This window comes from Saccopteryx leptura, chromosome 8, assembly GCF_036850995.1.
Source record: "Saccopteryx leptura isolate mSacLep1 chromosome 8, mSacLep1_pri_phased_curated, whole genome shotgun sequence".
Classification (NCBI taxonomy): Eukaryota; Metazoa; Chordata; class Mammalia; order Chiroptera; family Emballonuridae; genus Saccopteryx; species Saccopteryx leptura.
The window spans coordinates 11,187,828-11,259,916 of record NC_089510.1 but is presented as its reverse complement, the minus strand read 5'-3'; the positions used below and the strand labels follow the sequence as shown (position 1 = coordinate 11,259,916).

At 40.5% G+C, this 72,089-nt stretch overlaps 2 protein-coding genes across 2 annotated transcripts in view; one reads left to right on the top strand and one right to left on the bottom strand.

Annotated features, from left to right (window-relative positions):
* Positions 1-20,271: 20,271 nt before the first annotated feature.
* LIPI (lipase I) lies at positions 20,272-59,162 on the bottom strand. The gene is made up of 10 exons (XM_066347311.1): positions 59,060-59,162; positions 50,046-50,431; positions 47,009-47,117; positions 44,385-44,486; positions 40,143-40,232; positions 38,615-38,782; positions 36,245-36,346; positions 31,236-31,347; positions 27,244-27,420; positions 20,272-20,411 (listed from the first exon to the last, which is right to left on the bottom strand). The coding sequence occupies exons 1-10, from the start codon at positions 59,115-59,117 to the stop codon at positions 20,324-20,326; spliced, it is 1,392 nt and encodes a 463-aa protein (XP_066203408.1). The 5' UTR covers positions 59,118-59,162; the 3' UTR covers positions 20,272-20,323.
* Positions 59,163-62,887: 3,725 nt separating this feature from the next.
* The window catches only part of RBM11 (RNA binding motif protein 11), a 10,385-nt gene continuing 1,183 nt past the window's right edge, over positions 62,888-72,089 (top strand). The window contains exons 1-5 of the mRNA XM_066347494.1: positions 62,888-63,088; positions 67,062-67,224; positions 68,393-68,465; positions 69,560-69,656; positions 71,940-72,089. The exon at positions 71,940-72,089 is cut by the window's right edge and continues 1,183 nt beyond it. Of these exons, the coding sequence (XP_066203591.1) occupies positions 62,993-63,088; positions 67,062-67,224; positions 68,393-68,465; positions 69,560-69,656; positions 71,940-72,089 (579 nt within the window). The 5' untranslated portion in view covers positions 62,888-62,992. The remainder of the gene's footprint in view (positions 63,089-67,061; positions 67,225-68,392; positions 68,466-69,559; positions 69,657-71,939) is intronic.

The following is a 72,089-nucleotide window of genomic DNA, read 5'->3' as shown; positions in this document are numbered from 1 at the left end:
ATGCCCCCGCCCAGGTCGAATGCACCTTTCTCCCAGTTTCTGCAAGTGTTGACAGCTGACTGTGCAGTCATGTTCACAGTTGAATGAAATCATCTCATCTAAGTAAGCTTATAAACCCTTCCCAGGGACAGCTATGTCCAAGGACTGACCAATGTGGACATATAATGGCCTGGCTCCTTTGCCCCATTTCTGGACAGTTTGGGACCCATCAGCGTCAAGCGGCAAACAATAAGATAACTAGGTTTATCAAACACAATAATTATCCCTAGTGGCGTGATATTAACATGTTAATTAAATACGGTATTTAATAATTACTTAAAATTAATAGTTTGATTCCAGTGGGATATAAAAGAATCGGTGGTAGCTTTGACTCCAAGGCAGGGAACTCTGGGTAAAATGTCCTTCTAGTGCACTTTGATTCTGCATCATATTGAGAGAGAAACCCTTACGTAAGAACATAGGCCCTGGCTGGTTGGCTCAGTGGATAGAGTGTTGCCCGGGTGTCTGAACGTCCCGGGTTTGATCCTTGGTCAGGACACACATGAGAAGCAGGTCTTTCCTTAATAACCGTCTGGGCAAAGAGATCATTTGAAGGTTTTCTTAAGAAGTTTACTGCAAGGATAGTTTCTGCAGGAGTGGAGTTACTGGGTATTTAGCATCTCAATCAATCTCTTCAAGCCTTCCTCGAGTGTGGTAGGTATTTGCAATTCACAAATGAAAGTGTATGTTTAGAATGTTGATGGATTTTTTAGTACTTTTATATATATATACACACACACACACACACACACACATAATATATATGGAAGAATTGTGTACATTCAGTTCTAAATGAAAACTATTCTTACATACTGCATTTGTAGTATTGACTAACATCACCCAATATTAAAATCTGGTTTTACAGCTTTCTTAGAAAAGAGCTTAAGACATTGGTTGGTTTTAATTTGCTGTGCGGGGAGCTCTCTGATCTCTAACCAGAACCACCTGTAACGCTCTGTTCTCCTGAGCAGTCTGCACGCACTGGTCCCTGCCCACTCCTCTCCAGTAAGTGAAAACTTACTGTTTCATTTATTTAATTTGGCACTGATCATTTAACAAATATTTATGGAGCCCCTGAAAAGGCTTATCATTTACCTAGCCCTGAAAATACAATATGTATAATACAAAATTACCTAGTCTCAGAAAAATCACTCTAGTGATGGGTCCAGGCAAAGAGGCAGAGTTTCAATACCCGGTGCTATGACAGAGAGGAAATGCCATCTCTGGGAAAGGGTAGAGGAGGCCACAGCAAAGGGAGGAGTGGCCCTGGCGGAGATGAAAAGTTAGCCATGTGGTAGAGCATCAGCCCGGCATGTGAATGTCCTGGGTTTGATTCCCACCCGTTCAGAGCACACAGAAGCGCCCATCTGCTTCTCCACCCCTCCCCCTCTCACTTCTCTCTCTCTCTCTCTCTTCCTCTTCTGCAGCCATGGCTCATTTAGAGCGAGTTGGCCCCAGGTGCTGGAGATGGCTCCATGACCTCACCTCAGGCACTAAGAAGAGCTTGGTTGCTGAGCAATGGAGCCATGGCCCCAGATGGGCAGAGCATTGCTCCCTAGGAGGCTTGCAGGGTGGATCCTGGTTGAGGTGTATGTGGGAGTCTGTCTCTCTGCCTCCCTTCCTCTCACTGAATTAAAAAATAAACAAATAAATAAGAAAGAAAAACCCAAGGATGGGCCCAAGTGAGAAGGAAGGTGTGACGGCAAACTATGAGTTAAGAACTGGAAAGGTGGCCTTGGCTGGATGGCTCAGTAGATAGAGTGTCGGCCCAACAAATGGACATCACAGGTTCGATTCCTGGTCAGAGCACACAGGAGAATTAACCATCTGCTTCTCTTCCTTCTCATCTCTCCCTTCTCTCCCTCTTCCCTTCCTGCAGCCAGTGGTTCCCTTGGTTTGTTGGTCTGAGTGTCAGTCCTGACACTGGGGATAGCTGATTGGTCTGAGAGTCAACCTCAAGTGCTAAAAATAGCTTGATTGATTTCAGCATTTTCCCTAGGCAGGGATTGCCAGGTGAATCCCAGACTGGGCACACACGGGAGTCTGTCTCACTCTCTTCCCTCCTCTCACTTAAAAAGATTAAAAAATAATAATAATAACTGGAAGGTGCTGGTGGGGCCAGAGCAGGAAAGGAAGAAGAGTATTCCGGAGGGTCCCGGAGAATCTGGGCAAATGACCCGCTGCTTTGGATCTTCAAACACTTTCTGTAATATTGTGTTACACTTAAAGAACTTGAATCATTACTGCTAGTCTATATGCAAACACATTCTTCCATGTCCCTGTGAGCTTTGATTCAAATCCTAGCCAAGACCCTCATATGCCAGAAATTTGAGCCATACTGCAGAAATCCAAACTCATCAACACCATCTGCATGACCAGCTGTTCCCCTCTTCCCCTGCTTCCTTCTTTTTCATGGACCTCAGGTTCACAAACTAGAAGAAATTATGAATGGAAATGTTGCCTGCGCTTTGAAGTCCTACACTCCCTAACCCCAAATTCATCCGCTTGTTGTTTTCTGAACATGTTTATGCCCCGCGGGAAGCAGGGTGTATTGTCAGAGGCAGAACGCAAGTGCTGGTGACTTTTGTCCGTGCATTTATGCTGCGATCCTGGAAGCAGGAGCCGGAAACCAGCACCGGTGTCAGGAGCTGGGCGGGGACAGTCACACTCAGCAGGCGGCACGGCGGCTGGCAGGTCTCAGCCGTCCATCCCGGGGTCTGAGCCGGGTTCCCCTTCTTCCTCTCCTGCTTTTCCGGAGGACTTGACTTCCTATTGACCTGCCATCCGTTTATGTATTCACAAAATCTTGCATAATGCCTATTACATGATCTACACTTAATCACAACAAAACAAAACATCCTTCAAGTCCTGTCTATTGTCAAAAGGATATTTGGTCTCTTCTCAGTTCAGTCGCTGAAAATGATAAAAGTTCATAATTACGGGGCACGTCTAAGAACTAAATGACATATGGCAGGTCGGCCTTGAACAAGACTGGTAGTTAGAGGGCATCGTGTATTCGCCGTTACTATGAAGACGTCAGACACGGGATTCGTGGGTAAGCCATAAGGGTTATAATGATTCACAATATTTTTATGAATATAACTAATAGTAAGTAGTTTTACATAATTGTGCCCGTGTGTATTGGCCACACACACAATGAAACCATTATCCTGTAGGTTAGAATGATACTGTAGCCTCTCTGAATGGCAGAATTAATTTTTTAGTGTAATTAATTAAAACAGACAAAATCCGTGGGACCTTCCATTTCCACTCATCGTATCAGTGACTACTGTGGGTGGCAAAGGTACGGTTTGCTGCTTTGTTAGTGATTTATGTTTTAAAGATAAAGTTTATTATCCAATGAAAATACAAAAAAGGCATATCAATAAAAAGGTAATATAGAATTCAATTAGAGAAATCCTAAAATTAACTTAAGATAATCAAATTACATTTGTGGGTATTTTTTTTTACTTTTTTTAAATTATCATTGATATTTAATATTATATTTTAGGTGTACAGCATAGTGGTTAGACATTTATATGACTTAAAATGTGATCCCTTAGTATGGTTAGCAGCCACCGGACGCCACATTGTTATTACAGTATCTTGACTCGCTGTGCTGTAATTTACACCCCCTTGATGATTTTGTAACTACAACTTTGCATTTCAGAGACCCTTCACTCCTTTCACCCAGCCCCCAACCCTCTACCATCTGACAACCCTCAGTTTGTTCTCTGTATTTTTTTGTGTGTATTTATTTTGTTTTTAGATTCCACATATAAATACAATCATATGATACTTGTCTTTCTCTGTCTGACTGACTACACTAAGCATAACACCCTCCAGGTCTGTCCAGCTCACACACGGTGGAATTTCTTTCTTTCTTGTGGCCAAGTAACATTCCATCACATACACACACACACACACACACACACACACACACACACACACTTCTTTACATATATCACTTCAATTCATTTGTCTTTTAATTTGACCATTTAATCCATTGACATTTAAAGTAATTATTAGCAGGTATGTAGTTACTGCCATTTTATTGTTTTCTGATTTATTTATTTTTTAGTTTTCCTTATTTCTTTGCTCTCTTCTATGCTAATGACTTTCTACAGTGCTGTGTTTGGATTCCTTTCTCTTTATTTTTTGCAAATCTCTTGTAGAAGTTTGGTTTGTGGTTACCATGTGCTTCACACATAACAAGCTATGTTTACAGTACTCTATTTTAAGTTGGTGGTCCCTTAAGTTCAAACACATTCTAAAATCACTACTATTTTTACTCACCCCTCCACATTTTTTTGTCATATGTCCTTGCTTCTTTTGTGTGCGTGTTTGTGTGCATCCCTTAATTTACTGTTGCAACGAAACATGATCTTTCTACATTTGACTTTTAAACTTACACTAGCTTTTGTGTTGGCTGATTCACTGCTATTATGTGTTGGCTTTTGTCAGTGAAATGTTTTTCTTTTGTGGTATTTTCTTACTCATATTTTTTATTTTATTTTTCTTCTTAAAGAATATCCTTTAACATTTCTTACAATGCTGGTTTGGTGGTGATGAATTCCTTCAGCTTTCTTTCCTGGGAGTTCTTTCATTCTGATTCTACTGACTGCCTTGTTGTGTGGAGTCATCTTTGGTGTTGGTCCTCGCTGTTCATTATGTTTAATATTTCATACCAATTTCTTCTGGACTGCAGAATTTCTCTTGAGAGGGCCCCTGTCAGTTTTAACTAACTGCTCTTCTCTGGCTCCTGTTAAGATTGTCTTTGTATAATATATTTACCCCGAGCATATGTTAGTCACGGTGTGTCCTGCTATGGTCTTGCTGAGGTCATCGTTCCTGGAACTCTCTGCACCTCCCAGATTGTATGTCTATACCCTTCACCAAGTTGGTTTGCAGTTATTCCGTCTTCAAATGGATCTCTTTAGTCTCTTGCTGTCTCTCTTCTCCTTGTGGCACCCCTACTGTACAAAGATTGTTATCCTTGATGTCGTCCTCGCTGTCCCCTAAACTCTCCTCATTTTGTAAAAATAATTTATTTTTGCAGTTCCAATTGGGTGTTTCCCTCTACGTTTTCTTCCAAATGGCTGATTTAATCTTCCGCTTTATTAAGTCACTGTTGGTTCGATCTAACGTATTCTTTATTTCAGTTATTGTACTATTTCTGACTCGTTCTTTGGAATAATTTGTCTCTTTTTCCGTGTTCCCTCTCTCTTGATTGAAGTTTTCTCAGAGATTATCTAGTTCGTTGAGCATCCTTATGACCAGTGTTTCAAATTCTGCACCTCTTTTCCTCCATTTCATCTATTGATAGTTCTCTTATGAGTTTGGAGTTTTGTTCTGTTCTTTGGCCTGGGTCGTGTTTCTTGGTCTCCTCGTTTTGGCCGCCTCTGTGTGTTAGTTTCTCTGTAACCGGTAGCTCTGCTGCCTCTCCCAGTCTTGGCAAAGTGGCTTCATGTAGTTGGTGTCCTGTCTGGCCCTGTGACTCAGTCTCCCTGATTACATGAGCCGGGAGTGTCCCTTTTGGGGGGACGGTTGTGTGAGCTCTCCTGGTGCAGTTGAGCTCCGATTGCTGTTGGCACATTAGCAAGTGGGACTGACCCCCAGGTTGACGGGCTGTGAGGTCTGCTGTGACTGTAACAGACAAGCTATTGTGTGTGAAATGACCTACAGAGTGGGATGTGCTTTAGCCAGTTGCTGATTCCTGCCAAACGCACCTTTTTGGCATGTTATTTATGGAACTTATTGGGGTCCACCCTGCATTGAGACCAATGGCGGTTGGGCAGTTGACCCCATAGACTTCTTTCCATCCCGACATAGCTTCTGTTTAAGGGAATGATCACTACTTAATGAGAACCTACCGTGTGCCAGGTCTGTATACTATTTCTAACGCCCATCACAGCAATGGAAAGTATACGCTATCATTTGCATTTCACAAATAAGGAAGTTGGGGAGGTTGACCCAGGACATGGAACCAGATTCGCCTGCTCCCAAGTCCTTGTTTCTGCACTTCCCCACAATGCCAAGGAGCCCCGCGGAGCGGGCAGGGCCCAGGTGCTGTTAAGGCTAGGCCTAGCCAGGGCCCACTGGGCTCAGGGGCAGGGGACAGCGAAGGAGGCGGTCTGGGCACTCACTCTTGCTGGCCCGGTGAGAGATGGGCACCACCACGTTCTTGCCCCAGTCTGCATCCTGGGGCTCGGCCGGGGGGCAGTGAAGAGGCAGATGCCGGGCTCTGAGGGTGTGCTCACGGACGTCATGCTGCCGGCATTCTCGTTGGTGCCCGTGGTCATCTGGTCCGAGGAGCCATCAGAGATGAAGCACTCGGTGATCTCCAACTTGGCTCGTGGGAGACGGGCTGTGGGCAGGCAGGGTCGTTGTAGCCTGGGGCTGGGTTTGGGACTGGGCCTTTCCCACTCTTTTAATACTAAGATCCCTTAATACTAAGATCTTTTCAACACTAAGTTTTTCCCCACACCCTTGACTATTGCATGATGTAGGATGGTAAACTCTTATGAGAAATCCCATTTATGCCTCATATGTGTGGCTAGGTATCAGAGACTTCCCTATTTGTATATTGGTTTAAAGGCTTTTATTGTCTATGCCAGGGGTCCCCAAACTACGGCATGCGGCCCCCTGAGGCCATTTATCCGGCCCCCGCTGCACTTCCGGAAGGGGCACCTCTTTCATTGGTGGTCAGTGAGATGCATCCTGTGCTCCTGGAGTACTGTATGTGGTGGCGCCGCAAAGCCAAAAGCAGGCCCATAGCTCCCATTGAAATACTGGTCAGTTTGTTGATTTAAATTTACTTGTTCTTTATTTTAAATATTGTATTTGTTCCCATTTTGGTTTTTTTACTTTAAAATTAGATATGTGCAGTGTGCATAGGGATTTGTTCATAGTTTTGTTTTTTTATATAGTCCGGCCCTCCAACAGTCTGAGGGACAGTGAACTGGCCCACTGTGTAAAAATTTTGGGGACCCCTGGTCTATGCTATATAATAAAGCAAAGACCGGGGGCTCTCTCTCTCTCTCTCTCTCTGATCTTGCCATCAGCATTGCAGAGGCCTCCTGATCCCATCCTCTTTTCTCCGTGAGTCTGTTTTCTTAATTCTGCACCATTCTCCCTCAGTACCCAGAATTACCAGCTGCGCTGGTTCACAGCATTGGCGTGCTGCAGCTGCTCCTCCAGCTTGGCGTGCTCATAGGCCCGGGCCAGCTCCTTGTAGGTGGAAGAGGCACTCTCCTTGGACATCGTGCTGTTCCGTCCTTGTCTGAGGTGAGGAAAGGCACAGAGTTAAGAAACAACTGGGTTACAGAGAGAAGGGTGTACATGAGACAAGACTGTGTGAGCTGTCCCCCTCCCCCTGACCCCAGCAGCCATCTGAAAGCCTGGCCATAGATGTACCAGGCTCAGAAGACCCTGCTCCCACACGCCCCTCACTGTGAAGGCAGTGGTGCTGGCAGAAGTGGGATCTTCCGCTACTGAAGGGCAAACACCTTTCATTTCTTAAAAATAAGCAACTACCCAGAACCCTCAGACCTTTCTCCAAGCCATGTCACGTGCACTGTTTTCTCTGACATGTTGGGGGAAAACAACTTACCATCCTTGACCAGGTGAGCTCAGTGAGGTCCAGTGTTTTCTTCACTGACACACAGTGAGTCAGTGACCAGCTGGGAAGGAAACTGACCTGCATCCCAGCCCCATGGGCTTGGGGCGTAGGAGTCAGGAAAGTGGAAGGTGGAGCTGAGGGGAGTGACCAGGACACAGGCAGGGCCCCAGTCTCACCTGTGTCCTGGGAGAGACTTGCGCTGTAGCTGTCACTCTCAGTGACAGTGACACCGTGCTGGGGGCCCGCGGTGCGCCACTCAGAGGTGAGGGTACAGGTGGGCGGGCGTGGAGGCCTGGCCCTGGGTTAGAGTCCACTGGCCTGAGTATCGGTTCCGGGGACTGTGGGCTGACTTCGCAGTCGTCCTGGACACTGGGTCTACACGAAGGAGGCAGGAGCGAGCTCCCTCCAGCTGAGGGCACCTGGGCTTGGGCTGAGAGGGCGGTGGGGAGCAAGGGAGGAGGCAGAAGCAGCCAGGGAACTCCCTTGGGAATGCCGGGCATGTGGCCTTTTCTGACCACACAGCTGGCCCCCAAGGAGAGGAGCGAGAGTGTGTAGGCATGGAGACAGTGGGCGGCATCCTGGTCTTCTCTGCCCACCACAGCCTGGGAAGAATGCCACCTCTACCCCTGCTGCTTCCTGACTGCCTCCATCCTCCACAGGCCTTGACGTATTCTAGGCTTATGTCCGGAGTTACAGTGCTAGAGGCAGAAGGCCTTTGAGGGCAAGGACATCCAACCCTCTCGACATTTGTAGGTGAGAAAGCTGAGGCCCAGAGATATCAAGTTTGTTGTATCCCCATCGCCCCTATCGTTTGATGGGGCTAGGGAGGGTCCCAGTGTCCGTTTTCCTGAGTTACCTCCCTTCGGTATTACATTTAGACTCATACTTGTTCACCCAGTGTTTCCCTTTTTTACAGCGTGGGCAAAGGTCTGGATTCTTAGAAGCCATCCGGGCTTGAAAAAGAGGCAAAAGATGATATTTGGGGGGAGCAAGGCAGTTTCTAGCAAAATGCCCCAAATCCCCGCATTGGAAACAAGATCCACTGGCATAAATATTTCCCTGACTTTCCTCCTTTCGTTTGCTTTGTTGTTTATCAAAATACCCTGGAATTCTTGCCATAACGCCTGTGGCAAAAGCAAGACCTTCTATATATGAAGGCCTAATATCAGTAAATATCCTGATATAAATTTCTTTTTTTACTACTATTCTTTCAATTTCCAGAATCAGCCATGAAACAAATTCTTTTTCTTTTTTTTTTTTACAGGGACAGAGAGAGAGTCAGAGAGAGGGATAGATAGGGACAGACAGACAGGAACAGAGAGAGATGAGAAGCATCAATCATCAGTTTTTTGTTGCGGCACCTTAGTTGTGCATTGATTGCTTTCTCATATGTGCCTTGACTGTGGGCCTTCAGCAGTCAGAGTAACCTCTTGCTCAAGCCAGTGACCTTGGGTCCAAGCTGGTGAGCTTTTTGCTCAAACCAAATGAGCCCACTCAAGCTGGTGACCTCAGGGTTTGAACCTGGGTCCTCTGCATCCCAGTTCGACACTCTATCCACTGCGCCACCGCCTGGTCAGGTGAAACAAATTCTTGATATTGCTCATTAAGACCTTGCCTAATATTGCTGAATTCCTCCATTTCTTCCCCTGCATCTTGAGCCTGATCCCAAGCTTGTTGGAGCCGGGATCTCCAAGGGTCTGAGACAAAGACCTTGGGAGCGGAGGGCGGCGGAGGCGCAGAGTTTAAAATGGCCACAGCCGCGGTGTTCTCATCTCCCGAGTTATCCTCAGACTCCAAGTTCTTCTCATATTTACATTCCTCTGTCTCTACCTCATTCTGATCAAACAACTTATTCTCAAATAAAAACATTAGTACAAAGAGAAAAAGGTCCCTCACTTTTGAGCCTTTCTGTCCCATGGTTATTTACTCCCAAATTACTTTATTATTATGCTCTCCCCCCACACTCTACTTAAAGCTTCACTCTCTAAAAGCTTTATACTTACTTCGTGTGCTCACTTCTGGGGGGTTCCATTACCTCTCCTCTTTCCTTATTCAATGGCCACACGTATGGGCGCCAATTGTTGCGGTCCAGCCACGACGAGTCTATTACGGGGTCTCGAATGGGAAATGGTATGGAATTAAATAAACGATAGACTGAGACTGAAAGATACATACATACAGATGGGTTCGGCAGGATGGCATGGAGAGGAGTCTCTACCATTCCTGAGCCGTAACATGGCTGCTCCCACAGGCGCATCGGTCCTTGTGGGCACGGTGTCTCCGGACATCTTGGGAGTTCACCCCTGCGCACGTTAAACTGGCCAATAAAGTAACATCTTAACTCATGAAAGTCTCCGACGTTTGTTCTCATACCTGGTGGATGCTACACATATCATAAACATGACATCCCCAATGGAAACTAATAAATCTCTAATAACTGATCCTACAGAAATGCAGAACTATGAACTGTCAAAGAATTCAGAATAATCCCCTTTTTCTTTTTCTAGTGAGGGGGAGCAGGGGAGGGGAGGGACAGACAGACAGAAAGGAAGAGAGATGAAAAGCATCAACTAATAGTTGTGGCACATTAGTTGTTCATTGATTGTTTTCTCTCATGTGCCTTAACTGGTGCATGACGGGGGGCTCCAGTTGAGCCATTGACCTCGGGCTCAAGCCAGCAACCTTTGGGCTTCAAGTCAATGATGACCCCACACTCAAGGCAGCGACCCCATGCTCAAGCTGGTGAGCCCACGCTCAAGCCTGAAAAACTTTTAATACACCTATGCTACTCTAAGATGGAGAAAAATATCAAAGGAAGGGTATGGAATGCTAGTATCAAAAGGCTTGAGAGAAATGAGCTTTAAACAAGGACAGATGAGAATTTACTCTAAACCGTTCATACACTAAAACCTCACGAACCAAGACTGTCCACATGACTCACTATTATTACACATGGAGACATCAAACTGGCTGGCGTCAAATAAAGGTAGATGTAAAAAATACATTAATAAAATGGTTGTCATTTCTGACACAGAAATAACTGGGTTTTAACCAGTGTTTTTTTTTTAAATGAAGCTTAACTATGTAACATTTTATTTCAATTCATTCTTATAAGTCTTCCCTATTTACAGATACTTTCACAGAATTGGTAAATAACAGAGCTGAACACTGAACCCAGCCTGACGCCTACATTTGGGATCCAGCATTTTGACATAAATCACTTTAATATGGTATACATTAACATCTTCCTCTTCATCCACACATATCCCAGAACAAAAGCTTCATGAAATATTTACTGTCACTCTATGGGATGTCCTCTGATCTCTCTGTCTCTTCCTAATGTTAATGTCATGCACTAAAAGGATTCCAAAATCCATTAATAACTTCCCATGTCCCCGCATTACACTTACTTCCTGTTTCAAGTTTCTTTTTTCTCTTAATTTTGCTATCCCAGTCCAGTTTTGTTACTCTAAAGCAGAGCTCATCTCCCCAACCCATTAAAAATGGTCCTTAATATGAGTCTATGCTTCAACCTGGACTGGATCAGTTTCTCCACTAGAACTCTTGGGGGCGGTACACCCATCGTGTCACATTGTATCAAACTGCAGATGTTCCCCTCGGAAAACATCAGACCGCCGCTGAAAGACATGCCTTTGTTTTAAGTTTCTGCTGCATCACTGACCAGAAACAGAGCCGGCAACATTTGGAGCAACCAGAGGGCCTGAGTGGCTGCCCACGGTGCTGAGAACTGAGGACGAAGGGCAGTTTTGGAAACTGACTATTGCGGAATGAGGACAGAACATGCATTTGACTCCGTGGCTGCCACCCAAGTTATGCGGGGGTGCTTCTGGGTTCGCCTGGCTCCCCTGCCGCCGGCCGGCCCCGCTCCCTGGGGCAGACGTCTTTCCTCGGGCCGGGTCAACTCAATAAGCCGGGCCGAGCCGCACGCTCCAGGGCAGGGGCGGACGCGCCTGGGTCCCCAGCACGGTCACGTCCCACCTTTGACCGGAGCTTCCAGCGGGGCGGGGGGACGAGAAGGGGACAGGTGGGACAGAAAGGAGGTGACAGCGCTCTTTTTCAAAGAAAACATTAAGAGTCCCCGCCACTAAAGTCGAGAGATGTCGCCTGGGGACTCCGCGACAAGTGCCCGGCCAAGAGACGCCCGCAGACACCTCCCGCGCCCCTGTCACCTCAGCGGGGACGCGGGGAGCCAAACCGATAAACCACCAACTCAGCGGGACGGAGGAGGGGGGCACTCGGCCTCCCCAGGGAAAAGCTCCCTCCCCCCCGCTTGTGATTTAATTTTTTTTATTTTTAAGCCTCTCAGGAAAAGTCTCCTTTCCTGCGCTCTCAGCCCCAGGAGCAGCAGAGCCCTCGGAGCCCCGAGGCAGCGAGGGGGTGTGTTCCGGGCCCCGCGCCGCCCCGCCGCGCCCCGCCGCACTGCCCCGAGGCCTCCGCGGTCCTCACCTGGAAGCCGGACCCCGCAACACAAACGGGCTCGCCGGCGGCGTCGCTGCGGGAGCACCCCCTACCCGGACTCCAGGACCGCACATCCGCCCCGACCCCCACGGGCCCGGACTCGGAGCTGGGACTCCCAGCGGGTAGGTTGGTACCCTTTCCGGAAGTGGTGGCGGGTCTCCGCGGAGCAACGGCCGGCGTCCCTGGCAGCCGGAAAGCGGGGAGACGTGGTGGTGCCGGAGAAGCTGCGCGGAGCCCGGAGCCTTCGCCCAGAGCCTCCCGGGCGGAGCACAGGTGAGGACGTCCCCGGGAAGGAGGGACCGGGGAGGGTGGAGGCACTGAGGTGTGCCCACGGGCAGGGTCGTGGACGAGCGTGGACGGTCACACGCGGGAAGGAGCGAACAACGGCTGACCGGGTGCGTCCATCTGAACCTCTCCGAGGGGCGCTGGACACGGGTGGGCTAGTCCGGTGCTTGTGTGGGGCCCGGCCTTCAGCCGCGCTCTCACCTCTCTGTGGAGGCGCCCCCCCCCCAGCCCGAATCCACGGTGAGCCAGACCCTCTCCTTGCTTTTGGGCAAGGGGGGCAATTAGAACCGGTTTTGTCTTTTTTTTCTTTTTTTTTAACTTTCCTTTCATTGATTAAAACAACAACAAAAACCCTACCTTCTCCTCCTGGACCTACTGCCCTCACTTGGGTTAAAGAGTGCTCTCTGCTGTTTTTCTCCTAACCCAGTCTTCCTCAGTCACCTTCACAGCCCAGTTACCATTGAGGGTGACGCCCCAAACTGTGGCTCCAGCCAGACCTCTTTCCTGAGTTCAGACCTGCTTACTCCTCACCCCAACCTTCCCGGTCCCCTAGGGCTGCTCCTCCCCTCGTGGTTCCTCGCTCAGGGAAGGACTTTGCCCCGCACTTAGCCGAATCTGCCCCTGGAATCCATCTAATACCAAGAGGCAGACGTTTGTTGGGCATTTCATATACGTTATTAAATATAACAGATTTCACAGGAATCGCTGGTGGCAGGTATTAATGGAGGTTCAAAGTGTACTTACGGGTCATTTTCAGCTACCGGCAAGATGCCTGCAGGGGGCTCAGAGTTCCCTTTCTGCTGTCATTAGGGACACCTCAGGAAGAAAGTTGGAAAAGGTCTGAGGTATGGGGGGAAACGGGCTCTGAAGAGCTGATTTCAAATCTTGTTAAGGGATACATATCACTTTGGGCAAATGACCTAACTTTCTGAGCCTGTTTTACCATTTATTTAAAAAGCACTTTTCTGGTGGTAGCTAGAGGGAAAGGAAGGAGTGTGGGGGTAGGTGCAGGTAGGCACAGGGGGAAAGATGGGGACAATAAAGACCGTGCTTGGGGCGATGGACACCCAATGCAGTGTGCAGGTGATGTTCTGTTGAGTTCACACCTGAAACCTGCACCCCAATCGACTCAATTAAAAAAATAAAAATCATTGCCCTGGCTGGTTGGCTCAGTGGTAGAGCGTCGGCCTGGCGTGCAGGAGTCCCAGGTTCGATTCCCGGCCAGGGCACACAGGAGAAGCGCCCATCTGCTTCTCCACCCCTCCCCCTCTCCTTCTTCTCTGTCTCTCTCTTCCCCTCCCGAAGCCGAGGCTCCATCGGAGCAAAGTTGGCCCAGGAGCTGAGGCCTCTGCCTCAGGCGCTAGAATGGTGTTGCAGCAGAGCAACACCCCAGATGGGCGGAGCATCGCTCCCTGGTGGGCATGCCGGGTGGATCCCCGTCGGCGCATGTGGAAGTCTGTCTGACTGCCTCCCCGTTTCCAACTTCAGAAAAATACTAAATACAATAAATAAATAAAAAATAAAAAATAAAATAAAAATCATTTTAGTTTTCAAAGTGTGGTTCTAAGACAGAGGTCCCCAAACTTTTTACACAGGGGGCCAGTTCACTGTCCCTCAGACCGTTGGAGGGCTAGACTATAAAAAAAACTATGAACAAATCCCTATGCACACTGCACATATCTTATTTTAAAGTAAAAAAAAACAAAAGTAGTACTGTACGTGAGCTATGCTGTGCTTTGCGGCGCCGCCACATACAGTACTCCAGGAGCATAGGATGCAGATGCATCCTGTGCTCCTCACTGACCACCAATGAAAGAGGTGCCCCTTCCGGAAGTGCGGCGGGGGCCGGATAAATGGCCTCAGGGGGCCGCATGCGGCCTGCGGGCTGTAGTTTGGGGACCCTTGTTCTAAGAGCACTTATATCTATCTAATACAGAAAAATATTTGTTAAAATTGCAGATTCCTAGGCCCTACTCTCAAAGCAGCCGAACCTGGGACTCAGGAAAATGAATTTTTAACAAGCTCCTCAGGTAATTCTTTATATGCATTACATTTTGAGAACCACTATTTGAGAATGGGCCTGAAAGATAATAGATCCAGTGGTGAGATTCAAATAATTTAACAACTGGTTCCCTGCCCTAAAGATCGTTTTAAGTATAAAAAAACAACATACCAAAAGGTAGTTTATTATTTCATGCATTTAATACCTAAGTAAGAACAATAAAAGAGGTACACAAAACTAAATTATCTGAGTTTTAAAATATTAATGAAAAAATATTAAATAATACCTGACAAAAAACAATAAAACTGTTATTTAAGATATTTCCAGCCTGACCAGGCAGTGGCGCAGTGGATAGAGCGTCGGACTGTGATGTGGAGGTCACAGGTTCGAGACCCCCGAGGTTGCCATCTTGAGTGCGGGCTCATCTGGTTTGAGCAAGGCTCACCAGCTTGAGCCCAAAGTCGCTGGCTGGCTTGAGCAAGGGGTCACTCAGTCTGCTGTAGTCCCCCGGTCAAGGCACATATGAGAAATCAATCAATGAACAACTAAGGAACCGCAATGAAGAATTGATGTTTCTTGTCTCTCTCCCTTCCTGTCTGTCTGTCCCTATCTGTCCCTCTCTCTGACTCTCTGTCTCTGCCATTCTCTCTGTCTCTGCACACACACAAAAAAAAGATATTTCCATGTAGCTTCTTGATTGGCGTCTTCATTTGCAATTGTTTTCGCCTATGGATGGAATGAACATTACTATGGGCGCTTAGAATACAATGTTCCACAGACGAACATACAAAAAGAGTAAGGAAAGTAAATTTGTGATTTCCACACTGGGCAGCTGACCTTAGAGAGAACCTGATGACAAGTGCCATTTTAACAACTAGTTTGCCAAACTCTACAAAAACTTAGGTTTCAGTTCTGCTGAACCGGTGAGAACCAGCTGAATCCCACCAAATAGATCCTTCAGAAATGTCTACTTTCCTCTGGCGAGGAAAAGCAGTAAGAATATGTGAAAACTTGATTTAAAAAATGCATTTAGGCCCTGGCCGGTTGGCTCAGCGGTAGAGTGTCGGCCTGGCGTGCGGAGGACCCGGGTTCGATTCCCGGCCAGGGCACACAGGAGAAGCGCCCATTTGCTTCTCCACCCCTCTGCCATGCCTTCCTCTCTGTCTCTCTCTTCCCCTCCCGCAGCCAAGGCTCCATTGGAGCAAAGATGACCCGGGCACTGGGGATGGCTCTGTGGCCTCTGCCTCAGGCGCTAGAGTGGCTCTGGTCGCAACATGGCGACGCCCAAGATGGGCAGAGCATCGCCCCCTGGTGGGCAGAGCGTTGCCCCATGGTGGGCGTGCTGGGTGGATCCCGGTCGGGCGCATGCGGGAGTCTGTCTGACTGTCTCTCCCTGTTTCCAGCTTCAGAAAAAATGCAAAAAAAAAAAAAAAAGCATTTAAATTGCTTTGACTTCATCAACCAATATTACTAAAATAACCAAAAACTGAAGAAAAAAAAATCAATGCTAACATTAGGGAGCTCATTTAATTAACCACAGTACCTCCATATGATAAAACATATGCTTTCATTAAAACAATATTTTAAACCGTGGAACAGTGGATGGAGCATTGGACTAGGACGCAGAGGACCCAGGTTTGAAACTCCCAGGTTGCCAGCTTGAACGTGGGCTATGAGACAGGACCCCATGGTGACTGGCTTGAAGCCCAAGGTCGCTGGCTTGAGCACAAGGTCACTGGCTTGAGCAAGGGGTCATTCACTCTGCTGTAGTCCCCTCACCCTCGTCAAGTCACATATGAGAAAGCAATCAATGAACAACTAAGGTGCCACAACGTAGAATTGATGCTTTTCATTTCTCTCCCTTCCTGTCTGCCTGTCACTATCTGTCTCTCTCTCTGTCTCTGTCACAAAAAAATAAAATAAAAAATAAAACCTTAACTACATGGAAAAGTGCTCATAATAGCTAGGTGGCAAAAAATATATATATAGAAATGTACATATACTAGAATCTCAATTATGTTATATATATTATATATGTGTGATGTGCATATCTTTTATGTATAAAATGCCAGAAGATCAGATCATTGGCAGTTATTTCTTAACTACAGAATTAAAGAAATTATGTTTTATCTGAATCTTCTAAAATGGGGTTTTATGATCATAAACTTTTTTTTTCAGGCAAAATGACTACATAATTTTCCTTTAAAAAGGGATTATACCTTTCAGTTACATAAATTTGGCAGCAATTCATTCAAATAACCTTCAAAAAAATCTGTTCTAAACAGGACCCAATAAGCCCAAATCTCAAAGAAAAATCTCAGAAGCTATCAATAACTTTCAATGCCAAAGAATTCTGTGGTCTCTGTTTTAAATTACTATTCCTAAGCTCCACTCCTGAGAGTTTTATTTCAAAGGCTTGGGAGTGAGGCCAGGGAATCCATATTTTCAATAGGAACACAGGTTAGTTTGAGAAACCATTGTTCACTGATGGCTTTAAAACACAGAAGAAAAACACCACTGATTTGCTTTGGATGTTCCCACTCTGAATAAAAGATCTTTAAAGAGATAGTTCTAAATCACTTGCATGCATCTCTGGGAAAGCACACAGTAAATAACGCTCAGTTTAATGTAGATACCCAATGGCATATACCACATGGCTAGCATGGGCTTCCTCACCTGTAATGAAAAACAGGGAAAGATAAACTATTTCAAACGACATATAAAATATAATAACAGAGCTGGTTATACCCCCCCACCAAGATCATGTAGTCAAACAGTTGAGTACTTCTCTTCAACAGATAATTTTGATCTGATCAAAGCATAGATCATGAAAGTTTTTGCAATGTCATGGGGTTTAAAGGCCAACTCTGCTCAAGAAGACAAAATTCCAGAAAGATAAATTATGGTCCAGTACAGCGTTATCTCCTCCCCTCCACATTCCAGCACTCCTGCCCAGCCCGGGGGGGGGGGGGGGGCTAAATAGCCCTCCATCGAGCCCAGTTCCTCAATCTGGACCCTAAATCCTATTGATCTCTACTCAAGATTCCTTGACTTTCTTGCATTTTAAATATATTTTCTTTTCTTTAAATATTGAGAAATTTAAAAATTCTATAACAAAAAGCTCTCCTCAACCCTCAAATTACAATCTTCCTTTCTCCTTTTCATCATCAAAGGCTCCCTGTGCCCTGGCCGCCTCCTGCGTCCTCATCCCTCACCCACTCTTGAACACTTCAACCCAGCAAGCCCACCCGGTTGATACCTGCTGTCCCAAGGCTACCAACCCAAAGGCCTTTTCTCAATCCCAGTCCTCCTGAACTTTCCCTCCTTCAAACCTCCGTTTAGCCCTTGTCTAATGATAGACCAAACAAACATTAACAGACAGCCATGGACAGACAGTGGATGGACGCAAAGCCTGACCAAGGGCAGGTGTCTCCCAAGTACTTCATTTTTTAAATTTTATTTTTCAATTACACTTGAAATTCAATTTTATATTATAGCAGTTTCAGTTGTACAATGTAGTAGTTAGACATTTATATAACTTACAAGTGATTCCTCTCCACACATATTTATTACAATGTTGTGGACTACATTCCCTATGCTGTTCATTACATCCTCGTGACTATTTTCTAAATGCTAATTTGTATGAAGCACTTTAAAATCCAGGTGGCTCTCACAACTCCGCCCCTGCCGCCCCGGGGCTGGCTGGCATCAACTGTCCCTGTGCTGGTAGAAAAACCCTGGGGAAAAAGGCTCCAGTGGAGAAAGGGCGTTTTCCACGTTTATGCTTCGCTGGGAGAGAGGAGCTGGGGACCACCCTCGTGGATGGGGAGGGGACGGGGCCCTGTTCCTTTTTCTACTCGGCAGAAAATCGGGAAATGCAGACACACCAGAGAGACCGCATGCAGACACACCAGAAAGACCGCATGCACACAGGAGGGAGCAGGTGACCACATGGCACCAGGGGCCACCTGAAGTCAGGGAAGAGGCTCCGCAGCGCCCAAGCCTACTGACACCTTGGTCTTGCTCATCTCGCCTCCAGAACACGAGACAAGAAATGTTTTGTTGTTTAGGCTCCTGTGTATTGTATTTGGTTAAGGCAGCCCCAGAAATTCCTCCTAAAAAAGGTGAAATTCAAAAGCGCAGAGCCGGACGAGCCGGACTCAGTTGGCAAACTGGTTTAGAAACATACATTTTAGAAAAGGTGTGTGTGTGGGGGGGAGGGGGATTTGGCGGCTGGAGGCAGAAATAAAGGGCTTGGAATCATTCAGACATCAGTGAGAGAGGCGGAAGCCAGGGCCACCGGGAATAAACAAGTAAATAGAAAAATGGCAAGGACATTTAGATGATTCCTTTGAATGTAACAATATTTGTAAATATAGCTACTCACATGTATGGAACTGTAGGAAGCACATATTACAGGGGTTAAAAACAGGGATACATCCTTATCCAATCATCTGTTGAAGGGCTTTTTGGTTGTTCCCATGTCTTAGCCACCGTGAACAATGCTGTGATGAACATGGGGCTGCATGTGTCTTTACGTATCAGTATTTTTTTAGTTTTGGGGGTATATTCCCAGTAGAGGGATTGCTGGGTCATATGGTAGTTCTATTCTTAATTTTTTGAGGACCCATTATACTTTCTATTATAGTGGTTGTACTAATTTACTTTACCACCAACAGTGAATGAGGGTCCCTTTTTCTCCACAGCCTCTCCAACATTTGTTATTACCTGTCTTGTTGATAATAGCTAATCTTGGTTACCTGGGGAAGGGGAGGGGAGAGAGAGGAGGTGGGGGGAGGGGAGGGCATTAAGAAAACCAAATAAAAGGTGACAGAGGACAATTTAACTTTGGGTGATGGATATACAACATAATCAAATGTCAAAATGATCTGGAGATGTTTTCTCTGAATCTATGTATACTCTAATTGATCAATGTCACCCCATTAAAATTAATTGTCTAAATAAAATTTTTTAAAAAACAGGGACACAAGAGCAAGACTTTTTAGATTCATTTCTGGTTTTGTGCATGATTTGGCATAAGTCAGTGAGCGTTTCTGTCTCTCAGTTTCTTAATCAGTGAAGATAACAAGGCCAACCTCATAGGGTTTTTGGAATGATTAAGTATGTATATTTTATTGCTTCACTTGAAGTGATAAAATATTCCAATTTTTGTGAACAGTGTAAATAAAAATACAGTGATTTATGAGTTCGCTATTATGGTTTTCATCATCATTATTATTATAGGCAAACATTAGTCAAAATATTGAATCAATCTACATAAAAATTCTTAGGTGACTGAAACGTTGTAGGTAAATTTAGTCAGTCATGATAACAGCATTAGTAGAAGTAGACCCAAGACTTGACCTCAAGTATTATGGACTGTTAGCTTATTGTGCTCTGTAGGAAAATATCTTTATTTACAAAGCATTACAAAAATGCTACATAGATCACTAAACAGAAGGTGTATTTATTTTTATAAGATTTATATTAATGCCAGTAACTTCTCCAAGAGATGAATTTACAATGCAAAACATTCATTTATTTTACCAGTGTGGTCTGAGAAGTAGAGAATGTTGACACAGTATATTGAAGAAACAATTTTTTTCTTTTTTCCTCAAAGATATATTATCTATTAATGATAAGTAATTAAAGGAAACATTCAATGGTAAACTGTTGGTTGAAGAAATCAGAAAGAAACAGCTTACAGAATACATTCAGAATGCTTTGCCATATGCACTTTTAAATTTTCTGTATTTTTTTTATTCTTAAAATTTTATTTAGGAAGTAGAAATATCTGAATCTTTTCTTTTGAACAACGCATTTTAAAAGAAATACATTCCCATGAACAATTTCTTTAAGTCACAAACAAGATGTTACAATTGATGGAAGACGGCATGTTATATTTCCCCTCGTGTGCAGGTGCATGGTTTCAGAAACATTCCCTCGCTTTCTTTAAGGACAAAATCATACATGCACACTGGTGGTCTGTGAGAGAAAGAGGGGAAAATAACTATTAGTAAAACAACATAGTTTCTGTTCTTGTCGTAAATATTAGAATAGTTGGGGCCCTGGCCGGTTGGCTCAGTGGTAGAGCATCGGCCTGGCATGCAGAAGTCCCGGGTTCGATTCCCGGCCAGGGCACACAGGAGAAGCACCCATTTGCTTCTCCACCCCTCCCCCTCTCCTTCATCTCTGTCTCTCTCTTCCCCTCCCGCAGCCAAGGCTCCATTGGAGCAAAGATGGCCCGGGCGCTGGGGATGGCTCCTTGGCCTCTGCCCCAGGCGCTAGAGTGGCTCTGGATGCAACAGAGCGACACCCCAGAGGGGCAGAGCGTTGCCCCCTGGTGGGCGTGCCGGGTGGATCCCGGTTGGGCGCATGCAGGAGTCTGTCTGACTGTCTCTCCCGGTTTCTAGCTTCAGAAAAATACAAAAAATAAATAAATAAATAAATAAATAAAAATTAAAAAAAAAGAATAGTTGGTGCCTATAAATAACTAGTTCTCTAAATGCAGTAGTTGGAACAAACCTATATGACGGTTTCCACTCGCTCATGGCGCTGCACTGGAATGAAGTAAACACAATGTTTACGAGAAAAAACAACTGTTGGGCGGATAAAATGTATTATGCTCACTTTGTTAAAGATGACACAAGGAGGCCGTCGCCCAGGTGATATTAATGTGTGTTGGGGGCAGGCAGGATCTTTGTAGCCTGGGGCTTGGTTTTGGGATTAAGCCTTTCCCACCCTTTTTGATGTGGGGTGGTACAATCCAATCATGCCTCAGAAAGTGACTTTGTATTAGAGACTTCCCTATTTTGTATATTGGATTAAGGGTTTGGATTTCTACACTATAAAATGGGGACAGAGCGAGAGCTGGCGCTCTTGGTTCCTGAGATTATCATTAGAAGAGAGAGCAGAGGAGAGCAGAGAAAGGCCATGTGGAGGAGGCCAGGAGAAGCAGCCAAGATGGTGGAGTGCTGAGTGAGATGCCAGTTTGTGTAGAGTTTGTATTTGGGATAAGGAAGGAGATGGGGAACAGAGGTGAATAAGTCTGGTGAGCTAGAAACCTTTGATTCTAGGAAACTCGGATAAGTCAGTGGCTTTGTGAGCACTGAATGTGACTGGGTTTTGGAGCCCAGTGTGTGTTTTTACTTGCCCGCCGGGTGCAAGCTAGAATTAAAGACTATGGCCCATCAGTTTTTGGCTCCGCTGTTTCTTTACCGACTGTCCGAATCCAATGCGAACCTGCATAGGCCAGAAGGCTGCTGCGATAGTGGCCCTGGCCATGACTTCTGGCTTTACAACAACAAAAACTTTGAGCTTCGACTTCTTTGCTGCTTCACTGGAATAGTGACAGTGCACGGGAGATATTGTTGGGTACTGAAATGCCTGAGACCTGCACTTAACGCAGAGAGAGGCTAAGCTACCTCTTCCACCGTTGGTAGTGACCACGGAAGAGCTGGGCTGAACTGCATGAACAAATGTTGCCAAAATGACTTAATCAATTCTCTTCGCCACCTTCTAAAATGAAAATAATTATGCGTAGAGTACAGCAACATCTTAAAAGTAGTCAAAGTAAAAAAAAACAAAAAAAAAACCCCAAAACTGTTAAACTAGAATTCATAACCAGATAATTTATCTTTTCGCACGAAGGCATCAGAAAGCTTTTTCAGACACTGGTGTCTGAGAAAATTCACAACCAGCAGACCCACACTACAAAAACTTTTTAAAGGAACTCCTTTAGTCAAAAGATAAATTATACTACAGGAAAATATGCATCTACATACGGTATAGAAGTTCACCAGAAATGGTAACTAAGTGGATAAATACATGAATTTTCCTAATTTTTTATAATCTAATAGCTGGACCCTTTAAAAAATAATACATTGTATTGTGGCATTTTAAGTATATATGCAATTAAAATGTACACCAACAACAAAATAAAAGCTAGAATGGAAGAAATGGAATTGTATTACTATAGAGATTTTATGTTATATGTTAAGTGGAAAAATTCACTTGAAGATACACTGTGATAAATTAAAGATTATTATATAAATCCCAAAGAAACTGCTAAAATAATTTTTAAAAAGTTATAATTAGCCCACAAAAGAGATTAAATGGAAGCATAATACTACCTAATTTATACAAAACAAAGCAGACAATGAGAAAAATAGAAACAAAGAACAGATGGAACAAATCTAAAACAAAAGAGCAAGACGGTAAATTTAAACCCAACCATATTCATGATCCCATTAAATTAAAAGATGTAAGTACTCTAATAAATGGCAGAAGTCATCAACATGCAAATTAAAAACACAAGGAGATACCTCAGTATACTTTTTAGAATACTGAAAATAAAAACAAAACAGCAGAACTGGTGAAGGTGAGGCTTTGGTGCAGGAGCACAGTGCATTTCTGACAAGTGCCAGAGACTGCAAACTGTCCCACATCTCAAAACAACAGTCTGTCAGTTTTTATAAAGTTAAACATACACTTACGATATGACCCAGCAATTTTATTGATAAGTATTTATCAAAGAGATATAACACTTTTGTTCACATAAAAATCTGCATGCAAAGGCCCTGACCGGTTGGCTCAGTGGTAGCATATAGGCCCGGCACGTGGAAGTCCCAGGTTCGATTCCCAGCCAGGACACACAGGAGAAGCACCCATCTGCTTCTCCACCCCTCCCCCTCTCCTTTCTCTCTCTTTCTTCCCCTCCTGAAGCCAAGGCTCCATGGGAGCAAAGTTGGCTCGGGCACTAAGGATGGCTCCATGGCCTCCATCTCAGGCACTAGAATGGCTCCGGCCACAAAGGAGCAACACCCCTGATGGGCAGAGCATCACCCCCTCGTGGGCATGCTGCGTGGATCCTGGTCAGGCGCATGCAGGAGTCTGTCTCTCTGCCTCTCTGCTTCTCACTTCAGAAAAATACAAAAAAAAAAAAAAATCTGCATGCAAATATTTATGTTGGCTCTTGTCAGACACAGATAGCAAAAACTGTGAACAAACCATATGTGCTCCAAATGGTGAATTAATAAACGAATCCAGTATAACCATACATAGAATCCTATTCATCTGTAACATTTCATTGATATAAGGGACAACATGGATACATTTCCAATGTATGAAGCTAAGTGAGAAAAGCCCTACTGAAAAGGCTGCATACTGTATGATTCCATTGATACGATGTTTGGGAAAAGGCACGTGTGCCAGGTAGTGAGAGTGAGGAATGAGGTTGAACACAGAGGAGCAGCACAAAGCAGTTTCTGTGATCAATGGGAATGTTCTGAATCTTGATTGTGGGGGTGATTACACGGCTCCGTGAATTTATCAAAACTCATTGAACTGTGTGCCTAAAAGAGTATGTGTTACTGTTAAGTTTTTAAAGGCAGTTTTACTCCAACTTTTCTTAGGCAGTTAATACCAGGACACTTCTACGGAGAATGTCCCTCTCAGTCCCTAGATTTAAAGGCCCTGCTCTTCTGGAAAAATCTAGAAGAGAGTTATGTCATAGTCTCTGTCACAGTTTGTTACGGAGATAATTACTGCCTGAGTGATTACACAGTTGAATCTGGAGCATAAGGCCTCACATTTTTATAACTCACGTCCCCAACAATTTGGCAGTGCTAATTCTCATTAGTTACACATTATCTGTATGGACAGATCTAAATAGGAAAATCGACTAATTGGTTATGACAATTATCTGGGTAATTAAACTTAAAACATGCATTTTTATCCAAACAGCTGTTAGCATCTCCAGCCAGTAGAAAAGTTAAGAGTATTGCTTAACACCCACAATGTATTTTCATTTTTTCCCGAGTACAAAATAACTGTACCTACATTTTATATATTTAGTAAATTTTTATAGTCTATCCACTGTTTAGATTTCTCATAAAAATTAAAATGAAATGCATGCTTACTTTTTGTTCAGTAACATATCTCTATGACTGCACCCTATTTCTTACTTAACTAAGGAAAAAGTTGTATATGATGTCTCTCTGTTTACAATTTAAATGACAGTGGTCACATATGCCTGCTTTTCCTCTTCCCTTATAAGAAATCACCTAAAACAGAGATGCACAGAGAAACACTGGCTGTCTGAGGCTCACGCACATTTTGCATCAAGGCGTGAACATCGTGTGGTGAGGTGGAAGATGTGAAAATGTTCTTTCTCCCTGATATTTCTTCTGTGGATACAAAGCAAGGACTCCGTTCAAAGTTCTGTTAATTGTCTATGCATGGCCAGTGTGTATAAGCAAATACTGGGAAATATGAAGTATCCAACAATAAAGGAAAAACTAAGTTGAATACTCCACAAAAGATGATAGCCACTACCTTATGGTTAGACAGAGAAATTTGCTTGTAAGCAGATCCATGATGTCTCAAAGCTTCAAGTACATGATGACCATACTGTCATCTCTGTGAACAGTAATCCTTGAAGCTATTGCAGTGAATAAGCCGCACGAGGCTTCAAAGATTTAAACAGTAAGAAAGGTACCTAGCCCTGCCTTTGCCCACATACACATAGGGTGGATTATCCGTGGTTCATTTTGCCGTTCACGTGCACAGAACTAAACTTATCTCTCATTTTAAGCTTCTAGCTAAATTTCATCAGTGGCTGTATTTTATATACTCATGACATACCTAATACAGTGGTACCTTGAGATACGAACAGACCAACATACGAATTTTTTAAGATACGAGCTGCAACTGGGTCTGTATTTTTGTTCGAGATCCAAGCAATATTCCGAGATACAAGTCGTGCTTTGGGAAGCTGCCGCTAGTTGGTGCGTTGGTGCACGGGTCTAGTATTAGCAGTTTGATATACGAGTTGACTGATTTATGAGCTCAGTTACAGAATTAATTAAATTTGTATCTCAAGGTACCACTGTATTTACATTTTTTAAATTTCTAGGCTACATGGTTTGTCTGCAGTTTTTTCAAACTGTCAAAAATCTTTAAAAACGTTTTCAATATATTTATTTTTTCAACAATCTATATATAAGTGAACACATGTTATTCAAACCTTTAGTTCTTCAAACATGACCCCGTAACCACTTCCCCTAATATACTTTGTCAAGGAATCATGTTGCTAATATTCTTAACTAAAAATATCCATATATTTTTATATTTTTGTATTTCAATCAAAGAAAAAGGACAGTAAAATTATCCCAAGATTTTTGTATTATGACATCTTATTGACTTTTGAATGACTATTCTTATACAAAGTTACAAAATAACTTACACTTCTACAAATTTTCCCATCTCTTCTATTAATATAAATGTCATCTAAATTAATATTATTTTTATAATTTTTATTCTCCAAAATTCTTATTTCTAAGTTCAACATTCATCAAAAGGCAATGAGGAAATCAAATATATTAATAGAGAAACAAAGAGAAATAAAGATGAAGTGTTGCAATCAACTAAAGATGGAGATTTCTAGCAATCCACAAACACATCAGTACTGGAGCTTAGTTGATGCTCACAGTCCTGTGGGAACAACTCACATATTCAAACTGACAGATTAACTCATTAAGGATCTCTTAGTGGCTCTTAGTGCTTTCGCAGGGGTGCTTTGTGGACATGGATTCAGCCATGGTGAACATATACATCAGTACCATGAGGACAAAGATAGTGGGAAAACCTCTTTGGTTGTGAAGATATGAAACCAAGAAAAATATATTAAATAAGCTTAGAAAAATACAGATAAAGTCTACTGTCTTTTAAAAATAGTACCCATGCAGTAATAATGGAGTCACAATTTTTGGAACGGAGATCTCTGTGATGTTACTGACAAACCAAGACCGGTAACTGTTAGTAGGGTGAGATTCTCTTCATGGTGTTATTGTGTACGTGCTAGATAGAGTCTCACCCTTGTCAGTGTATTCTTGAGGTTGAATCTCCAGTGATCTGTAGAATCTTAGATACAGCAGATGAAAATGGATATTTTTCTCTTCTCAGATAAAAAGTAATAAAGTTACATAATAGAAGAGATCATTGAAAATTATGATGATTTGTAGCTTATATAACCATATGTCTCGTTATAGAGTTTTCAGCCATTGGACTTCATTTAAAAGACTGCATAAAAGGACCCTAAACTACTCTGTCACTATGTATGTATATATAAGAAATTATTGATAAACTTCTAAGACAGACATTTGTCTTACCTTTTTCATTTTTGTTGTGTCTCATGATATAACTGCATGTGTGTTCCTTGCTTGGGTAATGTGATTTCAAATGAGTATCATCCCAGTTAAAAACAAAATGCATTTTCTACCTTTTAGATATTCTAATGAAATATAATTTGAAATATACAATAAACAGATACTTGAGTACATGAATACTGAAACCATTTTTAGCAAATCAATATTCTCCAGTTTAAGGCCCTGGCCAGTTGGCTCAGTGGTAGAGCGTCGGCCTGGCGTGCGGAAATCCCAGGTTCGATTCCCGGCCAGGGCACACAGGAGAGACGCCCATCTGCTTCTCCACCCCTCCCCCTCTCCTTCCTCTCTGTCTCTCTCTTCCCTTCCCGCAGCCGATGCTCCATTGGAGCAAAAGATGGCCCGGGTGCTGGGGATGGCTCCTTCGCCTCTGCCCCAGGTGCTAGAGTGGCTCTGGTCGCGACAGAGCGACGCCCAGGAGGGGCAGAGCATCCTGGTGGGCAGAGCGTCGCCCCCTGGTGGGTGTGCCGGGTGGATCCCGGTCGGGTGCATGCGGGAGTCTGTCTGACTGCCTCCCCGTTTCCAGCTTCAGAAAAAAAAAAAAATTCTCCAGTTTAAAAGATTATACATAAATCAAAACTTAATTCTCTTACCTTTCTGGATACGTAAGTGATTTTAACATGAGACGCTGGATACTATACTGGCACGTAGAACATTGTTGACTGGAGCTCTGACGATAACCCAAACAAATGCTTGAAATGTTTACAACATCATTTAAAAACTGAGCAAGGATCTTGACTTCTTGAAGTTTATAAAATGACTTATTCTGTCTAAACAGAAAATTTGACATACTCAGCATATTAGTAATTTGAAATAGAATTGAACTCTAAAGTCAATATAATATTAATAAATGAGAATAGAGACCAATGTCATAGAAAAAGGCCAAACAATAAATGTTAAAGTATTTATTAAAATAATTTAAAGAGTGGTTTAAAACAAAATGAAGTACTATTTGTATCTCCGTACACAATATTATGGGAATACTTTTTGGGAAAGATGTCGGACATCTTATCTTTCTATGTATTTAGACTGTTCATTTAGCTAAAATTAGAGAAATCATTTATGCTTTTTTTAAACCCTTGACAAATATTACAGTTCCTTGAATAAACTGAGTACTCAAATAATAACCCTTTGTTAGTCTGTGTCAATTTATAAGATATTTATGAGTTAAGGAATTATTATAGAGGACTGAGATTCAAAGGAAAAAATAAATTTAGTGTTTGTAAGTACAGTGACCTGAGCATTGACAATGTACCCAGAACTGCAATACAGCTTTACACGTTTGATCTCATTTAATGACCTCCACAACTCCTTTTATCAGGTACTATTAGTATTACCATCTTACAGATGAGAAGACTGAGTATCAGAGCATATAAGTGCCTCTCTAAGCCAGTGAATGCAAAGCTAGAATGCAAACACAGCCATGTCCACTCTCTTTACTTCCACTCAATTCATCATACCTGCATACCAGGAACAGAGGCCCTGGAGTCTGTGAACATGGGTCTGCTGACTCCAAAGGGACTTCCAAGGAAAAGAGGAGAATGAAGAGGAGGAGGAGGAGGTAATGAAAGGAAGAAGAGGTGAGGAGAGGCGAGGAAAAAGGAGATAGAGACTTTTTAAAAACTATGCTGCAATAATTTCCTTTTTTACTTTATTGATTGATTTTTAGATAGGGGAGAGAGAGAGAAAGAGTGGGGAGAAGTGGGAAGCACCAACTCATAGTAGTTGCTTCCTGTATTTTGCGTTGACTGTGCAAGCCCAGGGTTTTGAACCGGCGACCTCAGCGTTTCAGGTCAACACTTTATCCACTGCACCAGCACAGGTCTGGCAATAATTTCCTCCTTTGAGGCCAGGGCTGGCTTACACAGAAGTGATAATCACACATAGAACAGCCGAAGTGCAACCTGTGGACACTCAGCACTAGTGCCATTTTATGCTTACCCTTGCTCTCTTTTCCTTTGGAATCTCCACAGCAGGTAGACTCTCCGATGGTCACCATCACTCCCTTCAAAGTTCACCTCTGTGCCCTCCCGGCTGAGTTACTATCTCCTCTTTCACAATGTATGTCATTGGTTATGTCTCTAAATATTATCCAAGAGCATATCTAGATTTCTAAGTCAACATATACAGAAGGGAATGTGTTGTCTTCCTCGAGAAATTCCCATCCACTCCCATGGTGTCAAATACCTTTGCTTGGGACCACCAAATCTCTGCCTGCAGCTGAGTCCTGTCTGCTGAATGCAGACACATAATCTACTGTTATTCATCATGTCTTCTTGGGTATCTCAAGGGTGCCTAAAACTCAGCAGGTTCCATCTAAATAACACCTTCCCCAACACCTACCTCTCTCTCCCTTCCTCTCTCTCTCTCTCACACACACACACATACTCTCTCTCTCTCTCTCTCTCTCTCTCTCACACACACACACACACACACACACAATCCTAAAATTTACAAGTTTCCTTACCATTTTAAATTGTACCCCTGTCTATTGCCTAAACCAGACAACTAGGATTCACACTTGTTATCATCCTCTCTTTCAATCCCCACATCAATCTAGCATAAATTCCTACTGACTTTACTTATAAAATGTAAGAATCTGCTTAGAAGTCATCCTCATTTCTCCATCTCCACTGCAAACACAGTCTCGGGACTGCCTCTTGCTCACGCTCTTGTAAGAGTCCTTGTCTCTCCTGCTTCCAATCCACTGTGGTCGAAGTGTCTCTCCATCATAAAAAAGCCAATCCTGCCCCAACTGGACCATCTCAGGTGAAACCCATCAGTGGTTTTCACTTTCCCAGTAAATAAAATATGATCCTGGGACATGTCTTACAAGTTCTCGTTCTTAAAAACTCTAGGTGCTCTCTGAGTCTCTCAGATCTCTCTTGCTCTCCCTGCCTCTGTTTTCAGACACAATGCACTTCCTTCTGCTCCTGAAACGGGCCACGTACCTCTCTGCTTCAGGATCTTTGTCTGTGTTGGCCTCTCACCTGGGAGCCAGAAAAGCAGGCTAAACTCCAGCTCATCAAAATGTAGGTCTCAATCAACAGGTATGAAACCTCTTTAAAGAGACCTTTAGTGGCCCCACTCACTAATTCTCATCCCCCATTTCACGTTTCCTTATACACTACAATGTGCCTCAAGACATTCTGCATGGACAGGTTTTACAATTTTTTTTAGAATTATTTAATTACCTTTATATCTTTACAGCTTAATGAAGGTAGGACCATGCCTGCCTTTCTTATCACCGCATCCTCCATACTTAGCACACACAGTGCCTGGTTCCATGCAGATGGTCATTAAAAATTGTTTCAATAAAGAAATAATAAACATCCTTTTATTTGTATTATATATCTGTAAAGTCATTCTGCTGCACTAGAAAAATTAAGTAAAGACAAAAATCTAATTTGTGCAAAATCATATCCCTAATTTTTGGTGGAGTTCCTGACCTACAGAAGATCTCAGTGACATTTATTGAATAATTAAACTGACTTATTTCCATACATGTCCTGTCTCACTGAATGGCATCATAATATAGTCATAAAGATGAAAACTTTAGGTTACTCTAGATTGGTTTAGTTCCTTCAATTTCTCATGTTTAATCAAAAAACAGGTCTATTCTAAATCCAAAAAACAAACAAATTTCACTTATTTGGATTATGTCCTCATCATCTTTCATATCAGTGATTACAATTGTCACCTTTCTGGTCTTGTTCCACTCTAATCTCCCATCATGCATCTATCTGGGAAACTGTTCTAACCTGAATATCTACTATGGATAGCCCCTGTTTAAAATCCTATATTGGTATATTGTATTTTGGTATCATATTTTAATGTATGTGATTTTAATGACAGAAAAAAATTGATCACACTACAGCATTTATAAAAATCAGGATGCAGAATACATTTTAATCAAAATCCTAATTTTGCTAAATAAAAATGTAGACTGTGGGTGCACAGGGGCATGCACAAAATATAGAAGGAGAAGGGAGGAATGCTTGTAAACCAAGTAGCAATGAGAATATCACTAGATGATGCAACTACAGGTGATTCTCATTTTCTTCTGTACAATATCACACATTTTTAATACAAGCAAATATTCCTACTATAACTTTGAAAAGAAAAATAAAGATCATTTAGAAGTCTCTGGTTTCCTTGGCATCTAACTTGAAATCCCAAAGCATGACTATATTTATTAGCAAAGAATTATTAACAAATAGAATAAATTCATTGGCCTAGTGTAGATGGACAGATTACGGGTGTTTCATATTTCATGTTCCTTTATTTAAAGATGAACTAATTCAAGTATTTGAATAACACACATCAGTATTTCCTGGTCTTCTACGTAAGAACACAATGTTTGCAAAGAAAATCAAGGCTCACAATTTCTTTGCCTTCTGGACGAGTTTGAAACGACTGTCCTACAACTGCAGTCTGTGCTAGAATTGAAATCAGGCACATTCCTGGCTCCATGCCTTTGAAAGTACCTTGGGTAGAAAATTTACACTATTTGGATTATCTTCCAAAGTGGTTGATCTAAAAAAAAATCAGTTTATGAATAAAAATAATACTAAATTATACTTACTGATAGAGCTTTGAGTCTTCAATTCCTCCAAGTTGGTTTAATAATTTAAGTGTAATATAGCCATCCTTCATAGTGTTATCCAAAACAATTATACTGAGAACAAAATAATAAGCTACAAAACAAAAATATAGACTTTAATTCACTTAAAAAATCTACGTATAAGTGGATCCATGCTATTCAAACCTTTACTTCTTTAAACATGACCTCATAACCACTTCCCCTAATATATTGTCCCTTTCTCTGTCACAAAGGAAGAAAGGAAGGAAAGAAAAAAAAGGAGGGAGGGAGGGAAGGAGAGAGGGAGGGAGGGAGGGAGGGAGGGAGGGAGGGAGGGAGGGAAGAAGGAAGGAAGGAAGGAAGGAAGGAAGGAAGGAAGGAAGGAAGGAAGGAAGGAAGGAAGGAAGGAAGGAAGGAAGGAAGGAAGGAAAGGGAGGAAGGAACGGGAGGGAGAGATGGAGGGAAAGGAAAGGGGAAGGAAGGAAGGAAGGAAGGGAGGGAAGGAGGGAGGGAGGGAGGGAGGGAGGAAGGAAAGGGAGGAAGGGATGGAGGGAAAGGAAAGGGGAAGGAAGGAAGGAAGGAAGGAAGGAAGGAAGGAAGGAAGGAAGGAAGGAAGGAAAGGGAGGAAGGAACGGGAGGGAGAGATGGAGGGAAAGGAAAGGGGAAGGAAGGAAGAAAGGAAGGAAGGGAGGGAAGGAGGGAGGGAGGGAGGGAGGAAGGAAGGAAAAGGAGGAAGAGAGGAAGGAAAGGAGAAAGGGAGGAAGGGAGGAAGAAAAGGAGGAAAGAAGGAAGGGAGGGAGGAAGGAAGGAAAGAAAGGGAGGAAGGAAGGGGAAGAAGGGAGGAATGGAGGGAAAGGAAAGGGGAAGGAAGGAAGGAAGGAAGGAAGAGGAGGAGGATGAGAGGAAGGGAGGAGGGAGGACGAAAAGGAGGAAGGAAGGAAGGAAGGAAGGAAGGAAGGAAGGGAAGGAAGGAAAAGAAGGGAAGGGAAGGGAGGAAGGAAGAAAGGAAGGAAGGAAGGAAGGAAGGAAGGAAGGAAGGAAGGAAGGAAGGAAGGAGGGAGGGAGGGAGGGAGGGAGGGAAGGAAGGAAGGAAGGAAGGAAAAGCAAATTGAGAGATATTCCAGAGAACAAATTCAATACAAAAGATTCAGTCTCATTTCTTTATATTAACAATGTACATGAAGATACCAAGAAATTTAAATATCAGCTACCATCACTCAAAAAATAAAATACCTAGGTATACACGTAACAAAAGATGCACAGTTTCTGTATGCTGAAAATTACAAAATGCTGATGAAAGAAATCAAAGTTTCAAAGCAAATGAAGAGATACATGTTCATGAATCAGAAGACTCAACATGGTAAAGATGTCAGTTTTCTCCAAAGTGATCTGTAGGTTTAATGTAATCCTCACCAAAATTCCAGCAAAGTTTTTGTATATATAGACAAACATTTTTAAAATATATATTGAAAGGCACCTACCTTAGAATACCTAAAATAATAATGACAAGGACAAGTGAGAAGAAATTATTAATCTCCCAGATAATAAATCTTATGGCATAGCTCTAGTAATACTGAGTGATCTTACACAAAAGGTAAATGTATAGATCAATGAAACGGAATGGAAAGTATAAAATAGACCCCAAATAAATAGACCTAAACAAATACACTTAATTTATATTTGATAAAGTTGCAAAAACATTTCACTAAAGTAAGAATAGCCTTTTCACAAATGTTACTGGAAAAATGGACATCCAGAGCAAAAAACAAAAACAAAAACATGAACTTCCACCTAAACCTCATGAATTATACAAAAGCTAAACTAAAATGGATTACACACTTAAATGTAACATATTTAAAAAAAAAAAAACTTTTAGAAAAAGTTGTAGAAGAAAATCTTCAGGACCTACAGCTCAACAGAGTTCTGAGACACCAAAAACACGTTCCACTAAAGAAAAAAATGGTAAATTACCTCATCAAGTGTAAATACTTTTGACCCTTTGAAAGCCCTTATGAAAAAGATACAGATAGTCAAGTCTTTTTCTGTTAGAGATGGAAAAAATATTTGTAAACCAAATAGCCCAAAAAAGCTACTATCAAAAATATTGAAGGCCCTGGCCAGTTGGCCCAGTAATAGAGTGTCAGACCAGCCTGTGGAAGTTCCAGGTTTGATTACTGGCCAGGGCACACAAGAGAAGCGCTCATCTGCTTCTCCACCCTTCCCCCTCTCCTTTCTCTCTATCTCTTTCTTCCCCTCCCGCAGCCAAGGTTCCATTGGAGCAAAGTTGACCTGGGCACGGAGGATGGCTCCATGGCCTCTGCCTCGGGTGCTAGAATGGCTCGGATTGCAGCGGAGCAACGCACCAGATGGGCATAACATTGCCCCCTGGTGGGCATGCCAGGTGGATCTGGGTCAGGCAAGTGTGGGAGACTGTCTCTCTGCCTCCCCCTAACCCCCCTTCTCACTTAAGAAAAATACAAAAAATATATATATTTATTAATATAAGTATATATATTTATAGAAATATTTATATATTTATAGAAATATTTCTATAAATATATATATTTATATTTATATAGTGAGAGAGAGAGAGCCTGACCAGGCAGTGGTGCAGTTGATAGAGCATTCGACTGGGATGCCAAAGATGCAGGTTTAAAACCCTGAGGTTGCTAGTTTGAGCACAGGCTTATCCAGTTTGAGTGCGGGGTCGCTAGCTTGAGCGTGGGATCATAGGCCTGACTCCATGGTAACTGGCTTGAGCGCAAAAGTCACTGTCTTGAACCTCAAGGTCACTGGCTTGAACCCAAAGTTGCTGGCTTGAGCAAGGGATCGCTTGCCCTGCTGTAGCACCCCAGTCAAAGCACATGTGAGAAAGCAATCAGTGAACAACTGAGGTGCCGCAATGAAGAACTGATGCTTCTCATCTCTCTCCCTTCCTGTCTGTCTGTCTGTCTGTCTCTCTCTCTCTCTGTCTCTGTCACAAAAAAGTGTGTGTGTGTGTGTGTGTGTGTGTGTGTGTGTATGGAAAGAGAAAGAGAGAGAGAGAACCCTCAAAACTCAACAGTTTAAAAAAATCCAATTAAAAAAATCCACAAAAGACACATTGCATCAATGAAGAATATATAGAAAAGATATTCAATATCATAAGTTATCAGGGCAACAAAACTTTAAAAACTGCAATATGGTATCACCATTTGTTTATCAGAATAAATAAAACTTTATTTAGTTTTTAATTTTTATATGTTTATTTTATTGATTTTAGAAAGAGGAAAAAAGAGAGAGAGAGAGAGAGACAGGAAAATCGATCTGTTCCCGTACGTGCCCTGCCTGGGGATCGAATGGCCAGCCTCTGGGCCTTGGCACGATGCTCTAACCAAGTCAGCTACCCAGGCAGGGCAGAACAAATACAACTTCTAAAATAATGACAACAGCAAACACTAGTAAGAAATCAGAGATAAGAGATCATCCATATTTTGCTGACAGGAATGTAAAATGGTAGATACTCTGAAAAAGACATTGTCAATTTCTTATAAGGCTACATCAACAATTAGCTTCTGGCCCAGAAATTACATTCCTGGGCTTATACAATAAACAAAAACTTAAATTCACACAAATATTCAAAGCAGCTATATTCATAATAGCCAAAAAATAATAACATCTTAAAGTTCTTCAACAGATGAATTAAACGAACTGTAGTACGGACATAGTCTGGAATACTACTAAGCAATAAAGAGGGATGAATTATTGATAGATGTTATATAATAATGTGGCTGAACGTCCAGAGAATTATGCTTAGGAGGAAAAAAGACCAGTTAAAAGGTCATATACTAAATTATTCCCCTTAGGTTACATATTCAAAATAAAAGGTCAGGAATTTATTAATGGATAAGAGGGGTCAGAAACAGCAGGATGGAAGGAAGGTGGTATATGTGGTCATAAAAGTACACCCAAGGGGTACTTGGGGTGACAAAGATGTTTAACAACTTCACTGAGGCTACAGATACATGGTCCTGTATGTGTGATTAAATTGTGCAGAGCTAAACACACACATACACATACATGCACATATGAATAAGATGTATGCATTGTATCACTGTCAATATTGTGGTAGTGAGATTATATATATTTCATAATGTTGTGAAAGTTAATTATTGAGGAAAACTGGATAAAGTGGACACAGAGCCTCTCTGTATTACTTTTTATATATGTATGTAAATCTAAATTTAAATTTAACTCAATAAAAATTTAATTTTATAAATGGACAGGCCCAGTTCTGGATAGTAGAAAACATCACTAATGTTTAAAGAATTATAATGTCTCATAATTGATGGCACTTGTGACTGCAAAATATTAGCAACTGACCTAAACATATTTGTAAATATGAGAACCTATTTTAAATATTGATCCCTCATTAACCAAGGTCAATGATAGTGACTGAAAAATTTGTTCCCAAGTCTCCATAGAGTAGAATGTACTTTCATTTATAAAGCACTTAGGACTTTTTATGTCTAAAGAGAATAATTTTGCTTTCTTAACTAGCCCCTCATATATCTACAGTAATTATTTAATACATTTCTAAAAGATTCTCTCTTATTCTTCAAATGTTTTCCTCTTGTTTAACCCTGAATATGTTGGAAAAATTATCATTTATTTGCACACTTTTTTGCATTTATATATTCTCAGTTCTTAAAAGTATGGTAAAAGTATAGATAGATGTCTTAAACTCTATAACCTGTTATATACTGACATGACTCTAAGGGTGAGAAGGATAGTCATGTAACTTTTGGGGAAAAAATAATATTGTTTATTGGAAAAAGACTACCAAAAGCATATGTTTATTTTACTTAAAAAATCCAATCCTTACTTAAATTTGTACAACTAGTTCTAACAAATTTTAAAGTTTCTTGAAAGTACATGATAAAATTTGAGTAGGTAGAAAGAACATTTTGGATAAAATACAAATTAGTACATAAAATTAGTCATTTGTTTATTTGATAAAAATGATAACTTACTACAGAATGGATTTATGCCACTGGTATCCAAAAACACAGTGGTCGTAAGAGATCTTTTTCTTCTTTCTTTCAAAACATCTTTCCAAAGCTCAGCTTGATAACCTGAGATTTGAGAAATAGAACATTAAAAACTAACTACCATCAAATAGCATGCAAAAACTTCAAGTTCCTAAAGGGACTAAAGCATCAATGTATAATAATAATATTATTGTTCTATTTACTTATTATATGATATAAAATTATTATTCATGGATTTTTACACCTTAAAATTTTCAAATAATTTCACATTTTTTAATTACAATAATAATTCTTAAAGATTTAAAAATAAATCAACATCCTGCAAATTTTATCAGACCTTAGCATACTCCATATGGCTACAGTCCATTTGTAGACATTTTTACCATTGCATTACAAATACAGAATTTTACTGGTAACTCTTTTTAGTAAATGCAGCAAAATAAATTGATGTGATAAACTTGAACTCTAAATTTAGTTCAGTGAGTACAGCACCCAATACTTCTATATATACATTCATATAAATATGGTATGCATATGTAGACATTATATATAATATATAGTATAGATAGCATCTATATACTGTACACTATATATTACATGTGTAATATATTTTAGACACATACATTAGATCAGTGGTTCTCAACCTTTCTAATGCCGTGACCCTGCAATACAGTTCCTCATGTTGCGGTGACCCCAAACCAAAAAATAATTTTGGTGGCTACTTCATAACTGTAATTTTGCTACAGTTATGATTCAGAATGTAAATACCTGATATGCATTATGTATTTTCTGATGGCTTTAGGCGACCCCGGCGGGGTCGTGACCCACAGGTTGAGAACCGCTGCATTAGATGAACATAAGGAATATGTGTTATATACACACATGTATACAATTAAGATGCATCCAACTTATGTATTTTTCCCCATTGTTAACTCCAAATGTGAGATCTGAATATAGCAGAAAGGATACTTACCTGGGAATTCAGAGGTTTAAAGCTAGTGCTCACTTGTGCCCTTAAATAATTTATATGTTCACCCAAGGCCACAATTTTCTTAAGCAATGGGACAAGAAAAGCAATCTCCAACATGAGGTCTGAAGAAAACTATAGTAATTCAACAAACTCTCTCGTGGACTAATAGGGGTCTATGAGAAAACAAGTCTGGCAAACCCTGCTTATTTCCTGCTTCTCCTTGGCGATTTCCTGTACTTTAGCCCTAATCTCCTATGGAGGAAAACTGCCAGGAGGCTGGTTAATTTCAGCCTTTGTAATTGCAACCCATTTCATTGAGCCCCTTCACTTTGGAAACTTTTCTGGAAGATCTTGACATGATACTGATCAGATGTTTACAAGCTCAGGACTAAGTCTCCTATTCTCTTTAGAAAACCCTGACCAAACAGCCTTTGCGATTCTTTCCAGCTCTAACATTCTATTTTTATGTGGAATCATTTTCATTAAACTGCTCCCTGGCAGGCTTTCGTTATCAGAAGTGGCGATGCTTAGTTCCTCTTACCAAGCTTTACGGATTTGGAAGGTTTGAATGGTGGATGAGCCGTGTCTGCTTGCTAATAGCCAGTGCAAAGCTATGACTCCCACCTCTTCACTTGTTCCTAACACTTTCCATAAGAAAAACAAAAACAAAACAAAACCCCAGTGCCACTGATAATGCACACATCTTTCTTTAGTGGAAATATAGGTGGATGATCACAGCTAAATCTTTTTATAAGCTAAGCAAGCAAGCTTAATACAGAAGCAGATGTGGTGGTAACCTATTTGCTAAGGGGGCTGCACATAGCATAGCAACAGGGGCTGGGGTCGAGCTCATTGGCGAATTCCAAACCTAAACTTCTGATAAGGGTCTTTTAACCAATAGAATGCAAACGTTTGTCTCTTTTTCTTTTTTTTCTCTTCTCTCTCAGCTTCCCAGAGTCCCTATCTGTCTCTGCTTCTTGAACGACCTTGGGCATGTTACTCCTAACAGAACAGGAGCAGGACCTGCCTGTAACCCTTAAGTTCCCTGTTCCATTAGTGCCCTGCTTATTTTCTGATCTTCTCTTGGTCCTTACAGATGACAGATAAGATCTCTCTGTATATCAAGAAGAAAGATCATCATGAAACCACCAAATATGCCCACTACATCAAACACAGAAAGGCAGTTGATCCAGTTCCCCTCACCAAACATCTTAATTTTAAGTAAGAAGTGAACTAGTTTTTCCAGTTGTTCTACAGATAATTTTTCCAAAACATGCTGACATACTCAGAAATAAATATGAAAGCTTCCAGCAGAAAACACTAACATAATTATGTACTCATTTTTCCACAAAAATTATAGTAATCAAAGCAAACTCTCTTACCTAGCCTAGGACATGATTTTTTCTTCAAGTCGTCACAATCCACACAGGAACCAGTCTTGTAATCTCCATATGAATGACAAGGAAATGAAATAAAATTGCACTTCGTTTCCAAAGCTGCCATGAACAAGTGAATTGCTCTCTGGTGGTCACATTTTAAAAATTTTACTCCTTAATTGGTAGAAAGCAAGCAAAAGAATTGTAGATATATTGAACTAAGTTTAAGCATATTAGAGAAAAATGAAAGATTAAGTTCTATTCAATACTGTGTCTTGTGAATATTAAACTGTGATTACAGTGCAGTGTTACCGTGAGCAACTAAATAAATCATCCCATTGAAAGTATAAATTTACTATGATTTTTACATGATATTTAAAATAAATTTTCTTTTTTTTCCTTTTCTTCTTTTTTCCCCAAGTGAGAGTAAGGGAGATAGACAGACTCCCACATGTGCTCCAATCCACCTAGCAAGTACTGGCTAGAGCCAATGCACTGCTCATCTGGTGTCATGCTCACAACCAAGCTATTTTCAGCGCCTGAGGTAGTGGCTCCCTGGAGCCATCCTCAGCACCCTGGCCAATGTACTCGAGCCAATTGAGCCATGGCTGTGGGAGGGGAAAGGAGAGAGAGACAGAGAAGGGAGAGGGGGAGGGGTGGAGAAGCAGATGGTCGTTTCTCCTGTGTGCCCTGATGGGGAATTGAATCTAAGACATCTACATACTGGGCTGAGGCTCTACCACTGAGCCAACTGGCCAGGGCTAAAATAAAATTTTTCTAAAGTAATAATTAACACAGCAAAAGATGTTTAATTTCGATAATTTAACTGATTCTACAAACATGGTGCTACCATACTTAATAACTAGTATATACATCTCTCCTTCCTAACCCTTTACCCTTAGCATTTCTACTCTGTCAGAGATGACTGTGAAATCAGGCGATACTAAAACGTTAGCATGCCTCTTTCCTTGCCAAACTTCTCACACCCATATCCCTTCTACCAAACTCCTCCTGCTGCAATGGCATTTAGCAATGTGTTACCATACCAGTTGCCACTGGAGAACTCAACACTTCTGATGAAGTCTCTGAGGTTAGCCAGATTCCACACCTGGAGTAGTTGCTCAGCCATTCATGTACAGAACAATCCAGTGCAAGAGCTTATTAATCTGTCTGTACGATACTGGGATGACAGCAAAGATTAAATCCTGAGACTAGACTTGTATTATATGATACTTGGTTGGCTACACGTGTTCCTTCAATGACTTATAATTTTTCCTAATGTGAAAATTATGAACTAAAACTGCTGAAACTCAAATGTAATAGGTCTCATCCATGACGATCTGGGATGTCTACTGGTAACATTTACAAACTTAGCAGGATAAAACTAAACTATGTTTTACCAATAACTCCTGGTTCATGGACAATGGTAATCAAGATCATGCTCACCGACTAAGAGAGGGAAAAGAAAAGTCTATCGATTGTCTTTCATCATTTTGAAGCATATGTAATTCATTTGAAAATATAAATGGTATACCTGAAAATATTGACTTAGGACAGCCAGGCTGTTTCTTTCCTCCATTTGGATAAAAATCTATATGTCCCAAAGGCTCCTGAATGCCTAAACCTGAGAAGAAAGGCACCCAAGAATCACCAAGTGCTTCTAATCAGATCAGCAACACTTACTTGCACAAAACAAAATCTCATCTAGCATCTATTGAAGGAGACTTTTAAGTTTTGAATTGAAAAGGAAACAAATGCAACTTTCAAAAAGATGAGTTTTTCTGGTATTGTTTTCTCGAATCAATTCCTCGTGAAAGGTGTGGCTCATGAATGTGACCCATTTACCAGTCCCCAGTTTATTCTGGGCCCGTCACACAGTTCTTTGGGCTGTGATGAATATACATGAAAAAGAAAAGTGAAGCAAGAGTCCTTATTGCCATGGAAATTACATCCCAGTGGAAGCAAGACGTAACAAACAAGTAAAACTACAGTATGTCAGATAAGGGCTACAAGAAAATCTAACTGAGTAAGGGAAGAGTAAGTGACTAGCGAAGGCGGTGGTCTGCACCTTGAAGTAGTTTAGTAGAGAACCGCCCACGGAGGAGGCGAGTTGAGCAAGGACGTGAAGCGTGTGAGGGGTGTAGGGAACTGTGTGAGCGTGCTGGGGCACTCAGAGAAGCCAGGGGAACGAGAGCGGCATGTGCGAGAGGGAGCCCTGGCAGAACTGAAGGCAAGTCACACAGGATCTTTTGGGCAAGTGCGGTAACTTCTTCTCATTATGGGTAATAACACCTGGGACTTGGTGCTAGATTCACAAATTTAAAAAAGTCTGAATGTGCTGTTTCAGCTGGAACAAGTTGGACCGGAGTGACCTGAAACACGGAATCGTGATTTAAGGGCTCCGTACATCTGTAGTTCCTCGAGTACTGGGCAAAGTGCAAATTCCAGGTCCGTGGCCAATATGGCGTCTACAACCCAGGAAGCCATAGGAATGAGATGGGGCAGCAAACTCGGATATTCAGGACTGTGATTAGATATAAATTCTTGCTCCCAAATAAGGTTGCCCATGCTTTGGCAGAAGAAATAGCCCACAACATACTAAACTCTTGAGAGAGATCAGTAACAAATTGAGCATAACGAAGATAAATACTGAGATCAATAGTAGGGATTAAGATACAACAATCTGATTTAATTCTAGTATGTCACAGAACAAGTTCATAGCTAGGGAGGTGTCCCCAGGACATGAGATCATAGGGCATGGGGGAGGGGATTTAGCAGATAAGGAAAGACCAGTATGATTTACCCGGCTTCATTAGAAGCCCTTAGCATTCAGAGACTGTGTAGTTGTGATTTGATTGCGACAGTGGAAAGGGTAAGCTAACAATCCCTCTTTACATCCTATTGTCCATTTAGCTTGTGGAATTTAATCAAGGATAAACAATCTCCAGAAAATGACCCCTGACTCTCCCTCCCCAAAAAAAGTCCAATAACTTTTGAGTTCTTCAAAATTTCCTCATATCTGAACTCAGCATGAAGTTCCAAGTCTCAGGGTTCCAGGTTCAGAGCCATCATTTCCTCCAATCGGCCACTGAAGCAGAATCAGCCGAGAGGACCGCTCAGGAATCGAGGCAAAGCAAGGTATTTATTATTAGCTTACAAGCAGACAAGTCAGGCATGTCATTGCCCTTTGATCAGATGGAGGGGGCAGAACAGGTGTGTCTGCTAGGTCATTCGTTTCCTTGCTTTCAAGAAGGGTGAGGAGAGCATATATGGGCTCTGAATTCTCTTGTTACTGTTTCGTAACACAGATGCAGAAAAGAATCTAGAGCATGATGCTAGTGGTTACTTTTTATCTTATGTTTTTACTCAGAAGCAAATGTTACACTTTGATAAAAGCACCCTATTTTCTATTATAATTAACAAACCATAGAACAACTTAAGAAATGGATTCAAACTACTGGTTCTCACACCCATGAACTTGTATCGGAGTTACTAATAGAAGTTTTAAACATATTGAAGTCTAGGCCTCACTATTGGAGAGGTTGTGACAGGGGTCAGGACCCAGGTGGTTGATGCTAGTGATTATTATAAAGCCAATAGCCACTTCGCCACTTGACACTCATGTCAGGAAATAGTAACTTAGAAGCCCGAAGTGTGCCCTTATCCAATCACCAGTGTCTCTCTTTCCTCTAATAATAATAATAATAAACAGTTATCTTTTCTGTGAATAAAATAAGTTATTTTTGCTATTCTTTACCTTTTAAACATGTCTCCCCAAGACATTATGATTTAGATTTGGCAGTTTTGAAAATATAAATAAATTCACTCATATTTCACGTATGTTTTTGTGTCAGGCTTCCTTAGAGTATCAGTATACAGGGTAGGGAGAAATAGGTTTATAGTTGTTAGTAAGGAAAATAGTACAGTAATGAATATATAATAACATAAGAATCGACTGTTTTGCATAGTCACAACGGTAAACCTCCTTTTGCCCCGCCCTGTATTTGTGATATTAATCCACATATCAGGTGAATATGTCGGGTCAAAAACCTCTGTTCCCCATTGGTGACTGTCATGAGAAGATCAAGCCAAAATGCCAATTCTGTGGCATCTAGTGGCAACTCATATCTGAAAGGCTATCATCGAAAGATGTTGAGAGTACAGCTGGCCCATTGGGTTCTTGCATGCATAGATTCAACCAACTGCAGAACAAAATGTTCAGAAAAGAATATTACATTGTTGCTGACATGAGTGAACAACGTGGTTGGGCCTATGAGGGTGGCATCTGTAATGAATATTACAGACTTTTGTCCTTGTCAGTATTCCCAAACAATACAATAGCACAACTATGGACGTAGCCTTTATATTATATTAGGGATTAGAATGAATTCAGAAAGGAAAGTATACCAGAGGATGTGTGTAGGGTTAATGCATACACTACACCATTTAATATGTATAAGGGCCTTGAACAGCTGCAGATTTTGGTATCAGTGGGGGTCCTGGAATCAATCCCCTGTGGCTTCCAGGAAATGATTATACAAGATAATAATACAAAAGAGTCTATCAGGAAAAGTAAAAAATGCACACCATACAAGAAAAAGTATAAAGAGCTAACTCAAAAGGCCATGGGCAGAAGAGAAGTTGGGATTTCAGAACTTCTGAAGCACGTGAAGCACGTGAGAGTGACTGGGCAGCAGGTGTGCCGTGCATGGCAATGTGGTGGCTAGAGGGCTAGGGATACAGAGACTCCAGGTGCCGGGTTACTGTCCTAGGAAGATGAGACCTAGGCCCTTTAGGTGAACTTAGATTCCAAATAAGGAGAATTGTTTCCATTAGAGGCACAGCCCATTGGCATATAGACACAGAAGTTGAAAATGTCCTCTGTGGCATTCATATTCCACACAACAGTACCGGTACGGATCACCACAAAGTAAATTGAGACGAGTGTGGGAGCAAATACATTACCTGGACCAAACTGAAAAGAGAGCTGAGGAAACAGGAAGGCCAAGGCCGTCTCGAGTGTCACTTCCTCCTGTCTCTAGCTGAGCCCCGTCTTTCCCCCTCGCCCACAACCACACCTTGATCAGGGCAGCCTGCCAGACAAAGTGCAGACTCTGTAATCAGGAGGGATGATTTCAAATCCTGCCGAGGCCTCCTACAGGCTTGTCACCTGGACCCTAGCTGCCCTGGTCGGTAAAACGTGGACAATAACGTTCACTTATCTCAAAGGGACTTAGAACAATTGCATAATGAATTCACACACAGCACTTAAAACACTGCTCGATAAATATGAGTGCACCGTGTTTCAGAGGGGTTTGAGGTTGTCTAAATTATTCCTTGAAAGTGTCTGCCCAATTACTCTGCCCCAAACTACCAATAATAAATAGTCTGTTGACATCTTCAGGAAGATGGTTGAAAACAACAGAAAAATCATTTTGCTCCCTTTTGGGAAAAGTATTCTCTGTCTGTGCCTGAGCAGCTGCGCCCTGTCCTAGCTGATGTAATCACAGAGAGACATCGCGTGGAGAGAATGGTAGTAACCTCAATACATTAAGCACGGGGGAAACTGACTAAATCAGAAGCTGAAGGCAAACAGCGCCATCTGGCATCACGGGATTTCACTAACTCAAAAAACAGCACTTGTGGGAAACTGAATCGCTACATAGAGACTTCTCATCACTTGATAAACTACTCTTTCCCTTCTTGTGTTCTATCCAAGCATCTATATCCATTTTTTTATTTTCAAATAATTAAGCAATGAATCCTGCATCGTTACCATCGCTATCAGAATGGATGACGTCCACAAACTGCGCGTCAGTGTAATCTAATCTGTCATTTGATGGTTTTCCCGAGAATTTTGGCCCGGCAGGGTCAAGACCTAAAATTCAAGAAAGGAACTATCAATCTATTAATCAAGCCCTAATATAGTGTTCATGGGATCATATGCTTGCATCATTATTACATCATAAACATAAGCCTGTACAGTTTTAGCATAAACCTGTCTAAAACCAAGCAATTATCTTTACTATTTCAATAATACTTTTACCAATCCTCAAAGTTTATTAACAATACGGTATTAAGCCACACTATCAATGTCTCAACAAAACACTGTAGTTTTTCTTTAAGTACGTTTTTAAAGATGTGATTAGAAAATAAATTGGTAAAACTTTAGTAATCAATTACTATAGTCCTGATAGGGTTAAAAATCAATACCATCCCAGTCCTGTCTTGACGCTTGTAACTTCCTAGTTCATCTTGGACCTATCTATACGTCTAAAATGACTTTTAGGTGTTAGGAGAAATTTGTGCTGCGGGATCTAGCAAATTTATTACTATTTTCTATTTAAATAAACACACTTATTTATCCTGCATTTCTCACAAAAGTTTACCATACACACGTAAGGAAAAAATATATTAAAAGTTCCATAGAATATGAATATATTTCTAAAGTATTTGGCATTCTAAATAAAAATTCTAGGTTCACACTCCTGCTGGAGTGTGTCAAAAAAAAGAGGGAGGAGATTAAGTCCAACACCTTGAGAAGATCTATGCATGGGAGACACAATCATCTTAAGAAGATGTTTTTAAAAGTAAAATATAATGTTGCTTATCTCAGGCCCTTCTATTATTCCTAGTTTATTTAGCCCACTTATTGCACACGGCAGACACTTCTATTCCCATAGATTACTCTAATGTAGAAGCACCACATTTTCTGTCCTTGTTAACTTTTATAATTGCTTGGCATTATGGAACCTTTCAAAATGGACTAACTATGTGAGTAAACTGACCTTAAAGTAAAGTAGGCTTACCACCAGTTTACACTGAGCTAGGGTGGTGATCGAAAGAGAGCGGGTTTTGGGAGCTAGACCTTCGTGTAAATCCTGGCTTAAACTGCTGCTTGCTAACTTGAATCCTCTCATGTTCACTGCGTTAGCCTCAGTTTTCACATTTGTATAATGACGATGATATGAAAATCGATCACAGTAAGGTATACTTAAAGGCTAGTAAACATCCTAATAATCTGTACAAATTACCCATATCTCCCTTCCCCCTTTGTTTAATGTCACTAAAAAAACACTCTCATCTTTTATTCACACTTGAAATTATCACAGATCTTCTATAGACATGGACCTGCATAATCTTTAAGAAGTTCAATTTGTTGGGGAGGGATAGTATCCAACAATTCTAAAGTCACCACCATCCTGGTTCCAGTTGGGTACTAGAATTATTGAATGAGGTCACTTTGTAAATTATATAGGTGTCTAACCAGTATCCTGAATACTTGAAACTAATATAATATTGTATTGAATGTCAATGGTAACTGAAAAATAAAATAATAATAGAATAAAATGAAATACTCATTGATTGACACTTAGGTTTACTGTGAGGTCCAGGGAACCCTTTAGATGAGTTGGTGCTGAGGAATAGAACCGCCTGGCTGGATGACATCAGAGGCAGGGAGAGACGCTGGTCAGCACCCTCCAGTGGCAAGTCCACCCTAAAGAAGTGGAAGCATGCTTGCTGTGTCTAGCTAAGCCGCTTCGGCCACTGTCCCCTAAAAGCAAAACGTGCTCCTAAGAGACAGGGGGCAGAGAAAAAGAAGACTTGTGCTCCAATTTGGGTTCTCTGAGTACTTAGGCTGCACCCCAGAGCTAGGAAGACCAGACGGCCATGGTTTTCCTGGCATGGGCTGCTGTGCGGTGAGGCTGCAGACCAGACACCTCAAGGGGGCGCCATTTCCATCACCTCCCTAGACGTGCACAGCTGACCCTGTGCAGCCAGGCTCCGCGGCCTTCCAGCGAACTCATGCCCACCTGAAATGGAAGTCTTCCAATGCAAAGGACAGCTGTGGTTCTAAAAAAATAACTTATCAGCATTCCTAAAGGGAAGCATGGAAATCGTGTCAGCATGATTTGGTTACCAAGCTTACTGCATGAGGTAACTGTTCAGGCAAGCTGAGAGAAACTGGGAGCTGGAATCCCTTAAGCTCGAATACCTACCCCTGATTCTGTTGTGGTTCCAGGAAGTTTTTAAAAGAATTGAAATACATCAGTTTGTGACAATGAAATACAGTGCATGTTTATAATTTTAGTTAATGCATGAAAAAAGTTTTCGTTGAATGAACCAAAGTTTCCTCTAGGTTGTGATAATGTGTCCTTAAAATTCACCTCGCTTTGCAGAAGTCGATCTGATTCTTTGCAGTTCTCTAAGATAAGCTCAGTTAAGAACAAAATAAGACTTCAAAGTCCAACTAAAACAAAGATAACATTTGAATATAATATAAAAAAAGAAATGGTGCATCATTTTTATTGCTTAAATGTTATATTTAGTAAATTTTAAATAAAGTAACTTCTGATATTTAAAGTATGCTAACATTAATTTTTTTCAAAAACATTTTACCTGTTATTCTTCCAAGTTGACCTTGAAACATCTTTCCAACAAATCCACTAATATGAGCCCCTAAGCTCATACCTATGAAATGAAAATTATCAAGAGACGCTCCATGCTTCTGCAATTAAAATCACAGTATTAGGATTTCCATTTCATAGAATCACAAATCATATCTATTGCATCAGTCTTCTCGATTTGTTATTTTTTTCTCGTTTAACCCATTTCTGGGAAATAGGAAATAAAACTTTTTAATTTCAAAACTATTATTTTTTTCACCTTCTATAAAATATCCAATTTTTCTTTATACATTTTTAATAATTACATTAAAATTTTATTTAAAACAATTGAAAGCTTTGCCATCTAATATCTATTATGCAAAATAATACATTTAATTAATAAAGTATTTTATAACAATAATCATGAAACACTGGGTACTTACTTTGCACTAGCTACATTGATAAGTGCTTCATAACTCTCACATTTAATGTTTAAAATGGTCCTATGAGTTATTTACTTTTATCTGTAACGTTTGGGTTCAGGGCGCTTTTAAAACCAGAGCCCCCTTTAAAACTCAAATTCCAGCCACCCAACTTCTTACCCGGGCTCAAGACAGAACACTTTCCTCCCCCACTGTGAGGTTGTAGTGAAATTTGCTTGCTATTCTCTTGCTAATGGTTTCCTGGCCTTCGCTTTGAAATGTAGCAAAAAGTTTATCTTTAGTCAGGGAAAGGGACCTACCTGACAATTAGAGGAGTTTTAAATCACAATAATGTTTGTAAAACCCTAACATCGCCCCAGAGGCGCTATCTTGTGATGGTAGTCTTCTAAAGGATCAGCCCCGCCCCCCAAGGGCGGTGCAAACCAGAGCCGGGCGCGTGCTCGCCTGCTTGAAGCCTCCGCCTGCCCGGCCAACCCAGGACCTTTTGAACGAGCAGAGGCCTCCCTTAGACAGTTGAGCAGGGAAATAAACGATTTGGAAAAACTGTAGCACCTCTCCAATCTACATACTAAAAAATATTGCCTTCTACCTATAGAGGCAGTGACGTCAGCAGCTTTTTCCAAGAGCCCTGACTAAACTATAGAAACCTTACTCCAACCCTCCCCTTGACCAACATGGCTTCATCCCTCTCGGTACATTTGCATCCAGGTGTTTTAAATAAACAATCCTTTTGAAACACATCAACCTTGTGTTTTTGCTCTGTCCTGAGGTTTCTACCTTTCATTATCCTATTGCCTAAATCTTTCTGGAACTTCCGAAATGCTCAGTAAATGTAAATTGATAATAAATTACACAAAGCCGCATATGTTTATTACTATACGGGGAAAGGATAGACTTCACGTCCAGGTCTGTTTAACTCCACCACCTATACTAATCAGATAGTGTCCAGAATTCTCGGAAGCCTGAATGGTGTGAATAATCATGCTCACTTTAGAGATGGTCAAATGAGACTCATGGATTTTAAGTGATTTCCCCAGATCACAAACTATAGAGACTGACAAAATCTGATCTTTCAAGCTCAAGTTGTAAACACCTCTCAGAGTTTCATGCCTCAGTAGGCATGGGGTAGGGGTGAATTAGGAGCTTAAATGAGGGCAAATTTTTTCCCCATCTCTCAAGGGTCCATTTTCCACAGTGACACATCTGGTGGCTCGTGAAAGATGTGAAGCGTTGACTTCTAATGGGAAACTAGACTCATGTTTTCCAAGCAGAGGGTGATAATCTTCTTTGAATTTTTCAGAGTAGTGCCCAGAGCCCTGAGGGACTGGCACTTTCAAGTTCAATGACACTGATCTTTGCATCTCTTCTCTTTAATAAAGCCTTTGTCAGCAAAGAACTCTGAGAAAATTCTCAAACACCTCACATTTTCTTAAAGTTCTATTTCACAGTCCCATTTCCCTCTCTTTGAGGTACATGCTAATTAGTTAAAGTTCACCGCTGTAAGAAAGAATCGATTATGCAATGTAGACTGTCAGTAAAAACAGGTGCGTCCTTTCATTCCTCTGCCTCTCCAGAGGGGTGATCTGGCTTTCTCCAAATCCGAGTATGTAAAAATAACGGAAAGCTGATTTTATTCAATGATTATTATATGATAGGCACTAGTTAAGAATTCATTTCATTTAATACTTAAATATTGTTAGAACGTTTTGCTATTCCAAATGTATGGCTCAGGAGACGAGATGGCGAACTTAAGCCATCGCTCAGTCACACAGATGATGGTGGGATTTGGTGTTTGAAACCCCCCAGTCTGACCCCTAATCACTCCATGGAACTACTTCTTGGCTGTGTTGTGTTTGCTCAGTTTCCACAGGGACTTGGAACTTAGACACAACAAAGCTGAAAGGCAGATTGCCTGCTTTTGAATGCCCCCAAATCAGATATCACGCTTCTTTCTCCTGAGTACCCATGGCAACCACCTCTCCCTGGAACAGAGGTGGGTCTCCATATGGGCTGACTCAGTAAAGAAAGATGACCGAAAACTGCCCTGAACTTATCTCACCCGCCCCAACCCTGCCCCTAAATGCTGGACAAATGTGAGAGAAACTGAGGCCTGTCTCCAAGGTTGGCAGAAGGAAGCTCCTCGTCAAGTTGTTTTTCCCTGATTTTTACAAATTCACACTTGATTAACTGTAAACATAGTAGCCATACCTTAGAAAAAATATCTAAAGTAGCTAATGATTTTATAGTTTATGCCTTACGTCCACATAGAATCATTACCTTACCCTGAACTCTGTTTGGTAGAGTTAAAAACTTAAATTCTTAAAAATTTTTAGGTAAAACACAATAACTTAGTCTTTAAGATCCTTTTTAAAAAGTAAGACTGGTCATGTCTAGGTATAAAATTACCCATTTATACACACACACACACACACACACACACACACACACACACAAAGAGATATGCACACATGAGCATATCAAAGCAGTAATTCTGAATGTTTATAAGAAAAAAGCACTAAACATTAAAGGTATCAAAAAACATTATTAATATATACTTTGTAGTCTTGTATAACACACTGTATATATAACATAACATTTCAGACTTACCAAAAGCTCCTGAATGCTCTTACTCAAACTCACAGCAACTTTTCTGGTGTTCTTAACTGCTCTATTGTAAATAAGCGTTGTAGCGCCCCGGTTCCAGTCCACGACAAGGACATTCATATCGTTTCGATTCAACAAAATCTGTAGGAAGTCGTGAAGCCAGGACGGGACGGCGCCCATGGGTCTGTATCCATGAATCAGCCACACGGTTTTCTTACTCGTGTTGAAATTGACGTTCAGTGAGTTATCCTGTTCAAACAGCGGCTCGGCACAGTTGAGGTTGTTCTTTGTGTACATGACCACGAACATCTGAATTCTGGGATGAAACAAATCTTTGAAGGAATCCACTATACTTAGTTCAGAGAATTTAAGGCATGGTCTTTTATTCTCTGAAATTAAAAAAAAAAATAGATTTAGTCAAGCTGCGTATGGAGATAGTATTTGATTCCATTCCTGTTGCTCTTGCAAGAAATAGAATTGAACTGCAGTGTTGGGAGGGTTTAATTTCATTAGCACTTCAACATACTTTATTAAGTAACTACCATGTTGATTTGTTGATTGTGTAAAAAGATTTTTTTGAGCTAGAAATATTTAAAATTTATAATAAAAACCAGAAATAGGCCCTGGCTGGTTGGCTCAGCTGTAGACCGTTGACCCAGTATGTGGAAGTCCCAGGTTCGATTCCAGCTCAAGGCACATAGGAGAGGCAACCATCTGCTTCTCTCCTCTTCCCCATCCCCCTTCTTTGTCATTCTCTCTCTTCCCCACCTCCAGCCATGGCTCAATTGATTTGAGCACATCGGCCCTGGGTGCTGAGGATGGCTTTGTGGAGCCTCAGCCCCAGGTGCTAAAAATAGCTTGGTTGCAAGCATGGTCCCACGTGGGCAGAGAATCAGCCTCAGACAGAGGTTGCCAGGTGGATGCCGGTCAGGGCACATGTAGGAGTCTATCGTCCCTCCTCTCACTTAAATTTATATATTTTTATATATTATACATATATATTACCTATATTTATAATTTTTATCTGTAAATAGCAAGTGTGAGTAAAATTAATATTTTTAACAAAACATTATGCAGACCAATAAAAGTAGATAAATTTATTATGAACTTTAACAGAAATTCTGCAGATAATAGCTATATATGGATAATAAGCGTTAGAAAAAATACATTTTACCTGGATAGTAACCCCAAAAATATATATATCAAAACAATTTGCTATCATTTCTTTTTATCAAATTAATTGATAGTTGAAAAATCCTTTTCATACACAATCTTTGTGAAAGTAAATGTAACAAATATTCATATCTATGGATGCTGAGACGTAAGTTAACACAACATTGTTTTGACATTTTACATGTGAGTGTGTATACCACACACATACAATCTTAATATGTTTACCCTTTCTGGTTTTCTAAGATTTATATTAATGAAATAAACGATTATATTAAATGTAAAGACATTAATTACAGGTTTATACATAATCACACAAAAATGTCAGGTGTTCTCATCCACGTATGCATCTGATGTATCTATGTGTCTATGTATCTCTGAATCTATTTGTGAATCTAACTAATCTTTCTACCTTACCTATAAGGAAGTAGGGAAGAAAATAAATACCTAAGCTAAATCAATAGTAATAGCTATCACCAAACAATGAAACAATGTCTGCTTCTTTTTCATAGTTTTAAATAATTGCACATTTTTTTCAAAATAAGTATATAATATCAAATTTTTAATAAGAGTATATGCTTGTACTACTTCTAAAAGTTTAACTTGGTAAGAAAATTTGAGAAAAAAATTATGAGATATATAAAAAATTCACAAAAACAGTATACTTTATGCAAGTAATTCCATTTCTAATAGTTTATCCCAAGATAATAGGCCCCAAACACATTTTAAAATAAACTAACATGTTATTTCAATATGGATAAATACAAGTAATTTAAATGCCTAGAAAAAATAATTTGGTTGAGTAAACTACATATATACATATTTTATATATATATATATATATATATATATATATATATATATTATATATGTATTTTTTTCCTGAAGTTGGAGACGGGGAGGCAGTCAGACAGACTCCCGCATGCGCCTGACCAGAATCCACCCGGCATGCCCACCAGGGGGCAATGCTCTGCCCATCCGGGGCGTCGCTCTGTTGCAACCAGAGCCATTCTAGCGCCTGAGGCAGAGGCCATGGAGCCATCCTCAGCGCCCAGGCCAACTTTGCTCCAATGGAGCCTTGGCTGCAGGAGAGGAAGAGAGAGACAGAGAGGAAGAAGAGGGGGAGGGGTGGAGAAGCAGATGGGCGCTTCTCCTGTGTGCCCTGGCCGGGAATCGAACCCAGGACTCCTGCATGCCAGGCCGACGCTCTACCACTGAGCCAACCAGCCAGGGCCTATAAATATATTTTTAATATATATATATATATATATATATATATATATATATATATACTATATATTTGATAAACTATAATAATGTGTTAACATTTCATACTTAAAATCATTCTGATTTTGGAAGTATATATGTGATATTGTCACAATTATTTGAAAGAAGATAGGGAAGGAAGGCAATGAAGGGGAAACAAGACCTGCGTTTAATTCCCAAGTTAATTTAACAGTGGAGAGATATTTGGACAAATGAAAAGCTTTTATACTTTATTTGTTTTAGGTACCAGGGAGTGAGGAAGTTAAGAAAAGGAGTAAATTACACCACCAGACAGATCAGTTCCTAATACACTCAACAAATTGTGTGAGAAATTGTGTACTTCAGCTTTCCAAGATCTGGCATTGTGAGAAGGCCAAATGCAATGGATACATCTAAACTGCTGGTCCAGTCAAAGCCAAGTGCAATTTTTACGTGGCCTTGGAATGAGTAATGAGACATAAACCAGTAAGATCCCTTGTAGAAAATGAGTAAAATAAATCAGCCAAAACAATCAACAGAGAAATCTATTTTCTATTACTGGATGTAAAAATAATTGCAGTAAAACTATAGTACCTTCATTAGACAGCAAGAAAAATCTTATCTCCAAAGAAGGAGCAGGAGGATATTAAGAGAAAATTTATTAGGGTAAAAATACAACAGGTTAAGATGAAACCTATGGTAATGAGATACTCCAGGAAAAGTAAAAATGCAATTGCTGAGTAGAAATTCACATGAGAGATGCTAAAACACACAAAGAAAGGTCACGTCAAAGTAGGAAATAAAGGAAGAAAGATTAAAATTACAAAGGAAAAGACAGATATGGGACAGGCAATGATGATTCAGTTCAAAATCATCAGCATTCCCCTGGGGGTGGGGAGGCCAATATTTGTGGAGAGAGAGAGAATAGTAGTTTCAATAATTAAGGAAATAATTGCATACCAGTGTGTGCAAACTGAAATCTAGAGAAAATAAGTTGATAAGACTCACCAGGAGTTTTTCTAGAAACTGTTTGGGTTGTGATAAAAGAGAAAAGCATTGTAAAATATAAAGGCAGAAAATAAAGTTAAAACAACTTCAGATCTGTCTTCTAAAACAATAGGTAAAAGTATAATAAATAAATATTATAAGTGGAAAAGTTTGTGGCCTAATAATTTTATATTCTTCCTGAAGTATACCACCCATAAGTGAGACAAGAAAGTTCCTTAAGTCATCACTGTTAAATAAATGCTAAAATTATTGAAAACAATATCCACAGAAACTCACAATATAAAGAGATCGAAGGTGAGCATGGAAACAAGTAGACCCAGTTTTAGGTGGAAATATTATAAAATACATAAAACATAAATGGAATATCAAAAGTCATTCCTGTTCAGATGTTCAATATGAATATGTAAATATTAGGATACATCAATATACTAAAAAGATGGGAATGTTGGTTTAAAGAAGTAGAGAGCAAGTAAGTGTGGTACAAAAAGATCTGTAATTGGGGGATTCAAAAGGTGTGAAATGGTGAACTTTAATAAATAAGTGTGGGTTTAAAAAATATGAAAACATTAAACGTTAACCACTGTACTATATAAAACAGTACTTATCACTTTATACACACCAAAAAAAATATACAAATATAGCAAACAGTGTATGTACACCAAAGACAAGAAGAAAATGGTAAAGGAAATACAGAAAGTAGAAAGCAGAAAATGATAACATTATACTAGAGAAAAAATATATATGACATATAAACAATTATGTAACTTTATAAAGCCTGCATATTAAAAGCAAAAAATCTCATCTTTCATAGAAATACTTAGCTATAAGTATTAGAAAGAATAAAAAATTTTAAATAAAGAGATGAGTATACTCTACTCAAAATAAAATAAAAGGAAAGTAGGTTGATATACTAGATTTAAATGAGGACTCCAATTCAGCACCTTTTCCTGACTCCATTCCATTTGCCTTGTTTTTCTCCCACTGTAGGAAGGGTGACGTGCCTCATTTCATGATATGGACAGAAATAATACAGCTTGCCCTGGAGGATAGGGCATTGATAAATGTAATGCAAGCAGGGACTTGAAATGAGCTTGCACTTTGGGGCTTTGCCTCCCATCCCTCTGCCATCAGCATGAAAATATCTCTGGTCTGGCTGCTAACAGAAGGAGACAGAGGTAAAAGAGCTAAGTTCCCCAGTTATGCCGGTCTCCCCAGCTACGGACAGCCAATCAATAATCAAACATGCTAGTGAATCAACCCAAGAAGAGAAGAGATGGCCCTAGAAGGTTTTATGATAAGTAAAATAAGACAAATGTTGTATTTTACTTATATGTGGAGTCCAAAGGACAAAATAAACAACAACAACAAAAACCAGACACATACTCATACACACAGAGAACAAATAAATGGTTTCCAAACGGGCGAGAAGAAGAGGGGCTGGGTGAAAAGGGTAAAGGGATTAAAAAGTACAAATTGACAGTTAAACAATTTCAAAGGGATGTAAAGTACAGCAAAGGGAATGTAGTTGATAATATTGTAATAACTATGTGTAATACCAGGTGTGTACTAGTCTTACTGGGAAGATCATAAGTTATGTAAATGTCTAACCACTATGGTATACACCTGAAATTGATATAATAGTGAATGTCAACTGTGATTGAAAAAGAAGAGCAGGCCCTGGCCAGTGGCTCAGTGGTAGAGTGTTTGGGATGTGGATGTCCTGGGTTTGATTCTTGGTCAGGTCACACAGAAGAAGCAATCATCTGCTTCTCCACCCTTTTCTCTCCCTTCTCTCTCTTCTCCTCCCATAGCCATGCTTCAGTTGGCTCGAGCAAGTTGGCCCTGGGTGCTGAGGATGGCTCCATGGCCTTGCCTCAGATGCTAAAATAGCTTGGTTGCTAAGCAATGGAGCATCGTCCCCGAGTGTGCTTTTCGGGTGGATCCCAGTCAGAGTGCATGCGGGAGTCTGTCTCTCTGCCTCCCCTCCTCTCACTAAAATAAAAAATAATAATAATAAATAGATGAATAAAGAGAAGAGCAGTGCCATCTATATACTTGAACTCCAACCTTTCTCTGCAAGTGTGACTACTAACCGCTTTATGTCTAATGCCACTGAGAATCTGTTTTCTTTGTGTTTTGTTTGGCTGTATTATGACATTATCTCATTGGTAATAAGATCAGGTAAAGAAAATAAAAATAAGTTTTTAAATAATACTAAAAGTTAACTAATGTACTGTAAAAGTCTCCAGCATTAAACTAACTAAATTTTGGTAGACTTTAGAAATGGAATGAAAAAGTTCAAGGCGCATCAAAACATAAGAGTCTCCAATATTTCTCAGCAAAAACTTTTCAAGCCAGATGCAGTAAAATGGTTTTTTAAAACTGTAAAAAGGGAAAACTTTCAACCTAGAATTTTATATCCAGCAATACTGTCCTTCAAAAGTAAGAGAGATTAAACATCCCCAGACAAACAAAGACTGAAGGAGTCCATTTCCACTAGATCTGCTCTCCATGAAACGCTAACAGCAGCCCTTCAAGTTGAAATGAAAGAACATAGACAGTAACTTTAAGTCATATAAAAATATAAACTGCTCTAGTCAAGGCAAATGTATGGACATGTACAAAAAATAGCATTATTGTAATTTTGATTTGTCAATACAAAAGAAATCAACTAAACACAAAAAGAGACAGTAATACAGGAATAAAAGACAGAAACAAAAAAGCTACAAGACACACAGAAAATAACGAAATGCCAAAAGTGATATCCTACCGGTAGTTACTTTAAATATAAATGGTTTAACCTCCTCCCCGATCAAAACACAAAGATTGACAGAATAAAAAAGACCAGAAGCATTCAAACATATGTTAACTATAAGACACATACTTTAGATCTATAGATATTTATAAGTTGAAAGTAAAACAATGAAAAAAGACACTTGATGCAAAAGAAAAGCAAACCGTCTAGATTTATTCATGGTGCAATGCAGTTCTTAAATACTGTCTCAATGAGATGACTGCAAGAGGGAGAGAATGCCCAAGAAAAATGATATTTTACAGCTAATAAAAGGGCATGATTAAAATTATAGTATACTGTAAATCATTGGAAAAGAGGCCTGTGAAACTGAATCGAAAATTGATAGATTAATGAAGCTAAATGGGGACACCCAGCAATATACTATGTTATTCATGATCACTACGGCAACTCAAAATAGTCTTGAATTTTATTTTATTTTTTTTTAGTCTTGAATTTTTAAACAAACAATGGCAGATTTAATACATACGCATGCGTGGGAACCCCGCATACATGAGAGATTCAAAGACAGAAAGGGTAAGTGGTATATATGACATTCTAAGCTAAGGATGAGGAGAGGCACCGTGGGCTTTGGTCAAGTCATCCACAGACGATAAGAGCAGCTGTTAAGCAATTAGAAGTTTACCCTGCTCGTGTGGATCAGTTAAAAAATAAATAAATAAAAGGGTTATTTCTAGATTATCTCTTTTTTTTTTCGTATTTTTCTGAAGCTGGAAACGGGGAGAGACAGTCAGACAGACTCCCGCATGCGCCCGACCGGGATCCACCCGGCACGCCCACCAGGGGCGATGCTCTGCCGACCAGAGCCACTCTAGCGCCTGGGGCAGAGGCCAAGGAGCCATCCCCAGCGCCCGGGCCATCTTTGCTCCAATGGAGCCTTGGCTGCGGGAGGGGAAGAGAGAGACAGAGAGGAAGGAGAGGGGGAAGGGTGGAGAAGCAAATGGGCGCTTCTCCTATGTGCCCTGGCCAGGAATCGAACCCTGGTCCCCCGCACACCAGGCTGACGCTCTACTGCTGAGCCAACCGGCCAGGGCTAGATTATCTCTTATAATGGGTAAGGCCCCTAATTCAAATTCCTCTAGATAGTTAAGGGGAGAGGGCAGACGTTTCTGTGGTACCTGCAGGGTCTTGGTTGGATTTAGCTCAAACAATGTGAATACCACAGACATCTTAGGGTGACTCGTTTAGAACCCCTACAATTTAAATACAGAATTTAAACAATACTGATACACAGTTTGTCATTTATATTTTACTCATTTGGAAGTTTCTTGACAGGCATTTTATGTTTCTGTAATGCATAATGGTAGCACCTTCACTTGAAAGGCAGAAATTTGAAGTCCTGGTTTCTAAACTCTGTGTCAGTTCATACTCCACATTTATGTGGCTGACTTTCTGAGATTAATATTGTTTTTGTTACTAGTTAGGCAGTTACCTATAATTTCAACTGGGGACACTCAGAAACAATTAGTAAGTATGTTTCTGTCTCTATTGACTAAAATAGAATAATGACCTTTTCGATATTAACAGTAAGTAAGGAATAATGAAATTGATTTGATTCCCTTCTCATTTTTTCAGTGTGCCTTCTAGAAACAGTTTTCTTTGTGGTTATCATGTGGTTTATATTTAACATCTTGAAGCTATGACAATCTCTCTAAAATTTATTCTAAGTTTACTTCAATGAAAAGACAATAAAGATTTAATAAAAATTTAACTTTCACATAAAAAAACCTCCTTTGCAGCTCTGCTTTCCTCAATTTGTGTTTGTTATTGATGACACAAATTATATCTTTAGATACACACTTAATTTATGCATTTGTCTTTTAAATTCTGCATAAGATGAAAAGTAGAGTGACAAATCGAAATTTAGTTATTTCCCCTTGTTAATCTGTCTCACGCCGATTTGATTATTAGATCAGCTGAATGAACCTTGAGGTCAGAGGCAAGTTCCTTCCTCCCCACAGAATATAAAACATTTCCAAATTTTATAATTAGCTCTAATATCTAATGGAAGAGAAACAAAAAGCAATTTGAAATTCTAGGTTATACTTTTAAGGTTATTTCAGTGCACAGTCAAGACTTTTAAAGAAATCAAAAAAGAAAATAAACTGTTTTTGCCATATCCCTATAAAAAAACAATTCATCATGGTTTTTAAATTTGTTACTTTTCTATTACCATACAGTAGAACTTGTTTATTATTATAAATGATATAATTAAAATAAGTAAACTTTATTACCTTAAACTAGTAAATAGGAGAAGAAAGTTCTACTTTATTAACATAAACCAGTTTGGGTTTTGCTTTTGCTTTATTCATAATAGGACAAAGAAAAAGGAAGAAAGAAAATTGCAATATATGTTTACTTTGCTTTGCAATCGATAAGATACCCATGTAAAAATTTTCCTAAAGAGCAGTTATTTGAACACATGAAATTGAAACAAGATGCTTATTATGTCAAAACTTTCAAGTAACGAATTAATTACTGAATTCTTCTAATTTCTCTTAAATAGTTTTAGTTGTACTCTGTATGTTCTTGTAAAAAGTTTCCAAGTTACTAATTATCTAGAAAGGAAATACAGAATATACAATTTACCAAACACACACACACACACACATACATACATATATATATACACAAACTTTCTTTATAGTAATCTGTTTTATATCTTTAATATCCATAATCATAATGTATTTTTTCATATCATGTCAACATTCTTTATCCCACAATACAGGCCATATTGATTATTTTATATGCAATTTAAAAAGATAAATTATCAAGTTCTTACCAGATCTTGCCCAGCACAGCAAACAGAGAAATATATATACTCTCATTTGGAATTTCATAAAAGTCAAAGAAGTACTCAGATTCACCAAAAGAGAAATTCTGAAACTCAGGTTTCTCTTTGGTAGGATTGTCACAGTCTGGTAAGTTTTAATATAAAAGGTCCCTGACTTTTGCTCCACCCTGTTTGTTGAAAAGGTGAGGTAATTTGTTTTCTCCCATTTAGCCTGTGGTTGTGAGAAAGATTTTTAAGTCAAAGACTTTGTAGTAAGTCACAAACATTCAACTATACAAGTTGAATTTAAGGGAAAGAAAAAGCTAATTATATCTTTCTTTATTCTTCTTAACCCCGGGATTTCAGAAGTGGTCTGGAAGGACATATTTGTTGAAAGCCTCGAGTAAATATGATGCTAGCAAATGCTAGAAATGGAAAGAGTCAGAAAAAGTTGTGGTTTACGTTCATTTTGATTATAAACTAAGTTGTCTTTATACACCATAAAATCAATAATGAAATCTATATCTGTCAAGCTCTCATGTGTAAAATATGGCTTTCTCATGTTTATATCATTTTGCAACCCAAACTCAGGGGTTATTTTAAAATTCAAAATGCTAGCCTGTCTTTTGAGATCTACAACTGGAAAATAAAAAATATTTTTGTTTATAGTATAACAAATTTTTAAAAAATTATTATAGGTTTACGTAATTTTTCTCTCATTTTCCTTCCATCAGTGGACTTCAGAAGGCAAGGAAAATAGAGAATTGTCTTAAATGCATGCCTTATAAATTCAGAATTAAAGTTCCTTTTTGGAACTTTAAGTCTGTAAATTTTCAAAGATCCTTTAAGTACAGAAGTGTTTAATTTACATCGTTGATCAACACAAGCCAGCCTGAGGTCTGAGGAGGTGTCTCAGAGGATCCACAAACAAAATGAGTTATTCCTCTAAAGATCGTGAAAAATTTAATTGCTGATGAAGCCTCATCATTATTTTGTTGCTCTTGATCTCCGGGGACTTTATGTAAGACTTCACTTTTAAAAGGATGCCACCATTAAAATGTGAAGACCACCAAATAACCTAGGTCCTTTCACAGTATTTAGCGGTAACAATTGCACTTCTCTGACAAAGATATGAATAAACAACATTTCAAAATTTGGGAAGAAAGAAAATATAATTGTCATACATGTTTAAAGAGATTTTTCTTAACCAGTTTATACTCAAATTAAAAGATACGTCTTTCCTATTTAAAATAAATTTTTCCTGTTGCTTTGTGCTTGAGATGTGACAGCATAATTGGAATCTTGCACACTATTTTCACCTTTGCCACACTAAAAAGCTCATATTAAAAATACCAACTTGGGCTCTGGCTAGTGGCTCAGTGAATAGAGCGTTGACCTGGCGTATAATACATAAATATATAAGTATATTTTATATGAACATAGTTCATAGTTTAAATGAAATATATTAGTTATTTATAAACATTTTCATTTCTGCTGTGTTCATACAGTTAGGAGTTTAAGACATCTTGATATGAATGAAGAAAGGCTAATTCTATATAGCATGTTCCATGCTTTTAACCCATTAAAGCTTATATTGATATATGACTAATGGTTCAGTAAATGCTGAGATTAAAGTGAATTATTTCTAAGATTCTGCTAGGTTTATGATTGTACATGCATTTCAATATGAGTTAGGAAATACAATATGTTTACATAGAAAAATGTCGTATTAAATTATATGATTTTACACATAAGTGGGATATAAAAATGAGACTCATGGACATAGACAAATGTGAAATGGTTGTGAGGGAAGGGAGCAGGGGGAGGGGAGTAAAGAGAGACAAATATATGGTGATAGAAAATGATGTGACTTTGAGTGATGGGCACACAATACAATCAACAGTTGAAATGCTACAGAGATGTTTACATGAAGTCTATGTATTCTTATTGACCAATGTCACCCCCCTTAAATTTGATTTCTAAATAAAGAAAAATGGCATATTGATATCCAATTTTGAACAAAGAGCTAACTGCATGAGCTGACTTTCAGAGCTTATAACATTAAATATTGTTAGAATCATAAGCAGTATAATAAAGGTATGTACTGCCAGAAGAAAGAGAATGTAATAGGAACGCCAAAGCCATACACATTTGTAGACAAAGAATAATGCTAATTTTGCTGCACAAGATAACATGATCATTAATTATTTACACACATAAAGGCTTTAGCATCCCATCATATATATGTGTTGCACATTTACAATAAAACCCGATGATACATCTCCCAGATAAGCAGTGTCTGAGGGGAGTTAAAGAACTGTATGGGCTGCATAAGACTTATGAGGTAAATGAATTTTAAAAGATCAATAAATCCAGACCCACTAGAAACTTGCAAATATGCATTCATTTGATCAACATGTTTGTTAGTACACCTAGACTGTGCTAGTTTCCTTAACTGCTTACTACCCTACTACAACAATGTTGATGAGAGGAAAGGAACAAAAAAATGAAGACAGGATTTGTAGTGACATACGGTGACATGTCAACTGAAGGTGACTGATAAAGTGACTGAGCCATTATTTTGTATTGATATGTATAGAACGTCTGTCTCCCCTACTGTCCTATATGTAAGCTTTAAGAAGACTGTTTCCCAAGGATTAAAGACAGTGCCTGGCACATAACAAGCACTCAGAAAACACCTCTTAAATGAAGTAATTATATTAGTTCAATCCACTTCTTAATAAATATAACGTGAAATTCAAAAAGTAACATTACCTAAAATCATAAAGTTAAATAACGTCAGAGTTCAATTAGAAATCGGGGTGCAAAGATGCGTGTGCCTTTTCTTTAGAGGAGATGGTTTTGTTGTTGTTTTGGCCCATCAACCAAGTGAAAGCATACCTCCACAATTCAGAGTGAATTATCACCGTGCCTACCTAAAGGCCAAATGGTGTGTGTGTTCATTACCTGACTGTTACCTGCACAATGATTTCAGGTTCCTGCCTTCAAAAAGGAAGGCAAGGTTACAGTTGGCAGCTGATTTACCAAAGTACTGAGATTCTAAGTTTTCTTCCCTCTTTTTAAAAATTATTTTTATTGTTTTTAGGATTTTAAAAAATCTTCCTCAAGAAAGAATCAACTCTTCACAGTGGTACACAGTATACAAAGTGCAGTCCTAATACAAAGTACAAACACTGGGTTCTGCTACGGATCTCAGCAGCCATCCCAAGAATCCTGGCTTCAGTCACAAAACTTGCGAGACAGTCTTTCCAGTATTCCTAGTGCAGGCTGTTTCCTCAAGTTCAAATGCATTCCAGCGTCCAGCTGAAAAACCTCTGCAGCCATTTTCAGAATTCTCTCGGAGGTGCTTCCCAGGCGAACAAACTACTTTTTAGTACTCTATTCACGCATGCATTCTTTCAAGAAGAATTTTATAAAGAATACAATTCTTAAAATCCTAATAGTTAATTCATTACTATTTACTCTTTGGAAACGTCTTCCACCATTAGCCTGCGAATTTCTGTAATGAAGTGAGTATAATTTAATCTCTACAGGCATTTTATATAAACTGTTGGTTGAATAAATCCAGAATCAACTGAAGTAGAGCCCAAGGTTATGAGTAAGCACTGAACAAGCCAGAGGGCAAAGCCCATGTCACACCAACCCTCGCACTCACTGACGCCAAATTCCCAGCCTGATCCCGGGCAGGAGACGGCGTGGTGGGCGGTTCCCGCGGCAACGGGGGCGTGGCCCCGCAGGCTCGCTCCGCCCCCAAAGCGGCGGGCGGTTCTTGCGGAGCGCCGGGGGCGTGGCCCTCCGCAGCCTCGCCCCGCCCCCGGCGCAGCGCTCTGGGCGTTGGCCCCGCCCCCTCGGCGGCGTGGTAGAGCGGCGGTGGAGGGCGGCGGTCAGGCCTCCAGCCGGCGCTCGGCGAAGACCGCAGGGATGTTCCCTGCGCAGGAGGAGGCCGACAGGACGGTGTTCGTGGGGAATTTAGAGGCTCGTGTGCGGGAGGAGATCCTTTACGAGCTCTTCCTTCAGGTACTGTCGGCGGGGAAGGGCGGTGGAGGGGGCGGGGCGGGGCGCGCCGAGCCGGCGGCGCTGGCGGAGGGGCGGGCGCACCTGGCCGGTGGAGCCGGTTCCCCTGCCCGCACTACCCTGTGCCAGGGTGTTCAGGTGCTTCTGGCTTGCACCTGGCTCCAGGCGAGCAGCTGGATAGTGAAGTGACGCGGTGTGCACCCCACCTCCATCCCAGAGCAGGGACTGGGCTCCGCCCTGAGCACGGGCTTCTCGAGGGCAGCCTGGGCCCTGGGTGTCCTCAGGGAGACGCAGAACAGCTGTGTCACTGTCTTCCTCCAGGTGACAAAGTGAGCATCCGCTGGCCTGCCCTCCATCCCGCGAAAAGAGCGGAAATCAATGTCCCTTATCCGTTACTTCTCCCACCCCCTCCCCAAGCCCTTTTATATGCTGGGCTTAGGATCAGTGAGGTTTGTGATTTGCTCAGCAAAAACGTGACTGTGACAGGTTCATTCTCTGGCCATTTCCTTTTACAGTATTTCAGACCAAGAATATCCGGAAACTTGCCAGGCCTGGTACCTCCAGGATTAAGCCTCTTGTCTCCTGTAAACACCTACTGTATACATCTCAGTCTCACTTGCTAAAGAAATATTCTCATTCAACCATTCAACTAACAGTTTAATGGTCCGGAATTGCATGGCAAACACTAAGGAAGGCACTGGGCATACAAATTTAAGAGATAGGCTTTGGTCTTTCTAAAAGGAAAACTTAAAATTAATTGCCATGATTTGGGATGACCTACAGAAGAGAGGGATACATAGTATGTCAGAGTTTTTTTTAGAGCGTGAGTTCTGATGTCAGCAGTGTGACCTTGGGCGAGTAACTGCACATCAGTGCCTCCGATTCCTCAAATGTGGCACGGGGGCAATAGTATCTACAGTCTGATGTGTGGACATGAAATAAACTAAGCCGGGTAAAACGGAACTGAGCCTGGCCCTGTGTGCTGCTGCTGCTGCTACTCTTAATAGTACGAATATTAATGCCAAGAGAATTCCGGAAAGGGTGACGGGCCCCATCAAATTAAGGCCAAGTTCCAAGCAAAGCTAAATCTCTAGAAGTATGAGGACCAACCATGAAAAGAGTTCTCTGTTTAGCTTTTGAAAGGCTGTGGGCCGTGCTTGTAGAAGTCCCAGTTCGATTCCCAGTCTGAGCACACAAGAGAAGTAACCATTAGCTTCTCCTCCCCTCCTCCTCTTTCTCTCTCTCTCTTCCCCTCTGCAGCCATGGCTCAATTGAGGGCACTGGCCTGGACACTGAGGATGGCTCCATGGCCGCCTCCCCAGGCGCTAGGGTGGCTCCCAATGGAGCAATGGCCCAGAGGGGCAGAGCATCCCCCTGTAGTGGGCTTGCAGGGTGGCTCTTGGTAGCTGCACATGTGGGAGTCTGTCTCCCCTCCTATCACTTAAAAATGAATGAGTGAATGAATAGAATGAATAAAGATAAAATGAATAAATAAAAAAAGAAAGACCTTACCTTTGTCTAGGAATTATAGCACCCATCTGTTAATAATAGATGCACACAATTTGATGTAGACAGCCTCTTCCAGTAACACAGTTTCCTGTTTTGGACATAAAACATTTTAATATTTGAAAAATATTGTTAAGTATAAGGCTTTTGTGTGTGTGTGTGTATTTTTCTAAAGTGAGAAGCCGGGAAGCAGAGAGACAGACTCTTGCATGCGACTAGGATCCACCCCGGATGCCCACCAGGGGGCAATGCTCTGCCCATCTGGGGCGTTGCTCTGTGGCAACTAGAGCCATTCTAGAACCTGAGGCAGAGGCCATGGAGCCTTCCTCAGTGTCCAGGCCAACTTTGCTTAATGAATCCTTGGCCGTGGAAGGGGAAGAGAGAGAAAGAGAAAAGAGAGGGGAAAGGGTGAAGAAGCAGATGGGCGCTTCTCCTGTGTGCCTTGACGAGGAATCCAACCTGAGACTTCCACAGGCCAGGCCGATACTCTACCACTGAGCCAACTGTCCAGACAAGGTTTTTATTCTTAACCTTCCAGTAACTTGTTGTCTTTTAAAACTTGCTTTTTAAAATCTGCTCTAATACTTTTCTTATAGTTATCCCCCCCCCCTAGTATCATTTTAAACTTGTCACTCTGAAAAAATAAAGATGGGAGGGAGGGAGGAAAAATGTAATCGTTCTTTATCTCCAGAAAACTTTATGTTGAGCCTCTCAAAATGAAGGGCGTGTGGGATAAGGCATACAGGCCCGTGCACATACATTATTTCTCCTCAGTTGGGACTGGATCTATAAGACCATATATCCATATATATCCATATATATATATAATTTTCATTTTTTATTTTTACCTAGACGAAATGTTCATCTTTTCTAATGATCAGGCACCCAAGCATATGTTTTTATCTTGCCTAGGTCCTATATTCCAGAAGAATTTGCCAAAGTGGGGTATTTTTTAGAAAGGCTTCAACCCAACAAGACCTAGCAAACAAATCTTGACAACTTCAACACTGTTCATTTATGTGTTTCATTCTGATAAAAGGCTATAGGCTGAAGTGATAGTTGCTACAAGCCAAGTCTCTTGTTGAATTTTATCTTGATACATGCTTTGACATATCTTTTAATTTGTAAAATCCAGAGCACTTAAGATATTCTGTTCCTTTGTGATTTCATGTATTTAATATCACTGGTAGAAAAGTACTGATTGAAATTGGTTTTATTACTATACAAATATCGTTTTACTTATGTCTTTCATATTTCTAATTATCTTTTGAAGTGAAAAAGTAAGGTTTTAATATCTTTGTGCTTTTAACTAAGGACTGGTGGAAAGAGATTTTGAGGGAAAAGATAATGAATTCAATTTCATTATCTCATGTTGCGTTTGAAGTACAATCACATGGAGTCTCTAGGAGACACTCTTAGAAAGAGACAGGAAAGAGGAAAAAGAGAAAGATAGATAGATTTGTTGATGAAGTGTTTTCAGAAGCCAGAAGGGAAGATAACAGTCCATGAGCCAGCTGAGAATAAAAAGAAAACTGAATCCAAAATACAGCGTCACTTTAAAAATGATCATTAAAATTTTATTCAGATTAAAAACAATTTCTTAATATATTTATCCATTTCTACAGAGAAAACAGTCTTTAATTATTGTACAGTTTAAAAGTTTGAGTCATTCACTATCAAATCTGAACTATTATAAGTCTTTGTGAGTACTTCCTCTGATCATTATCAAGGTGAACATGTCAATTTTTTCATAGTTATAATTTTGTTTTATAATATTTGACTACATATTTGCTCCATATTGCTAATTATAGGTTTTATTATCTGTGCATTCTAAATATTTCAATATATATTTTATTTCATTTTAATAGTACACCATGGAATAATATTCTCCAGTTGGATTTTTAGAGCCCTTCTGATTTTTCACCAATTATAAATAAAGCACTTACTTAAAAGTCTTAAACATATTAAAACTCTTCTTAAGGGAAAAACAACTTTTTCACAGAAAAAAATATTAGGCTGTAATAATGTAAACCAGCTTTGGGTGGTTTTTGTTTTTGTTTTTTTTGGTTTTTTTTGGTGATAACCAACATTGGGTTTGTTACTTCATTTTTGAGTTACACAGTGTTACTATGTATAGAGACACATAGTATTTTAACCTTAAATTTAAATGCTCTCTTAACTGTTTTGTTAAGCCTAACTAAAGGGTAACAGCTTTGCTTTCAAGATTTGGACCTTTTACCAAGAATGTCCTGTTCCTAACACCATCAATGTTACTAGATAAAGCCAGAAAGCACCAAGACAGTGTGAGGAAGTATGGAATTTATTGTTAGGAAAATACATTATTAGCAGAGCTACATAAAACTATTATTGGTAATAGACTTTTTTTTGTCTAAAATGAAATATTCTTGATTTATCTCATTGTAAAAAAATCTTTAGATTTATGAGAAAATAATTTTTAAGTTTTTTATAGGCTGGGCCATTAACCAAAGTGACTATATGCAAAGACAGAGAAGGAAAGCCGAAGTCTTTTGGATTTGTCTGCTTTAAACACCCAGAATCGGTGTCTTATGCCATAGCTTTGCTGAATGGAATTCGTTTATATGGAAGACCAATTAATGTGCAGTATCGATTTGGTAGGTCTATCCAAGTGAGTTTTGGTGGTGGTGATGTTCTCAGAGGTGTAAGCACTTTGTTTTCTAAGAGCATAAGACCAGAAGAGTGCCCCACAATCAGTCACCAAATATCTAGTGATAGCTGCTATTGGCTATTATAAGTTAACCATATTTAAATGAACTGGGAACACACAGGACACACAACTCTAGCTTTTATATAGCAAGTCTGTTTGCTAATCTTTCTGTCATTGCGAATGTATGGTATCAGATACCTACTATATATTTGGAAGCTAGGGTGCACAATTCTGTCCTTTTCCTAGAGGAAGCCATGCTATGTTTTGCCCTGGATCTAAGCCCTTGTAAGAGCAGCTGACCAAAGGCAGCGGCAGAGTGACCGTCATAGTGGTGGAGGGGGCAAGCTTCCGGACATGAATGTCCTCAGGGCCACCTCCTGCCCATGTGCCAGGACCGATCGTCCTTGATTAGATGTCCGGAGAACACTGTGCTGATCCTCAGCCTTTCGTGTTTGGAGGGGCTGACGGGCATACGCTTATGTTGCTGCTTTCCTCTAGATGATTCAGACTTACTGATATATCTGTTTGTATTTTTTTTATTCCTCTTTTGTGCAAAATCAAATAATAACAAAGTAATGCCTTGTAAGGGGAAAGTGCTCCTCTTTGCATTTCTTTTTTTAATGTTTTTGCAAAGAAAATTGGCAGCATCATGCTCTCAAATACTATTTAGTTAATTCATATAAGCTGGTAGAATGGGCCAGGACATTGTGTTCTGACCCGTCCCTAGCCAGTTGCTTAGCGTCCTCTGTCGTGTTGCGCTGGCTTTGTTAGTGCAGTTTATTTCAAGAACTCATGCCTTATGCCTGGGAGACAAAAAAACATTGATTATTTGCCATTTTTAGTTTATAAGTAGGTAGAACAAAACAACATATATTTTACATGGTTCCATATCAGTATAATTCTTTTGTAGCACCAGTTTTGGATGAAGCTTGATTATAATATGAACAATCTGTAAATACTATTTGGGAGACCAAAGGACGTATTCATGTATCTTATAGGAATATAGAATTTTAATTAATTGATGTCCTTTTGAGTTTGGAGGGGTTATATGGTTTAATATTAGAACTCAAAAATATTGTATCATGAAGTAATCTGTTATTTTGTTTCTTTTAAAGGGAGTTCTCGCTCTTCTGAACCAGCCAACCAAAGTTTTGAGAACTGTGTTAAGATAAATTCACACAGCTACAGGTAAGTAAAGAAAATAAACAGGTTCTTGTGCCAGGAAGAGTGTTTATGTATTGTGGATTATTTTACACCATTTGTGGTAGGCATAGGATAAAATTATGGAATTCATTTTTTTTATGAAACCATGAAAAGTGACAAAATTATTTCCATTTAAGTTCAGACATATTCATTGTTGTGTTCTTTAGAGTTTATTCTGTTCTTTTCAAAGCTGTGAAATCATTTAAGCATGCGAGGCCTCATTGTGATGGATCAGTTAGGCTTCTGTGGCATTACTCTCAACTCTTGCAAGTGGGATGTCCACCTGGTCATCTGACTGCTTCCGGTCCGTTGCCCGACCTCTTCTTTGTTCTATCTGCTGTGTTCATTTCACTCTTCCTACGGTTTACTTTCTGTCTTAAGAATTAGTATTATTAGCATTAAATTTGTGGAATTCTTTGGAGCGAGTAGACTAATAAAGACCAGCTATAGATCTAGCCAGTATTTGTAACATTGGAATTTATTGAGTATCTCCACAGAACAAAATATTACACTATTAAATGAAACTTTAGAACAATGCAGTTTTGGCATTTTTTGTTGTTTTTGTTTTGTTTTGTTTTGTTTTAGGTGAGAGGAGGGGAGATAGTGAGGCAGACTCCCACATGTGCCATGACCTGGATCTACCTGGCAGTCCCATCTGGGGCCAATGCTTTAGTACTGAGCCATTTTTAGCACCTGAGGCTGATATGATGGGACCAACTGAGCTATCCTCAGCACCCGGGGCCATGCTCAAACTCCTCAAGCCACTGGGTACAGGAGGGGAAGAGGGAGAAAAGAGGGAGAGGGAGGGAAGAGAAGCAGATGTGGCACCTCCTGTGTGCCCTGACTGGGAATCAAACCTGGAATGTTTATATGCCAGGCGTCAGCATATAAGTGTACCCAGTAAGTCAACCGGCCAAGGCCAAAGTTCCTTTTAACTGAGCTGTCTTAGAGAAGTTCTTTTATTAATTACAAAGATCTCTCTCTCTCTCTCTCTCTCTCTCTCTCCTTTTTAAAGAAAGAAAAAAGCATTTGAAGGTAGGAATTTTAACTATTTATTATTACCTTTTACCTCTCCAAAGAAATGAAGAGGTCCCGGGCAGACCTGCCTTTCCCATGCCCTTCTTTCCGCCTAGTAACGCGGCTCTGCTTCCAGGATACTCTTTCTTTCAGAAGATGGTAAGTTGATGTGCCTTTGGTTCAGTACATAATAGGATGCAAACTGTGAAGAATATGAAAACTGTTGGAACTTCCGGTGCTCAGATCTAAACCCGGGATAAAGGCAGCACCTTCTCGGGGCACTTTCCCCCAGTGGCTCTCGCCTTCAGTCCCACACACAGACCCTCCGCCAGCAGCCAGCCTGTCCGTGGGAGGGGGGCGGAGGGAGTGGGGGTGGGGGTGGGGGTGGGGGGTGTGGGAGGGGGGCGGAGGGAGTGGGGGTGGGGGTGGGAGTGGGGTGGAGGGAGTGGGGGCGGAGGGAGTGGGGGTGGGGGTGGGGGTGGGAGTGGGGGTGGGGGTGAGAGTAGGGGTGGGGGTGGGGGTGAGAGTAGGGGTGGGGGTTGGGGGTGGGGGTGAGGGTGGGGGTGGCAGTGGGAGTGGGGTGCTCTGTGGTCCGAGGGACGTGGGAGTAGAGTTATCATTTAAATGACTATTTTAAAAGATATTTTTTAGAATCGAATGATTTTCTGTAGTGAATTGTTTTTATATCATGTGAACATTAATCACAAATACACTGCTCACAAAGTTAGGGGATATTTTAAGTGAATATGAAGTGATAAAATATCCTCTTAATTTTGTGAGCAGTATATATTGCTTTTGGACATGGGTTTTTTTAAATATATTTTTTTTAAAACTAAAGGCAAAGATTTAATGTTGTACACTACAGTATTTCCAAATATGTACTCAAAAATATGGTTCTGGCCTAGAAATCTTAATTATTAAGATTATTTAAATATTTATTAAAGGATAACTTAGGATGTTTTTTTCCAACTCCTCATTTTATACATAATAAAATCAAGTTCCAAGAATATTAATCATTGAGCCCAAGATTGTACTTGGCAGTGACAGAAGTTGTGGCTGTAACACAGTATTCTGCGGACAGGGTCGGAGTTTTGCAAACATCCAGCATACATGTGAGCTTCAGATTTCTTAAACAGGCATTTTCACTTTTGTAAACATAAGGAAAGTTGATAATTTAACTTTTGGAAAAAACTTTTCTTAGTTCCAGTGAGATTAATAAACCACCAGGTCTCATCTGAAATTGTCAGTATCTTCTTCCCAGCCTCATTAGTCTTCAGTAAATATGAAAACACACATACACACCCACTCACTCATGTTACCTCTATTAACCTTTCATGTACTTTGAGCAGTTAGAAATTTGAGTTAAAAATGACTTTAAAAGGATAAAAAATTGTCTATCATAACTATTGACAACTGTGCCATACAATAGGGTGGCTATTAGCCATGTGTGAGACTATGAAACTGAGTTTTTAATTTTACTTAATTTGAAACAATATAAATTAAAATTTAAAACATACTTAATTCAGTTATGGAAAACTTGTACATATATTGGAAAGAACTCGGGTATGTGTATTCACTTTCTCAAATGTAAATTTTATATAATCTAAATTTAGATCAAGTATTTCCTTTTTTTTAAATTTATTTTTAATTGAGAGCAGGGGAGACAGACAGACTTCACATGTGCCCCAACCAGTATCCATTCACTAAGTCCCCTTGGGCTGATACTTTGCTCATCTGGGGCATTGGGCCATTGCTCGGCAGCTAAGCTATTTTTAGCACCTGAGGGGAGACAATGGAACCATCCTCAGTGCCTGGGGCCAACTTGCTAGAACCAGTCAAGCCCTGCCTGCAGAAGGGAGAAGGGATGGAGAAGCAGATGGTTGCTTCTCCTACGTGCCCTGACCGGGAATTGAACCCAGGAAATCCACACGCCGGGCGGACACTCTACCACTAAGCCAACTGGTTAGGGCCAGATCGAGTATTTTCTGTGAAAATTTACCATCCAAATTGAGGTATTCTGTAAGTATAAAATGTATACCAGATTTTGAAGATTTAGTCTGAAAGAAGAGAGTAAAACATGATAATTTTTATATTGGTTACATGTTGAAATGACAATATTTTGAGGTCAGTAAACATTTAATTGCACCTCTTTTTTTATTGTGCCTTCTCAAGGATTTATAGCTACATTTGTGGCTTGCATTTTACTTCAATAGGACAGTGCTCAGCTGTATTGTAGAAAGCTACATACTGCCTTGAATTTTTATGTTGAGCATTTAAAGATGCTGCCACCTCTCTATTTGGCAAAGGCACGGTGTTCTTATACTGATAAATACGTGGTTTGGTCTGCTGATAGTTATCTGTGTAATGTACGTAAAGTGTAAACTGTTCCTTTTTAACATTCTTGGCTCGTTTGGATGGATGAATGTCTTCTTTCCCCCACAGCAGTGGCATGCATATAACCCAGCGCTGCTGCTTCCTCACTGTGGGGTGATGGCGCCACTTCCTAATGGCACAGCCGTGCCCCCTCCTCTGTGTCACGTGCCCGACCTAGAGGCTGCGTCCACCTCCTCCGAACGGTCTCAGCAGCAGCCA

Coding starts and splice junctions, on each gene's coding strand:
- LIPI (XM_066347311.1), bottom strand. CDS start 59,117: ATGAAATTCCAAATGAGAGTATATATATTTCTCTGTTTGCTGTGCTGG. Junction 40,233..44,384: donor CATCCATTCTGATAGCGATG/GTAACGATGCAG, acceptor CTTTCTTCTCAG/GTTTAGGCATTCAGGAGCCT. Junction 20,412..27,243: donor TCACTTACGTATCCAGAAAG/GTAAGAGAATTA, acceptor TTTCTCTCACAG/ACCACCAGTGTGCATGTATG.